Below are 72,089 nucleotides of genomic sequence, written 5' to 3'. Positions count from 1 at the left end.
GTGAAATATGGGTGTATGTCTTCAAAATTCTGACCAACACACAAAACCTCCAGCAACGGCATCAGCATAGACAATGTCATGTCTGCTCTTCCACATGGCTGTTAACTCTCTTGTTTCGTTATCATCCTGCGGTGCAGATATCTATTCTTGTTCGGTGCTTTTGAGTTTGCTCAGCTTGCCTAGTTGTTGGTAGGTTTTGCTGTGCTCAGCAGCTATTACCGTCATGTGGTTTATTTCAAATTTCTCCTTAGATGGGTTGCTGGCTTCCAAAAGCCTGTGGGTTTCAGCAGGCTCTTCTCTGTTTTTTGACAAATCGTAGGTAGAAGACAACAAATGAGGTAAAATGTATGTTTCAGTGTCACTGATATATTCACCATACACACTTTAGGAACTTTAATATTAGATTTGAAAGAATTTTCCTAATATTAGGCCCCCAGCGGAATCCTACGACAAAAGGAAGCTGTGATAAGTAAACATGTTCTAAGCATGGGGTTTTTCATTTATAATGGAAGACATCAGTGGATCGATTTTTGTACCTATTTAGGTAATGGCAGAGCTTGAGCATCCGTTCATAGGGAAAGGGTTTTAGAGCTAGAAGTGAAGTTTGAAAGTAAATCAGTACAGGAGATATGTCTACCCCTCAGGACCTTTCTCTTCTTAGAGTATTTCTGACCATTCTCTGTCAGCCTTGCTATGGGTCTCTCTGTAAGGTGGCCAGCATGTGCAGGCAGCTCCTACTCAGGACATGGGGAGCCTAGAGTTAGGAGAGCTCTTTTTTTTTTCTGGTGGGCTGCCAAAGGAACAGGGAAATGACATCCTGGGAGAGCTAGCTGGACCGATGTGAGATAGAGATCTTAGTACTGCAATGACTTGAATTTTTGCAACAAACCTTTTCTCTGAGAAAAATGACAATTTATTTCAACAACAGTTCTTGAAGGAAGTGTACAATTTTGAGCAACCTTTCCCCCCCACCCCCACCCCGGCACCTCTCGAAATATTTTTATGCTCTAGGATAAAGTTTTGTATTAAGAAGTTAAACTCTTGGACTCTATATTCTCAAGAGCGTGATCTACATGCTGGACTATATAGTCTGACATACAAGAAATGTTTAGTTGCTTATGTAAGGTCCAAGATCTTCATGTGAAGATGGTAAGAGATAAACACTCATGAAATGCCAGTTTCTTGAGAGTCGAAGGAAACAGTTGTCTTACGCATGAAAGAAAGAATAGCAGATCAAGTATTTGAAACGAAATATTTTCTATCCTGAGTAGGCTTCCTAACTTTAGTGGTCTGAGCAGTTCTAAACAACTCAATTTCAGGAGTTTAGTTTATTCAGAGGTTTGGGTTTTTTCTTTTTTTTTTTTTTTCACCCAGGAATTTTTTTTCTAGGGCTTGCTCTTCCTAGCCATTCATGGATTGCAAGAGACATAGGTGTTAATGGGAGATGTTTATGTTCAGCATCATGTGCAGTCCTAACACTTTGGTCTAGCCTAGAACTGAAGTTCCTGTTGAAACAGCAAAATTGAATGTATGTATTAACTTCTGTAGGTTAATAATTTGTCTGCTTGCACTTTCTGTGTTTTCTGTAGACCTTTCTCCAAGAAAAGATTAATTTTTCGAAGGTATTTTAGGGTCCAGAGCAGCAAAGACATTGAAGCCTCACTGGTTCTCAGGATGCCTAATGCTATGGTTGGGTGCCCATGTACCGAGGCTCATTGAGATAATGTAATTACATTCAGTAGGAGATTCAGAAGGTTTAAAAAATATTTCTGCACTTGAAGAAAATAATGATATTTCTGTTAGAAAGGAATGTATTGAACTTTTGTTTGGATGAAGAAATGAAAACACAATTAATCATTCCTATAGTTTTATCAAAAGCAAAATGTTGGTGAATTTCCTTAATCTCCCTGGACACCACAATGGTGGTGGTTTTCATGTTCCTGGCCACATCCAGCCAGCATGGCAGTCTTGGCTTCACTCAAGTCCCATGACCAAAAGGTTTCCAACTCCCTGGCAGGGAGCCTTAAAGTCCTGCCACTTGTGGCTCTAACTATTATTCTGCAGTTGCCAGAATCTGTGTCAGTGGCTATGTTTAGCTTGTCTGACACACTGCTGGATGTCCTCTGTAGGAAACCTACCTGCATCTGTCAAATGCATCATCACATCCTGGTGTACAACACTTCTACACTGGCATAACATTCCAATGGAAAAATTTCTATCTAACCCTACCAGGAATGGGAAGATCACCAAAAGCTGTGTTTTGTCAATGGGATGGGCAGAACTTCAACTCAGCTCACTCTTCCAGTAACTTTCAGGGACAGACATTAAGTCAGGGTTTCTCCTTTGGCCAAACCAAAAGGAAAGAAGGAAAACTTCTGGACAGAACCCCTAGTGTGTGTCCACTTTCAAGCCTAAACAGAGTTTAAATGTCTCACATCTGGAGTTTCGAGGTAACGGCATCTACTGCATCACTCACCATGAGTGTTCAGCCAGTGTGAGTCAGCTAAGCTTGAGGAATATATTTAAGTGTTGTGTTAACATCTCAAAGAAAATGTTGACCTTCCTGAATATGTTTGCGTTTCTCAGATACCGGACAGGATTGGCCCTTCCTCGATATATACTCATTGTGTGCATGTAAAAACATTAGTGAGATTATTAGCCGTGGTATTGACTTTGCAAGGAGAATGAAGAGCTATTTCTCATAAAATGAGCTTCCTCCAACAGCTCTGCAGTGCTTGTTTCATCTTCCACTTTCTGAGCTGCAACAGTCAGAGTTATTTTAAGTTTATCACAAATTAACAGGGACTTGTGCTCCTCCTTATTAGTATGGAAACTAATGGATCAGGCCAGGTTCTGTGCTGGTGTTAATTGCTCCGTCTCTATTTGAAGTCAATGGCACTAAATTATTTCCTTATAACAGAGGACTCAACATTTCATTTTTCTTTTGACACACAGGCATTGGTTATGCTGAGTTGGAAATCTCATTTGTAAAGTTTTATAGACTTGGACTGAGATGCTTTGTATGCTAACACCAAAGCTCTTACCTTGTATCCTTTGCTGTGGCTTTCACTGCAAAGTATAACCTCCCGGTTCTATTCTAGTCTGATACAGTTTTTGAAAAAATCAGCAAATCTTTTAGAAAGGAAGGGGTGTCTCTTTCCCTCATCTTTTGTCTCCAACCTTCACATGTAGTTTTCCCCATCACACCTCTGTTTCTAGTGTGTAATCTTTCGTAGTCCTATTCAAATTTTCCATTTTTCTCTATTTTCCTCTTTCTCTACTTCTGTTTCAGGAACCCTATCAGCAACCACATTCTCTACTTTGCTGCTGTATAATTAGAGTTTTATTTCTAGTTATTATCTTGCCATGTGAATCTTTCTGAGAATATCTATCATCTAGAACTGTATCTAGTCATGTAAAATATTTCCATTTCTGTCCCCTCCCTTCTACCTTTTCCCCATCCATCTTTGCCATAAAGATTCATAATAGCTTGTTGATAAGAATTAAATCTTTCTTCTACTTATGCATACCCAGTTAGAAGTGTGTGCTTTGAATAGTTCAGACATTTCACTGATAACTGATTATTGAAGGTAAATTTTTTATTTATTATATGGCTATAAATTAATGAAGAATGTATTATTATTCTGTTTGCTATCTGCATGTGGACTCTTTCTGCCTTTAAAACTGAGGTTTAATTATGAAATTCTATTTTATCTGCCAAATTCTTGTAGTTCTTTGAGACTTCTTTAAAGATTAATAGTTGGCTAATTATAATAATGGCGTTAATATAAGCAGTCTTCTAAAGGTAGTGAAGACCAGGATCTCCGTAAGGATTTGGCTAGGACAGTCTTATCTAGGGCAGTGAACTGTCACCTGCTTCATCAAAATGTGCTGGTTTTAAAAAACATGATAGAAATAGGTATTTCCAAGGGGAGATAAAAATTTTAGATCCTTTTGGTGATCTAATTCAGAGAAAAGCCCGCAACCAGTTTTATTGGCACACTATATGAGGATAAAGGAGGAGGTCCGTGAAGGGAGAATAAACTGCAACGCAGAGGTAAGGACAAGAAGTTTAAGTGCTGGGGGGACACAGGCATGGAAATTCCGTAAGTTTGCATCATTTTCAACACAGCATGTAAACATATTCTGAACCTGTAAACATGCTCCTAGCATGGCTGTACCCTCTAGAGCATGTGTTGATCAGCATTCTGGGTCCCTTAGGACACCATCATGCATATCCAGACTGCACAGCATCAGTGAGGTCCAAGAGGTGGATCATGCTGAGTTCATGACTTTCTTTGAAGGCCCTGCTCAGGAGAAGGCAGGGGTCACTACTCCAGGGGCAGTGAGTTGTAGGGAGTAGGTTGCATAGTAATGTCCCTGGAGAGTTGTTTGCTGCAGCAGGATTCCTGTCTTGTCCTGGAAGGAAAAGGGGCAGAACTTCCTATCCACAGAACCAGAGAACTTATTTTAGTGCACATGACAGAACAGAACTTGCTGCATAAGTAGCATACCTGGATTTGTGTCTCATAATATGATTCAAGTGCTTGATTTCCATTATGAAACTTAATTATTACTGTCGTCTGCAATGAAAAGGAAGGAGGTGGCCTTTTCTAGAGTACCCTCTTTTGTCAGAATGCCCACAGTTGGTATCATTCCAGAGTCTACCGATATTCACGCATAAAGCCTTTCAGTTCTGTTCAGTGCCTAAGCCTAAGCTGTTGTGTAAATTTTACCTTTGATGATGTGTTCACTACTTGAATGAGGATGAGGACAAAGACAGTCACGTGCTTATGGTCTTCAAGTACCAATGGACACTGAGAGAGTCAGTTCACTGCAAGAGTTACAGAGCGGCTCAGACTGTTGAACTGCAAAAACCCCCTTAAATTATGGACTTGTATATGTTCATACTCACACGATTATGCTCACATAAATGTGAGCAACTTCAGTGAAATAAATATCATTTATTGTGGCTTCTTCCATTTTAACAATGTTTAAATAATAGCCAAACCAGATGAACTAACTACCAAAAATTATTTCTGCCTTGAAATCAGACCATAAAAATGATCTGTTCACTAATAACTAAGATTTCTTCAAAGAATATACTAGGCTGGGTAATCTTTTTATTCTCATGTCTCTCTTTAAGGTGTACAAAGAATTTGTAAAGAGTGTGGGTGAATGCAGACATGGCGTTTGGAGGCACATGTGAGGGAATTGTCTTTGTTACTCGACAGCCATGGTTATGTGTAGGGGTAAAAATATGATACATTATAGTGAAGAAGTAGCACAACGCATAAAAGAGAGGTAGCCCTGTCCTGGTAATGACAGCTTCATCCTTAGATAAGCATGTCTTCCTGAGGGAAACATACTTATTTTCCCTTGTATTTTCAAATTTATGAATTAGTGGCCGGCTTGTTTGTTTGCAAGTAATATTTGTCATACAGATTCCTGCTTCAATCCTCCCCTTGTCATTTATGGTCTAATTTTAGAGGAAAACCTATCTTGCAACAGTGAATGAAGATTACTTCATTTTAAAAGTCTTTTTTCATAGGCTTTGATCCAAGAAAGCCGCATGTCAACAGTACTGGTCATGGGTCCCCAAAAGGAGGAAAAATGAGTACCTCAAACCTTCGAAGAAGAGGAGTTGCAAGTAGAGCAGTGAGTTTCTAGACGGTGAGTTCTATCTATTACACAGTGTAGAGAACATGACAGTCCTCTGAAGAATACTGTGCTTGGGGGGAAAAAAATTTATATTGGAAAAATTTGTACTTCTGCCCCATTTAAATCCCTTTTTTTTTTTCATGTCTCTTTTTGTCTCTGAGTGATGGCTACAGTTCTTCTCTCCATTCTTTATTATTTTATTATTCACTCCTTTTTGCTGTTCTTTCCCTCTCTGAAATACAGTAAATTTAGAGCAGTAGAGTAGGAAGGGAAATAGGACCTAGTGAAGTGAATCTGATCAATGACTGTGGTATTTCATCCATTATTTAATCAACCTGAATATGAAAGTAACAAAAGGTGGCCAATGCAATGCCAAACTTTCAGAAGAAACAGATAGGATCCTAAGAAATTAAGGTTCAGTGAATCTGGCTTTTATACTAGACAAACGTGTAGATTCATACAGCATTTTAGGCTACTTAGCTGAATAACCACCTAAATGCAATATCTTTTTGTATATTACATAAATATTAAGGGTTCTCCTAGAGAGAATGTAGAAATATGAAGTTCATAACTTAACCAGCTAAATACACTTTATGTTGAGTGATGAGTATCCTGTGTACCAGAGTTAGCAGAGGAATGATTACATGTTATCTGAAGGCAGAGTCATTCTGTGGGGGGGAACTCCTATTTCACACTTCTGCTATGGGTCTTCTCAAGTCAACAGCATATCAGTAGGGATGATCAAGCTAATATTGTTGAAGAAATGAAGCTGTCACAGGAAAAAAGGAAAAGTCCCCTCGTAGGTCAGCGACTGTTTAAAAGATATGGAACAAAAGGGTAGGAGTACGTCCTTGCTTGTGACAATAGAAGAGAGTTAGAAGTGAGATCTGAGTACTGTGGAGCACATTCAAAAAATCTACAAAAGGGATGAACATGATTCAAAATTTTTTAAACCAGACAAATCTAAAGCTGACTGTCAAGAGATGCAGAAAATCCTCAGGCTAACTAATTGCTAGAGTAGCAAAAATGCAGTGAAATTCTCTGTCATAAATGCAGAGAAATGTAAATGAATAAAAATAGTCCATCATAGTATATAGGTAGTCAGAGCTAAAGCCAATATGAACACCCAAGAAAGCGAAAAGTTCTTCACTTTTTAGAAAAAGCCTACAAGTTGAAAGAAGTGAAGCACAAAGAAATTCTCATTAAATCTTTCAGTGCTTAAGAGAATCTGAAGTGAAACTCGAGTTTTGACTGCATTTCTTTGACTAATCTTAAAGGGGAGCATGCAGTATCTCATAGAGGTATTGTGAGTTACTTTTCGCTGGTACAGCCATGAAACTGGAGAGGTATTTTGCTTCTAATAATAGTTCAGCTCCAAGGACAGAGAAGCAGCTTTTCAAAGCTGCATAAGCAGCAGCTGGGCTCCAAACCTCACTCGCTTCCAGTGGAGATGAAGTGCCACATAAACATATGTGTCTTTATTTACCTCCTCCCCCCAACCTCCCCCACACAAAGTAGCCTAGTTTCTTATCCACACTGTGTGGGCAGAGAATGGGAAAAGAGCTCCTGGGAGCTGCTCCTGCACTCTCCTTGCAAGAAAGGGGGAAGTCTTGATTGTTCCTAAGGTGCTCTGACTGTAGCCACACAAAACTCCGCCCTGGCAAGAGACTTACACATCCTGCTTCTGTCACAAGTGAAAACCTGGGTGAAATGCCTGGGTGCCAGCACAGCCACAAATATCACCCTCTCCTGACAAGACTTGTTATCTTCACTTAACTAATGAGCACAGCTGAGGTTTAGCACTTTCCCTCTTCCCACCTTATCCCCACCCCCAGACTGTCAGACTTCAAATGGAAGAATTAGCTTCCCCTAGTTAAACAACTTCGAATTTAGAGTCAAGCATCATCAAAACCTTCTTCAAAGTTATTCGCTAGCTTTCTATAATGTGAAAACACGGTTTTACCTATCAAAATGTATTTGTACCTATCTAAAGCTGATCGAACAATAGTTTTTTTCAGTTATCTGGAATTTCTGGAAAAGAAACATTTCATTTGATCTAAACCAATTGTATTCAACACCAAATACTCTACTTTTAATTCAAGTATTTTTTTAAATGATGAAATGTCATCAGTAGGATCAAAGAACATTTCAAACCAAAAAATGTTTCATGAAAATTAGGAGTTTTCATTTTGAAAATATTTTGCAATTTTTTGCAGATATTTCTAGAATGTAAAAATTGAATGACTATCTAATGTTATTAAATATTTTGCTCAGGAAAAGAAAGCAGTCGTTGTAAAATCTCACTATATTTCAAACAGTCTTTCTCATCCTCAGAATCTACCATTAATAATAATTTTTAGAAGCTGAGACTTTATTCCAAGTTTCCACCTTGAGGGAGTTTTCTTTTTATCTTGGCATTGCAACCCTTTGAAAAGAAGCATTTAGAATGGAAGGCATGACAGATCTTTTAAATGGAATATGCAGCTACTGAGCTCCACACTATAATTACTGTCATACTGAAGAAGGTTAAATATTTATGAAGAATGTGCTTTTTATCATTCAGTCTAATTTTTAAACCTGAATTCTGTAATTGCATTGAAATGCCAATAATCAAGGGGGGTTTCTTTCTTGGCAGGCCTAAGATTTTTACCAGTCTCATTTATTTGTGAAGCGTGGCCGATGGAGGTATATAAAAAAAGTCTGTGCAGTTTTTTATTTTGGACCAAAAAACACTGAAAACAGTTCTGCAAAATAACTTACTAGGCAATGTCTAACTGATTTTTTTCCCAGAGATTAGAAATTGAGCTTCCCTCCTTTATGTATATTGAGTTTTATGTTTGGTCACTTTGTGAATTTTTTCCTCCTCAAATTTGGTTAGGCTAAATATCAAATTGAAAATCAATCTTACATTTTAACTAGCATAGATTGCCATATTGAAATCGTACTGTGAACTTCCAAAGAGTTTCATGGCACAATTTACTGCATGACCCAAATTTGCCTGATGCTTGCACTTTAATAAGTTTGTTAAAAACTTGATACAAATTCTGGTTTTAGCCATGATATTACAGATACCTTTCACCTCCTCTTACAATTCTGTAATCAAAACACTGGTAAAACAAACAGGTGAAAATATTTCTGTTTAATAATTTGGTGGATGCACGTCAAGACCCACAATTTTCATATGGTATTCTTATGCAAATTAAGCTAGAAGAATTGTCTGAAGAGATTTACTAGAAAACTGATCATAGAGGATGTATAGACTGTGATTTTATAGTTAATCAGGCTTTTAAAAACTTTTCATCTTTAATTTGAAATATTGGTTTGTCGTTGGGAAACATTAGGAAAAAAAATCACAGTCGTCTAAAACAGGCTCTAGACAGGAATCTGACACCTAAATCTAAGTCATCATCCAAATTCTGCTCGCATAATAAATGCTTAAACCAAGAGGCATTTAGATGTTTTCTCATCACTTGACAGTTGCTCAGGTGCAATTCTTAAAGTTCTGTCATTTTTGCAGGCCCAGAAAGGACAAGCTGGTTCCCATCTAGGCTAGGAAGTCAGAAGTGACGCAGAGCAATGCCAAAATCTATGGCTTGGTGGTGGAGGAGGAACAACTTCTTGCTGAATGCTGTTCCAGCACAGAGCTACTGAACTGGGTCCCTGCCAGCATTGCTTTCTAGCTATTTTCTTTAAATAACTGCCTGCTGGAGGAGAAGTGATGGCAGTCTGATCATCTTTTATTTTACAGACTTGTGGCTAATACTCTTACCTAGGAGGCGATGCTTACTTAAAAGAAAAGGAGTGCTGGGTTTAATGCTTGATTCTGGGGCTATTTATGTGTTTGCATTTAGTGGACTTTGTTCAAAAAAAAAAAAAAAAAGAACAAGAGAAACAAAAGAAAAGCAAATGCTTAGATCAGAGTGCAGCACAAACCTGCTTTCCCTGGAGTCTGTCTGGCCTGCGCAGTCTGTGCTCTTCTACACAACAGCGCAGCTTCCATCGGAAGTGGGGGGGGGCACAACACAGCCTTCTGTTAAGGGCTCTCCATCTGGAGAAGCAATGCATGGCTTTGAACCCACTCAGGCTAGAGAGGTTCCTCTACTTCTTCACAAAGTATTCTAGTCACTGGGAGGGGGTGGGGGGTTAATTTAATTGAAATCTAGATGCCTACTTTTGAGATGGAAACTACCTCGATCACCCTAGCAGTCAATGGATAGCACATTCAGGACGTGATTGCTCTTATCCAAGAATAGACGTCTAAAGAATGTCAGGTCAGCCAGCCCCTCCCAACATTTCCTTCTTTCCATCAGCCGGAAAGGGACCCTGACTTAATTAGCTTAGACACAGCCATTAAAAGCTGTATGAAATGAATGCTACCCGCTGGTATTCACAGGAGCACCACCATGGCACAGCTTTCTGCTAAACGAAACCAAGTCCTCCTCAATGGTGTGAAAGGTATGTCCTTGTCCTTAGGAGGAGATGCTGGACCCTGCTTCCAGGAGACCTGGAAGGATCATCCCCAGAGTCACAGGAGTGAGCACTCCGTAATGAAGTGTCTTCTGCTGGGTACTCTAAGCAGCTTTCTATCAACAGTGCAGGGTAGCCCTTTGGAGAGACCTAAGTCTTCTTGTGCATTAGACAGGGAATGTAGGGGCCCAAATTCTGGTATGGGTTCCATTCAGGGAAGCGAGGTAAGCATTTACATCCTACATAGGCCTGGCTTTTCCCAGATTCCAGAAAATATTCTGAGGGCTATAAGCATCTTATTGGTGTAAATAAATTTGAGTCACGGAGCACTTGTATTTAAAATTAATGTTGACCTGCCCTAAGTAGTTACAATTTAAGTAACTACTTAGAATTGAAAAAAAACATACTAACTGGCATTTACCGAATGCATTTTCTTCTATCCAAGCTATAAGGCTGGGAATATCTACTTTGAGAATTTGTTATGAATCTAGTATTGACTATCTATGCCCCGTGGTTCAGTTTTGTTCTGTTGCCACCCTGAATGCATAGAGTTAAATCACGGGAAATGGCAGCAAGGTTGTTAAAGAAGTGACCGATAAGGTAGAACAATGACACAGATAAGGCAGCCTAAGGTATATAACTTCAAAGAATTTTAGATATGAGTGGCTGCTGGGCTATTGGGAGACAAACTGGCTCCGTGTAGGCTGGAACCGGGGGTACTCTTCCTAGGGCTATGCCTGGGTTCAGCAGAGATCTGAAACTTCAAAGACTTTAGAAAAGGGGAGGGGGCATGAATAGATTAGGAAAGGCTATGAGGGATGAATCAATGGAAAGCTGACAGTCAGACTGCAAGAGACATGGGGAAACATCATGTGTGGTGAGCTGAGTGGGGTGTTGGGGTTTTTATGGTTTTGTTTTGCTTTACCTCCAGGAATGAGGTTAGTTCAGGGGAAAATCAAAGCTTTCACGCAGTTCTGTAGATGTTCCTGCCTTTCAGGAATTCATGTTTTGATGCTTGTTTTGCAAGTGTGATCACTGTGTCATCATATAGCTATAAATCTGTAGATATGTTTGAGGAAATAGTCATGACGAACATCTTATTGTGACTCAAATTAAGCCTGGGAGAGGTTAAGCTGTGGAATGCCACCCAAGAGAGATGGAATTAAGGTCCAGTGATTTTAATGTATATTCAGGGAGATCCAAAAGAGAGATTCAGATATCTATTAGCTGTGACACTGACATTCATAACTGCTTCTTTAGCATTACATTAAAAAAAAAAAAAAGGTGCATAAATCTGGATTCTTCCAGGGTTCAGACTCAAAAAAGGAAAACTGAGGAATGGCAAGATGACAACAGACAATTTAGATTGTGTCTGTTTTTTCCAGAGTGACCTTGTACAGAGGTCATCCGTGTTGGGTGACATAGAAAACTAAAACATTACCTTGTTTACCTTTGTTATCTATTCTCTGTTCATTTTATTTTTTTATATATTCTTTATGCAGTCAAAGAAGGTTTCTTGCAAAGCTATTTTCCTGCATCCTTTGCTGCTTTGTATTCACAAGTGTGTAAAGGATTAACTTTGAACTCTGTTTATAGTGTGTTAATAGTATTGCATTCCATTTGTTGCTGATCAGCTTCTAGGAAGTGCAAATGCTTTTGGGTGAACACCTGTGGCTCTTTTTAGCTCCCTTAATTTTGAGTAGAACAAGAGTTGAAGGGGAAATAACTGTTGAACCAGGTTGCTACGTTTAGAAAAGTATAGTGAGAATAAAATAAGTTATGTTAGCTCTACGAACCCAATAATAATTTTGCTTAAAATGTGCTACCCGAGTCTCCTTGTTCTTCAAAACAATTTCGGTGTCCTTGAAACTGTAGGCATTATAGGCAAACTGTAGAATATTTTAGGAATTCAGAAGAGATAAACCATTAAATATGAGTTTTAGCATTTGAGTGGAGTCTCTTTTATAGCTCTAGCAAGCATCTTATCTGGGCTTTTTAATTCCAGTTACATTGCTTCAAAAATCACTGATTTGAAAGGTGTTGGGAGTTGGGGGCAATTTGGAGTAGTGATAAATCATAGAATGTTATGATTTAAGGGGTCTAACTTACAAGATCTGGAGAAAAGCTGTTTGCTTCCCAAAACATCTTCATAGGGATCCTTAGGGGAAATCCTATTATGTCTCCTTTCCAGAATCCCAATCGGATTTCATACTTAAGTACGCATGCAATTTTAAGGAACGATGGTGAGTTACCTGTAGTTTTTCTTACTGTATTTTGAAATCTTGACTGACAACATTAATGCAAGTATGTTCTAAATTATACTTAGCAGAAAGTATAGCACAAAAAAATTCAGCATTGCGTGACTGGTTTTACAAGTAAAGCTGTAAAGATTTTTGTTATACATCATCTGGACATCTGAAGTAACGTTGTCAAGGACTTTCAGAGGTTGTTTAAATCCTGTACGTATTTTTTACAGCCAACCAGGGAGAACAGCAATGGAACATAATTTTTGCAAACAGTACTGTATAAGGTATGACACGTTGCATTGCTTATTTTTTGTAAGAAGACATGAGGTACATCTTGCTAGCCAGTATATAAGCTTTTAAATTATTTGATGCCAGTTTATTTAGGTGAAAAATTAATTTTCATTCTGATACTCACTGACAAAAGTCAAGCAGAGTAAGACTTTGTTTATTTTATGGGACCATTAACTGTAGAATGGCACCTTACATTTCCTATATTTAATGCCCAGAACAACAAACAATCTACAGCCAGATCTGTTCAATTACTCTCAATGATTTAAAGGAATGTTGTTACTTCCTGCAAATGAAATATCAATAAAAGCACTTCAAAAATATTCGAAAAGCTTGATCCTTTCAAGAGTTTATTATTTTATTTACAAACATTTTATACTGCGATATTTTATGTATCTGTTTTCTTTCTTTGTTGGCTTTATTAGAAAAGAATGCAGTGCTATCTTTAGCTTAATTTAGCTAAATCTGTAAATCTAATAAAAATTCTCATTCACCTCACTGCTGCAGCACCTTTTTCTTCCTGCCTGCTATTTCATTCTCATCTTCATGATTTCTACAGAAACAGGCAGAAACAGGGCAGTATAGTCCCTTTTGTCATTACATCAAGGTTCACCTGAAGCTATCTTTTGCTTTCCTGAATCCCTTTTTTTCCCAGCTGGCAATCAAGACACGTGGCCGTAGCACACACTCAGTAAGAACAGCACTACCATGTCTCAGTGATCCCATGTCCCCATGATTTTGAGAGAAACCCACTAGAGGTATGCAGTAAATAAAGCCATCTCATGAAAGGAATTAATTAAAATGTCAGTTTGTTGTGGGATAGCTTCTAATGTCCAGTTTGCAAATTTGTGTTAACTTTCACCTTTTCCCCTTGAGCTAACCTACGTGTGATGGTAACATAACGTGTCAGGAGAGCGCCCTTTTGAGGGCACCTCTTGATCTAGACCAAATTGAGGGAAAATAGAGATTACATATCCCCTCTGGGGATATTATAGGCAGAGCTGGTTCTCTTTCTTCCATGAACATCTATATGAATAATATAATAGGAAAAAAAGAGCAAAAATGCTTAGCAACTCCACATTTTTTTGTCCTCTTATCTAAACTACAGATGACATCTGAGCATAGCCATGGCCTTGCTCTGCAGTTTATGAAAGTCTTTCTCCGCTCACCATGTTGATCATGTGAAAGACCTCTCTTATCAGACCAGCATGATCCTTCAGACACATTTCATTCGGTAAAGGGCAGTGGCTGTGGTTGCTTCTGCTTTTCAAACTAGCATTTCAACCTGGACAGACAGATTAGAAGTCATTGGTTTTTCTCAGACGTTGTCCATGGAGGCTAAAAAGTTGTTAGGAAATGATTAATAAGTGCCTTTCAAAGGAATGATGGATGTTCATACAGTCCACATCCCATAAACCAATCTGCAGTTGTCTGCTTTGCCTTATTGCTGTATTTGCTTGCCTGCGTGAGCAAATTGGCATTTGCCTCAGTAACAACTCACGCATATTCTTTTTATTTTGTTTTGAAGTATGAAACGGAGAGCAGGAAACTGGCATTCTCTTTGTATGAGGCATGCACTTAATACACTAGAAAAAGCAAAAAAAGCCCTTGGTAACTACTTTACTGATAGACAAGCTTCAAGAAAGCCAGAAGAAAAGATCTGTTTTCATTCATTAGCTGTCTCTCACTTACACTTGATATACAGGTGTCAAAATACGAGTAATTTACTAGACTTTTCTAGGGATATAAAAGAAAAATAACTTGATCCACTACAAATCTTTAGTTTGGGCTGCAGAACACACTATCAATGAACCATAACTGCTGGGACTGTCTCCATCCTTCTGCTGCATTTAACTTCATTGTCTTTTTAGTGATAAACTGTAAAGCAACATATCAAGTTAGCAGATTATTGACTGTCCTGCTGGAAAATTTGTAGAGCAGGCATGGTTTTAAATTAGCTCTGTAAAAGAATGAACAAGTCGAACCTGTGCAGGGCAAGTTTACATAGCATGCATTGGATTGACAGGCAGTAACCAAAAACTGAAATGTGCTTATTTGAGTGGAGGGCATTTTATGAGATATGAGTTGTTTTCATGAACACTTGGAGTCCAGCTAATTTCTGCATGATTTTTTGTTCTTTGAAAGATATCTGGGTCTATCCCACTCTGCTATGGTATTTTAAAGATTTATTTTTTTTTTTTGCTGTCATACAGTTTGCCTAGTTTTAGAAGGATGGCTAAATAACCTTGTTATTCTTTTCTGGGACCAGGGAGGGAGGACGTTAGTTTCATTTTAATAAATGCCTTTACATCATTTCAGAAGTGCAGAGGCATTACGGAACAACTACAGATAATTTTTGTTTTCTTCAAGTGCCCTTTCCAATGATGAAAAGTACATGAAAACAAAATGTGTTGGCTCTAATGAACCTGTGTTGATTTAAATGAGTTGAAAGTTTGGTTTACCATCTGGAAAAGTCTAGCTTATGTCTAATGTCTGTGTATTTTATTTGATGATTTCTGTATCTTCCATTATTTCACTTCCTATAATGCGAAATTCCTGTGATATGATAGCAATTGTTCCATAGAAAGTAGAGCTGAGGTAGGTTTCTACAGCTGTACTTTAGAACCTGCCTTCTGGTTGGTTTTCTTTTTAATTCTGCCTATGGAGAAAGTAAGACTTCAGAAAAGGTTCAGCTAAGCTACAGAGAGCTTATCACTGGAGATGGCACAGACAGAAGAATTATACTCTCTACGCTGAAGTGATCTTCCTTTAAGGGTTAGGTGTCTCTAAAGAGTAGAAGGTTTTATTTCCATCGCTTCAGTTTAAAGATATTGAAAATGTAGCATTTTTTCTCCAGTTGTGGACTCCATGTTTTCGCTTGTTTGTTTGTTTTGTTTTGTTTTGTTTTTTCCAGAAGGCAGAGCCCATTTCCCTGTGACAATATTCACAAAGCCTTCAGCAGGCTACCAGAGCCACAGCATTCAAGCCCCTACAAAGAACGTGGTACTTATGAAGGTGCTTTTGAAAATCCCAGTGGATACCTTTCTGCATTTCCAGATACATAAATATGTTTAAAAATACAGCTCCTACCTGCCAACTTCTCAGTAGGCAAATTTACAATGTATCTATTGCTGGCTGACTATACTGTTGAAAGGCATTGATTTAAAATACTTATTATTTCTCTTTCTTTTGGGGACTGTTGATGCGTTCCTCAGCTTTTCCATTTCCAGAGCAAGGTAAACTGATGCTGCATAGTTTACCATGTAGGGCTCTGGTGGATGTGCTTAAGGACAAGTTCCTGTTTTACATACACATTAAAGTTACCACTGTCCTTACTAAAGGTAAAGGTTTGCATTTGGTTTGAGGTTTCCTCAAAAACATTGATGCGTCTACTTTTTTGTATGACTTTTAAACGTAACTTGAATGTCATTCTCCGCCGTAACAGTGGTTGCATTTCAGGGGCCTTATAAAATACTATGAAGGAATTGTATTATATAAGTGTAAATTATGATCACTGAACTGTAGATATTTCATGGTAGTGACTGTGAAACGGTTACTTTGAAAGATGTTTAGACAAGTAATGGTGTATCTGTGATAGCCTTAGAAATTAGTATACTGTATTCAAAAATGAAATGTGCTGAATGTAGCCATTAACTGAATAATGCACAAAAGCAAATCTGATTCCTTAAAATACTTGAGTGATGTATGCCACTGACACAGAGGAGCTGACTTGAGCACCTAGGTGTTATTCTACTACGGTGACTTCAGTGAGACTGGGAATTTCTGACTTTAACTCTGAATCCACTGACTCCACCAGTTTTGTAGGAGATCTGTCAGCGTCGCTCTGTTTGCAGCAGAAACTGGAGTTGTACAGATTCATTTGTCTGTAGAGTTGTTTAGACACATTTCCCACTTCCCAAGTTAAGAACCAGTTTTCAGAAATTGATTTTACAGATAAGAAAGGGAAATTTATCAGGGTTATTAATGGTATTTAAAGTATTCTAAGTAGAATTCTCCTGTCACAGATATAAAGCAAGTCTGACATTAAATATAGTAGAAATTACAAGTTCACCAGCAAGACGAAAAGGTAGCCTTCCTGCTCTCTCAGTACTTCAGCAGATATTATTTGCATACTATAGTTTACGTCTATGGACCTAAAGTATTGTCTTCCATTTCTCAGATGATTGTACGGAGGGCGCTGGGTTTAATCAGTGTATCTGAGAGCAGAACGAGGTAACAATCCTGCTTATTAGAAAAAGATTTTCCCAATTATTAGAATTTTGGTTAAACATGATCAAGAGTCATATATCCTTTTAGAACATGGAAGATATTTTTTGGTCATTCTTTTTCTGGTTGATTGCACCCATCACATATTTAACTATAAATACGAAGGTCTGTGGGATCTGTGGCATGGATCCCTTGTGATATTGGCTAAGGGTGGTACTAAAGGTGTCTCCTTCAGGAACAGGAATTATCTTAGACCCTCTATCCTTTGTTGGCAGATGGAAAAAGTAATTAAGGCTTGAATGAAAAAGTAAATGGAACCCATTGAGAGAAGAACATTTTGAGAGCTGTGGGGAATTCTGCACTTTCACTAGTGCAGTGTCCTCAAAAGCAGGTTTGGAGGTCATGTACCACATGCTTCCTTCTCCTTACCTAGAGTGTTTGAATACTATTACGTATAACATCAGTCAAGAGGTAAAAATAAGCCACGGGCATTCATTCCATCATTTAAATGTTTTTATCAAGAGCATTTGTCAGTTTACGGGTTGATCTGAACTATACAATTCAATAGGTGAAGACAGGTCCTGCTGCCAGGTACACACCAGGGCCGGGGTGTCACAGCACAAAGCACTCGGTGGCAAAATTTGTATCACCTCCCACAATGGCCACAGCATGCCCCCTTTCCAGTGTCTCTGCATGACCAGCGCTTTAAAGCAAATGTATAACAAAATGTATGAGCTCCCTCATCCAATTCACAGGGTAAGTGCCCCAAAAGTTGTACCAGCCCGGAGGCAGTACAAATAGAGGGCAGGAATATCTCAACCTGCAGACTTTGTGTTTTAATAGGCTAATTTTCAGTGGCAGTGTTGGAATGAAAGGCTGTCTCGCACTCAAGTCTGCTCAGCATTGCTTGTGTTTGCAGAACTGTGTGATGATCTGAACCAGAGACCTGACGCAGCTGAAAAAACAGGTTTTGTTTGGGTTCTTTTTTTCAGCTGAATCCACTCCTGTTCTGGCACAGCTCTGACCAGCTTCGGCCAGATTAAGCAGTAGCTCTGAGTGCTCAACCATGGCTTGTATCTGCTGAAATCACATTCTGAATCACTGGTTTGGGGAAAAAGAAATTTAGGGGCATCTCTCCCCGGCAAGTAGTTACTACTAGACAATCAAACACAAGAGATGATGGCCTCTCTGCCAAAGAAGTGGCTGCAATTTTGAAGAGCTGAGGTCCTTCAGTCAGTAGGAACAATGCCAAAGTTGTCTCCTGAATAAAGTAATGAAGAGTTTAGCAGCAATGTCAGTGTAATGTATTCCTGCTGTCGGCACCGGGCACATTGTCCTCCCAGCTGGTTCAGCATAACTGTTTGTAAGCCAAGCAGTTATGTAGGTGGAGAAGAGAGCTGACTCTACTAAGCCACTTTTGCCTTTATGTTTAAATTGTTATTTCCAGTATACTCACAGCTAAACAGACCAATTCAAGGCTAGTAACCTGGGGCACAGGAGAAGAAGCATCGTCTTTGAGCGGCAGATGAGAGCCAGTAAAACTCTACTGCTTGTGATAAGGTGGAGGGAACATACCAGAACCCTGTAGGTCCCCACGGAGTCTGTGACACCCGTTTTACCCTTGTTTTGAGGACAGGGAAGGCTTTCCTTTTCACTTTCCTGAGCTGTCAATCCCCGTTCAACTTCATGAACAGTTAATTCACTTGCTAAAATCCATTTTTCATGCATTGCCCTATTTGTAAGGGATAGTGAATCCTTTCCTTTATTTACCATGCTTGAAATTTAACTTTCTTCCACAAGGCTGCAGAAAAAAAGTTCTTGTATGAGTCACAAAAAAGGAGCATTTGAGGCAGTTTAACTTTTACATTATTTTCTTTTCAGTTTATGAATGTCTGAGCATTAGATGACTCAAGCTTATTAAGTATGAAAAAACAGCACTAGGATTTTAACATTAATTTAGAAAACTAATGCCAACACCATAAAACATAATATGCATGATATTCAATGATATATAGCTATATTCAATAATAAATATCTTATGGAATTCATACAACTGAAGCCCACACAAGAATAAGGAAGCTGCCAAAAGTAGTATCATACCCAGCTGGCTTAGTCAGCAAGAAACCAACTGGTCCACAGATGCTCTTTTTTTCTATGAGAAAATATCCTCTTTTGCAAGTCTCCTGTCTGCAAAATGTTTCATATGAACTCCTCTCCTCCTGCAGGCTGTAAATCATTTATTCATCAGACCCTTTTATTTGTAGCAGATGGAAAACTTAGTACAAATTTAAAAACAAAAAAGGGGAAGATTAGACACTTAGGTGAATAATAAGCCTAATTGCATTATACTACACTGACTTTTAAAAAAGGCAGTGGGAATCAGCTGATACTCAGATGGATTTGGATGCCTTTTCTCTGTTTGGGTGGCACAGAGAAGAACGGGGCAAGAAGCTGTTTTTCCTAAGAGTACTTGTTCATCATGTGTAAGGATGTGAACACAGGGAATGAGGCTATGATAGGAAGTTCCCCTGTATTCAGCATTCCCTTACTATCCACTTCCAGTGTCCTTGTCTGTTCATGTGACTGTCTAACCCTGGTTCCAGCCAGTGTGACAGTCAGAACGGACTAGGTGTTCTGTTTCTGCAGTGTGTCTTTTTTTCTCTCTCATTCCCCTTGCGCACATTCAGGCAAGAAAATGGTAAGACACTAAAATAAAAAAGACACGGTATGGTTTCAATTCCTTTTCTTCCAGCACATGCACACTTATGTTATGTTTGGTTTAGCTACATTTCAGTAAACTTTTGTTATCTGGCTATATAACATAACTTGCATTCCTGCTCTTTGTACTTTACGCAAAGTCATAAGGGGAAAAAAGACCCCATTCCTCCATGGATCAAGAGAACGGTTCTCAGACTGTTTCCATATTCAAAAGAAATACTGCTGCCATTCATAGTATGGGTAAAAGTCTCATAATATTGCCAATAACATAACTGCTACTCTAGCAACAAGAAAAATATGTTCCTTTGGTTATACATTTCTACTTCCTAAATGCATTAGGTAACTACTTGCATGCGACAGTGTGACAATAGTTCCTCCTGTAATGCAATGACATAGACCAAATAAGCTGAATTTTATTCAATTAAAGTTTAAAATATATCACATTTATGGAAGGAATATGGAAGAAATTTTTTTACAATGTGGGTGGTGAAAAAGTGGCCCAGGTTGCCCAGAGAGGTGGTAGGCGCCCCATCCCTGGAAACATTCAAGGTCAGGTTGGTCGGGGCTCTGAGCAACCTCATCTAGTTGAGGATGTCCCTGCTCATTGCAGGGGGGTTGGACTAGATGACCTTTAAAGGTCCCTCCCAACCCAGACTATTCTATGATTCTATGGTCAGAGCAAACATACACAGAGTATGTTTTGAGCCCGACAATGCTGGGATTTCCCATTCATTTGAACAGTATGCTATAAAAATGTCATCAGATCATGGATCTACTTTCTTACAGAGTGTTAATATAATAGTTAATTATAGAACAGATGTGATATTTTCCCTCCAGCATACTGGAGGGAAAAGAGGAATTTCACAAAATTCAGTAATAGGAGATACCCTGAGAAGTCTGTCTGGTGTAAGAAATACTGCAAGAACTCTTCCTTTCGTAACTCAGTGTTATCTGGACTGAATTGTGTTGAGTCCTGGAAGCTGGTCCATTCATTATTGTTGAAATACTGCTGACATTGATTTAAAATCAAGGAGGGGAGGGCACGTTAGTTGTTCTACTGTTTTACTGTGAATGCATACAGGTTCTTCTTTCTGTAACCCTCATCCAAATTAAATAAAGAAGAATTTTGCTGTTCACTTCAAAACAGTCCTTTGTTCAAGCCAATGTGCCTTTATAATTGAAGCTGAGTTGTATTACAGTTTTTTTTATAATAAGGGATCCCTCATGCACCTGCTGTTTGAGGGTTTGGAACTTTAACTGTCTTTTGGCAGAGCCTAATGTCAATAGTAAGTAAAAAGATGATGTCGTTATGATGGTATTATTGACTTGAAAGTTAATTGAAGACATTGCTTTCATAGACAACGCAAAATGATATCCAAGCCAAAAATTTCACATCCCATATCATTAAAAAAAAAAGTGTATCAGACCAATGAGACCAGCTGTTCCCATGCATCCAGCTGCTCCCCACCCTGACTTGCATATTTTATACATCCCAGAAGGCATTTAAAATCTGCAGCATCACTGTTGAGTTTATTGCACTATTAACTTAAAAACTGCATCAACTGTTGTGTGGTAGTTAAGCAGAAAATTTACTGTGGATAGGTTATTGTTGCAAGAAAAGAGAGTACTGCTCTTCTTTGCTAATATTCTAGGAGATACAAATGCAATTTCATTTATTTTAGGTAAGCAAATATTACCAAAATGTTTTTTACTCATAAGATAGTTGCATGCCTTCCATCTGTAACTGGCCTTTCCAGTGCAATTGCAAAATGAAGGAATTAACATTGAACACACAATCTTTCCAGCATAACTGGGCACTTAGGCAGAGCCATATAAATAAAAGTTACTTGGTTAAGAGTGAGGAAAGAATGATGTTACAGCTATAGGGGCATATACTTGCAAATATTTCAGCTGGTATGTACTTAGTCGCAGGTTCAGCATCCTTTGTTGACATATGTTAGTTTAATAGTTTTGCCTTACAGTACTTTTTATGACTTTATTGCTGTATTAGAGAACATGTACTAATATACTCCTGCAAAATTTCATTCACAATGTGAGATAATTTGGGACTTACAGACTTTAAAAAAGAGAAGGGAGAAGGGATATTCCTCTGAGAAGTAGTTCTGATGTACAGCCTCTTACTTGTGGGGTGCACGTGTGAACTTTCTTAAGTCTCTGGTCAGCCATGCGAGATAAAGCAGAAGAAAGATACATGGAAATATGCCTTACCCCATTTTAGTTCTCTTTAGACATTTGAAATCTATGTGATGCCAACATGGAACGAGAACTCTGGCTTTCTGCAGAAACTGAGTCTGAAAATGCATGCAGACAAGGAAATGATCAGCTTTGAGCCCCAAAGTAACGACATTTTCACCTAAAACATTCGGTGGTCTTAAGTCTCACGCTCATCAATGAGTGTAGCGCTACCACATTCCCCATGCAAATAGGCTCAAGCAAGATTAAAAAAAGGATGGATTTTTTTCTGAGGAGTTACAAAACAACGTTGATTTATTCAAGCACAGTAGATATTATTTCACCTACATCATCACGAAAAAGGTACAAGGAACAGCAAAGCACATGTAAAAGGATCATACAGCACCAACAGCAGATGTAGCAGTATTCTTGAAGTAATAACTTCGGAATTTTTTTTCCTAGGAGACTTTCTGTACTCTGTCAGTAGTGTTCATGGGATAATCATTGTAGTTTAAACTTTGCCCTCTGCAGGTACAATATCTGGCCTCGAAGACTCACTTCATACTAATCCATGTTGTGAAGCAAAGGGCAAGACTTAGTCCTGCAGTGCCACCCTAATTAATGACTTGATTGGCATTTCTTCTTGTTCTCAAGGGGACTGGTAGGCTTTGAATTGGACATTGGATAACGTGTTGTATTTATTTTATATTTGCAAGAGTGATCACAGACTTGGCTCGCTGCCCTGAGGAAACAAGCCTCGGGAGCAACACCCAAGTGGTTGTACTTTAAACCTGAGATGGTAGAGTTTTACAAAAATAAATACCTGTATTGCACAATATTGGAAAGGTATTTTCAGGGATTTTTTTTTTTCTTTTATGAATAGATATGGCATGACTTCAAAGCTCACTATTAGTGTTTCTACAGTCCCAAATGGAACGTGCTTCAGCCTCTTCCTTTCATTCTCTTCTTCACTTCCTTCTGTTAGCTTTGTTGTTGTTTAGCACTTCTTTAGAAACAGTCTAGCAAGTATCTTTAAATACAGTAATGCGTGTGTGGAAAGTGAATGTTGCTCTTGTTAAACTGAAAATTCACACTCAGAATCCTAATTTTAAGTATTGTAACTCTAGAACTTAGGACATCTATGGCAGGTAAATATTAATGATATTATTAGTGTGGGTGTGATTTATTGTTCATCACCATCGCAGCTACCACAGCTAGCTGTGCAACCTCCAGGACAAGGTACTGTACAATCATGCCATCCCCGTACAAGGTGTACACATTCAGTACGAGACACTGTCTGCGGGCCCCTTTGAACTTAGGGTCTAGGGCATGAGTCATGTGAGCTTCTGCTTCAGGATGTCCCCCTGAAGCAGTCACTTCACCTCCTGAACCTACATAGAGGCGCTGTGAGTGTTCTATGAGTGCTATGAGGTCCTAGCACTAACACAGTTAATAGTGACCCAATGGTTCGTGCTTTACTTCTCTTTCTACAGAGACAAGCCGTATTGGGCTGGGGAAAACACGTGCTTCTGTCCCGCTTAGTGACAGGCAAGATGCTGGTATCAAGTGGCATTATACATCCAAAAGTATTCTCAGTACCAGCATCAGGCGTCAACATTGCTCTGGCATTCACAATTCCACACTTTGGCCCTATGCTGCCCTGTATGACCTGCTGTGGGAGAACCTGATGCAACCCTGCCTTCTTGCACTCCTTTGGCTCCTGGTCACATACCCTGGTAGTATTTTTCCTTTCCCAGCAAAAAGTTGGTGAATGTTGTGGGCTTAGTCTGTGACTGTAGGGAGTCACTAGTGAAGGTGGGTCTATACTAAGGTGGGAAGCCTTTCATCTAGGCCAAAATCTCTTAGCTCCAGATGGCTCCTGCAGAGATCGCACTAGCAAGGAAATGGGATAATAACGAGCATGGAAAAAAATATTGCCCCACCTAACAAAAAAACCCCTAAATTTATCTTTTCTAAAGCTTTAATAGGACCTTGATGGTACTATAATCCTGTTATTTTTGGCATCTGCCTCATATAAGATTTGACATTATTGCCACCAGAAACTTTCCCTTCTTATTGTATATTCTGGGTCAGCAAAGGATCATGCAGGCACAACCCACTATCAAGAAACTGCTTTTTAATCAATGCACTAGGCTACAGCTAAATTCTTAAGTAACATTTAACTGGAATCTAAACTGGAGTTGAATCCTAAATTCTGGTCTTCCAAACTAGAAACTGATGACCAAAAGAGAAAGGAAAGATGCAATTCAGAAAATATTTTATTGAGTACAACACCATTTCATTGTAGGCTTTCGTCAAAGGTCTACTTTATAAAACACCACCAACCTCTCTGAGGCTGAATACAGCTTGGGCAGGTGCACAAGGAGCGGGAGAGAGGGGCAGCATCTGCAAATTTTCATGCAAGCAGCATAATATGGGATATTTGCATCCAGATGATACCTTGTCATAGTGCCCAAGTTCGCACCATCTCACCAGAAAAAAAATTAATGAATCTACATTTAAATTTTAAGAAGGATTGTAATAATCAGTTGCAAGCTCAAATTTACAGGGTGTTACCATTGCACATTCAATGGCTAAACTCACGACCATAAAATGAAAATTAGGAGCTCAAAATGAAAGTTCCACAGTAAACCTTGTGTGAAACAGGATTAACTCTAAATCCAGAAACTGATGGCTAACAAGACATCATAACTACTGTAGGCAAGGAGAGCTGTAATTTTTATCAATGCACTATCACCTAACTTCCATTTTTGGCAGATGGAAGACCATAAAAGTTCCTGGAATTGGGGTTAATCCCACAATACACAAGTCTAATCAAGACTTGGCATCGTGGTTCTTGGAAGGAGATTAAATGAACAGTAGTCCATGGACGCTTTTCAGTTGCGCAAAGAACCTGCTCAACTCATAGAAAACAGCCTTAAATGGGATACAAGTGTGGAAATATTTATATGAATGAAGCTGCTGCTTATTAGAATGTAGACCAACTAATTTTTCTGGTGTAAGTGTTTGCTTTCAGAGGTGCCAAAGCATAAATGTGCTATAAAATGTAGGAACAGTCATAAGCAACCTTGAAAATGTCCCTATATTGCTTAAATTCTTCTCTCAACCCTCCTTCTTTACAAAGTACATATACATTCAGAGACTGTAGGAAGTTTTCAGATTGACCATACTTCTGCAGCTAACTCCAGATTTTATAAGCTTGTCCCCACAGAATCTTTAAAAATCTGCCATGAAACCTGGACTGTACTGCCAAAGAATTTGAGGAGCACTTGTTACGACATTAAGTAGGAAGGTAAGTACAGCAGTTAATACGCCCTATTACACAGAGGCTTCCATTGTCCTTTGGGTGTGCATGTCCCAACATGCGTAAGTACCACCACTTTATCAGGAAATAATTTTATGAAGCAGGATGGAACAATTTGCTAAATACAACATTTTCAAGTGAAAAATGAGAAGTTATTAAATCACATTTTTTCTTTAAAGCAAGAGAAATGGAAATGTAAAGTTTAGTATATTCATTAGCAATGAGAGGAGAAAGTCCAGAATAGTCCAGAAAGGCCAAAGTACTCAAAGAATTCTGAAGGGTTCTGTTGAAATGAATTTCTTATTTATTAAAAAGACAACACATTCTCAGGAGACCATCATCTGCAGTGAAATAATTTAGTTTCTTCATATAGACACATCATACACAATGTTAACAACCATGAAAAACAATACAAAATGCTTTCAAATTTAACAAGTAGAAAAATATAACTAGTATATATGGCAATTGTGAATCTAATACTGTACAGAAGTATTTATGGATTTTTACAAATAAATTATAGCTTAAATGCCCTTTTTAAAATTTCTAAATGTACATTGGAACATCGGTTCTGAAGTTTGCCACTAACTTGCCACAAATGAGTGCCAGTCAAATGTTCTGCCCACAAGCTCAAAAAATTTCTTGTTGGGTTCATGGAAATACTCATGCAGTTTCTCGAGTAACCAGGTATCTACTTGTGGGTGTGCTCGTCCTTTTGACTCATGTAAACAACGCTCCCTACCACTGTCCCTTAGGCAGTAGAAGCCTTTAGTTTTATTGAAATAAAAGTTTGAAGCATTTATCTGTGGTGATAACTTCAAAAATCTCTCTACCTTCTCTATTTCTGGGAAGGGATCTTTGATTAGTTTATCCCCATCTACAATGTGGATACGATCAAGAGGAAAATACTTCAGCCAGTTTTGCATGTGAATGTAGTATAAGCTTCTGTTTATTGCCTTGTAGTCCACATTGAGTTCACCATCTTTAATCAGGAATTGTTCAATGGATGGATACGGCTTGTGCTTCTGCATGTGATTATAGAACACTTGGGTGTAATCTGATAGTACTCTCTCACTTGGGTCTCTTAAAATAAGGAGTAGTCTCATTGATTCATTCATGTTATAAACTCTTTCAGGCACTTTAGGTGATGTGAAATATGCTGGAGTTTTTTCCACGGTGATCTGATGGGGATAAGACAATGGCATTTGATTAATATACCACTGCAATCCATTTCTGTAATGATCTTCCCAGTCAAAGAAGTGAACTTCACTTTCTGCTGCCGCAATATCTGGATGGAGACTCAACATCTCTAACAAAGCTCTTGTTCCACCTTTCCTTACTCCAATAATGATGGTCTGTGGCAGCTGCCGGCACGATCCATTAGAATGAATGTTCTCCTTGAAGTCATTTTTTTGAGATGTTTTCTTTAAAAGCTCTCTCTGAACAGACTGAGAAGTCGTCTCAGTCTTCGAATTTATAGCCGGTCTGGAAGGCACTATCTCAGGTTGAACAATAAGCAACACAGCTCCCAGCAGAAAAGCTGCCATGACAGAAGTTCTTAGTCTGGTTTCACTCAAGTAGGTAATGGGGCATAGAGTGTTTTCCACTGAGAACAACCTTTAAAAGTTGTTTTTGTTTTGCTGAGCGAACACGTATTTCTCAAACAGAAACTTTGCTGAAAGAGGGAAAAGAAAAAGCAGCACGTTATTTTATACTCAGACATACCACTACTAAAGCCACACTGCAACTACCTTGATTTTCACAACTGAACAAACTTCAGCTTTCCCAACTCTAGGCTCATAAATCATTTAGTATAATTAAATTCTGTAAAAGACAAGATCATATAAAAATCCTATGAGAAAATGATTTCCAGTCATCAGGAGACATGAGCATTCTGAATCGTTCTCTTGCACCCAAGATTCATCCAGAATATTATTTTTTTTAATTATTTTTAAACCCGATTTCACTGGAGTTGAACCACAATCCCAAGATTATTAAGAGGGTTTTTTATCTGCAAGAATAAGTTCATCTTGGAAACCAAACATAAAAAGGAAAAGGTGTGGACCGGACCAAAAGAGCATTCCTAAAAACTGAGGGTATTGTAGGAAGCCTGGGAATTATAGCCCCCTAAAGCGCTATGTGACAGCAATCTTAGCAGTAAAGCCTCCTGAGAAAAAGGCTCACGCAATATAGATAGAGCTGCCCAACCGTGGGAAGGTAACGTTCTCCTAGGAAGAATTTAGGAAGAGCTTTGGGCGAGTAGTAGACCAAGGAAAAGTTGAATTTTTGTGTCATTTTTAAGGGAAGTTAACATTCGCTTTGTGCTTAGGGTTTCTAAGGATAGAGTCAGGTGGTATGCAGTCTGGCCCTGCAAAAAGGTAAGATATTGAATCCGTAGTCTATAGAATGACTGCATCAACAAAGCGCTAAAAGAACTGTGGTTCCAGTCATGATACTCAAGAAAGAAAATACAAAATGAATACTTCTGAAGGTCATTTCAGGAGTTAGCCAGCAAGCTTCTGTGATGCAAACAGCTAACTATATCAAAAGACTATTAAATACCACCACTGAACTCCATTTAAAGGTCAGGGTCCTTTTAATGCAATGTTTGAAGTGAAATCTTAATGGCCTCACACATCGCATAGCTGTTAGATTGTCATGTTGCGAACGGGCTGTGTATACAAGCTCCCTAAATTATGGTCCCTTCCAAAGACTTTATAACCTCAGTGGAGGGCTGGTGGAAGTATGATTTTGGTGTTGCCTAACCCCATTTAGAAGTGGAAACCACAATGGCAGAACACCTGACGGCTCTGCCGCAGTAGGCTACTGTAATTATGAGTTTAAGCTTGGAATGGCACGTACTGTACCGGCTAACAAGGGCTGAAATATGAACTCACATACGAACAACATGAGGAAGTGCAAGGGCTAGGTTTTGGAAGTTCTCCAGAGAATCTGAAAAGAAACTAATGACTTTTCCACAATAAGCTAAGTCCCAGTGTGACAAGGACTAATGATGTGTTTCTAAGCGATCTAGAAAGTTCAGTTTGATAGCGCTGCATTTACAGAGGTCACGACTCCATCCTCAATGCCGCAGGTCTGCTTCCTGATGTTTGCTACTGATGATTACTTTTATGCTTTCCCTTTTCCTAATCACTTTTAAAGGGCTACAAGGCAGAGACAGCGTTAGGAAGCAGAAATCAAGGCTGGGAGGAGAGGGAAGCAAAATGTCATGATAGATGTGTGTGCCTGCAGGCTTTGAGCTGGTGGGCATGCCCTGTCTTGGGCAGAAGGTTATGCCCTGGGCTGTTTGGTGATGTCTGATGTGAGGCAACTTTGCAGAAGAATTTGTTGTTCTTCCATTTTTGGTCCCTGTTAAGTTTTATCCGGCTGAAAGAGCTCCACATTTTGGCTGTCGTTATTAATATTCTGCTCTCTTTTGCTGTCCTCACCACTCCTGTTAATCTTTCTCAGCTTAATCTACTTCAGTTTTAACAAGAAACAATCTTAATTACCAGCCCCACACTGAGGATGTTGGTGGGGGGCCACTGGGTGACAGACAATTCAATACAGCTAAATTCATGGTGGATGTCCCCACTGAGCTATGCTGCCACCATATTCATCAGCAATGTGAGCCAGTGGTACAGCACCAGCCGGATTAGATCAGTGACTGATGGGAAGCACAGTATGTAAGAACAACAAAAACATTAACTCTTGCTGAATTTTAAGGTCACAGATTAAAGGAATAGCCACTTACTCCAGAGTATATTTTAAGAGTCACTAGCTCCATAAATAGTAAGCCTGAGTTGTTGTCTTAACACCTTACTGGAAAAGCATAATAGGATTCCACTCAGGAACAGGTTGAACTCTTTCTGAAAGGAGTTAAATTAAAGCCTAATGGTAGGAACCCTTATTTCTTAGTAGTCAGATTGAAATATGCTAATAGCCATGCCTGTGATAGCCGTTAGCTGCTGGTCTCGGATATTAGCAACAACACACTGATGGGTTTTGTTGTTGGTTTTTTTTTTGTTTGTTTGTTTTTGTTTTTTTAATTAACTATATATACCCAATTCATTGGGACTGTTCATTTTTAATTCATAGTTTGCGTACTACTTGGTTGCCAACTTTTTTTATTCAACTCCTCCTGTGGCTGAATATAGCATGGGAATGTTGGGGGAAATAAGAGACACAGCAAGGTGTCTCTTAACTGTAGTTCTACTCTTGTGTTGGCTGGTATTGCTCCTTGATATCAGACTTGTGGGATATTACAGGTGTGGTACTAAGGACCTCAGTGGAGCTGTGCCTCAGCGTCTTCCCGTTCTTAACTCAAATACATTTTTGTTTTTTTTTTTTAAATAAAGAAAAGCAACTGTTTTGTTCCAGCATGAGACCTCAGAGTAACTGGAAGTATCTTCTGTTTCAGACACACAGAATTTCATTGTTCCTCCCCAGCTATTTGTTCAGGTGTGCATCAGGTGTCCTTAACACCGCAGAACACTGCTACAGTATCCATAGCATTTACTGTCTTTATCCACACCCAATGAACCATATCAGTAATTATTCAAAGTACCTATGTGCTATTGTTGTTTTTCTGCAAGCAATAAAACTTTGTCTGCCTTTTCTTTCCATTCTGTTTCTCTCAAACTGTACAGGTTTGATATTTGGATCGATTATTGTGTTGTGTTAGACTAATGCAACACTATGGACATGAGTGTGCCTCTAAATTCAGCACACAACATATGTTGTGTGGGCAAAGTGGTGTCCAGGAATAAAACAGCATTTAAATTGGTTGTCATTCTTCTCTTAAGTCCTCTTTAATGCCGTTTGGTGCAGTTTTGTGGCTAGAATTACAGCAGTTTGTATTGAACGATGTAAACATGTATTCCACAGCTTTATAATTTGTGGCTCAAAAAAAAATAAAAATCTGTTTCAACAATAATAAGCATGCACCAAAGAGTTTATAGCAGCCACTCTGCCAAGTAACTTTTCTGCTGTAAGAATTCTCTTCGTTGCCTCCACAAGTCATGCAGATCTTACATGACTTCACTCAGTGACTTCGCATTCCAGATTAGTACAAAAAAATTTAACTGACAGTCATTATTATTGTGTTTGCTACAAGTAAATGAGCAAGTTGGTAAAAGAAACATAGTTTGTGTTAAATGGCGCTTTGAAGATTATACCAAGACTTTTCAAAAAGTCTGATTGCTTTTGCTTAATCTTTTCTTCAGCCTTCTCCGATTAATTAGCAAAATGTGCCATACTGTTTATTCAACAAGATTCAATGTGGACATTGCCAACCAAATCAGCTTTCATGATTAAAACCTCTTCAAAAGTAATAGGAACTTGGAAATAAATGGAAGCTTTCCTCAGTAAATGGAGCCGGAGGGCCAGAAGTGCCAGATTTCATCAACTTTTAAGGATATTACAGTGCTCCTTGAAACATATGTCACTATTTTATGACTTCTGACTATTTCTTATTGCATTACCAAGGTATTTTAATGCCTCGGTATGTTTACCCTCACTCAGTGGGATGGCTGAAACTAGAATCACAGAATCCTCTAGGTTGGAAGGGACCTTTAAGATCATCAAGTCCAACCATCAGCCTAACACTGCCAAGTCCACCACTAAACCATGTCCCTAAGCGCCACATCTACCCATCTTTTAAATACCTCCAGGGATGGTGCCTCAACCAATTCCCTGGGCAGCCTGTGTCAACGCTTATAACCCTCTCAGTGAAGAAATTTTTGCGAATATCCAATCTAAACCTCCCTGGCACAACTTGAGGCCATTTCCTCTTGTCCCATCACTCATTTCTTGGGAGAAGAGACTGACCCCCACCTCGCTACAAGCTACTTTCAGGTAGTTGCAGAGAGCGATAAGGTCTCCCCTCAGCCTCCTTTTCTCCAGGCTAAATGACCCCAGCCCCCTCAGCTGCTCCTCATAAGACTTGTTCTCTAGACCCCTCACCTACGTACATTTTATATCATTTTTAGTTTCATTAACACTAACAAAAATAAGGTAGTTTTTGCCTGGACTGCCAACTTCATTTTTGCTGGGGATGGGGGTGGATTTAGCTCTGAGCTTTCATAAGAATCTTTAAGTTCGGTGCCAGAGCGGGTAGGAAGGAAGATACGGAGTGTCTGTAGGGCAGTCAGTAAGTGTCAGGTAGAGGCTGCTGGCAAATCTGACAGCAGGATACTTCACAAAGAAGCCCACAGCAACCCACTGCAAGGTTTAGCAGAGCTAAGGGGACACAGCTACTGCCAGGACAGTGACTGGGAGAGGGATGAGTACATCCTTTCCACGAACATAGAAGTGACTTCACCTTCATTAAAGGGATGCTGCATTTTTATGGTTCCTTAGGGACTGGGGATGAACAGGCTAAGTTTCAGATGGCCTCACTTTCTCTCCTTGCAGAACTGAAGCCCTTCACTGGGGAGATCTTTGCCCAGGCATCTAAAAAAGCACAGTCTGGCACGAATGAGGACCATAGATCAGTTACTGAAGTTTGTCTCTAGAGGGAGATTAGAGCCGAAAATCTGAGGGAGACATTCTGTTCTTATAAAGTATATTTAGTTTTGCAGATGTGATAGAACCTCAGGACATTTTGTGGACTGTATTTTCCTTTGCACATACTTGGGCAATCAGTACTGCAAAATACAAGACTAACATCGCTGATCAAAACTAGCTGTGCTATACAACCCACACATCTGCTATGCCGGCTTCTTATAGCAGGTTAAAAAATAAATCCGTAACTGAGCTAACCAACTCTATAAACAACTTTCTAAACTGATGAAGAGTCAGTGATCTGAACATTTGTATTCAGTGATGTGTTTGAAAAAACTGAACTAGTTCAACTGTAGCGTACTTGAAATTCTTCAAGAACTCATTGATACGAACAATATATATTCCTATCCTCCAAGAAGAGATGGTGTCTGCCATAGGATATATTCCTTAGTTGTTTACATGAGATCTTTCAAATAATAGTTTGTATCCAGTTAGCATAAAACCCTAGTACAACTATCACTTAAAGTTCCATCAAGAGCAGAAAAGGAAAGGGAGCAGTATTTTTTTTTTCTAAAAAACCCCAAACCCTAATCTAGTTTGTGAAACGTTTTTTTCCTTAGAAACGTATTGTGCATTTTGCTATTTTTAGCTATTGCTAATAGCCAAATTAGCTATTAGCTAAAATAGCTCACAATGCCCTCTTCATGAAGAAATGCTCCCCACGCTTCCCCCCCCAGTTTCTCTTAAATCACATTTTAACAGTTTTAAACAACATGTACCAATAAAATGCTCAAATTCTAGTTCCCAGTAATTAACTACAAGTAATTGCCTACTTCAGTAAGTTCTACAGAGACAAGTGCATTAAATTAAATAGAACTATATACTACTAAAGCCATAGATCTCTAGGGGCATAAACTATTGATCACCTCATGATATATATATCATAAAAAAAAAAAGACATCAGCGCATTAGAGGGGAGGTCAAAAGATAAAGAACTGTATGAACCTCTATTACAGTGCCTAAATGATATTGTCTAGGTATATTTCCCAAGTGATATTTAAAAATGTGGCAAAACTAGTAGTGATTAAACCATGGCTTTAACTTTTATAGTCAGCATGTTAAGAAATCTAATCATAATTTCAGTGCTGTTAAGATGATATATTGTCTATCAGATCTAAGACTTCAAATATATACTTTTAAAAGCCTCAAAATTTTGGTTAGGGGAACTTAACAAGCTGAGAAAGGCTGACTTGGTAGGAAGTATTTTTGGCTGAAGTTCGCTATATTTCTGCACCTGCTGTGATAAATACGGTTTATACAAATTAGCTAGGTCACCAGTTCATGACTTCTAAAGAAGGAGTTCAGCTCCAGTATGAGCAATAAAGTAGCAAATTTATAATAGACTGTAGTTATATATAACATGCACTCTCTTTCTTAAGGTCAGAAGGGACCATTGCTATCTTTCATGCCAAGAGATCATAAAAATTTTTTAGAAGAGAGAATACCCTAGATTCCAGAGAACCTCATGCAGGTAAAAATAAAATGGGACATTACAGCAGAATAAAAATAAACTTGAAAAGCTCAGGATCCACAGAAATTTTTGTACTGAATGCTAATGTGGAATCCCCCTCCCACCTTCTAGCAATTTTTTCAATACCTGTCAGGACTCAGTTTTTTCCCTGAAGAGAAAGGGTACACTGCCTTCTCTATCCCCCCATAAACCCACATGTTCAATTCAAAATCCAGAAATTACTCCCCACCCCACTTCCCAAGCAAAATGGGTCACATTCTAATTAGGAAGCAGAAATCTATTGCACAGTTAATAGAGTTGCTTCCTAATTCATCAAAGCTGTCCCCACGAAAACAGTCTGTGTGAAAGGATGGCTCTGTCCTGTCTCACTCCCTTTCTCTACAAAGGCTCACCTTAACTGGATGCATTGAAAAAGGGAACACAGCAGATTAAGCAATCCCATTCTCATTTCCCCTGCCAAGCAATTCCATACCACCCTCTGTACACGTGGGCCCCATTTCAAATACCAGTAAGATTTAAAACAACAATAAAACCCCACCAAACCTCCAAACAATCTTTCAATTCATATTCCAGACTGATTTCTGTGTCTTCCACCCTCCTGCCTTCAGGATAATACTGGAGCAGAGTGCGCACTGGTGAGGTCGTCACTGTATTAGACTAAGCTAAACCAATCAATTTACTAAGTGAAGCACTACATGGTGACCTGGAGGGAACCCTCATGCTCTGGAGTGAGAAGCGAGATGACCCATCAGGACCTTCCATTTCAGACTGCCCAGGAATATTTTCAGTGTTCTTTTTCTAATTATCAAAACTTTTCATGGAAATCCATCAGCTTTGACATATTTCGGGGCTCTGAGCGGCACTTCTAGAAGAGGAAAGATCCCACACTACTCAGACTAATTAAAACATTTCTGGTTTGAAAACTGGTTTCCTCCAATGAAAAGCAGAAGAGTTATTTGTATCTATATACGCATGTATTCTTGCGTATTGGAAAACTGTTTTCCACCCACTCTGTTTTTCTGTAATGTCTGTGGAAGCATATGGCTATTTCAGAATAGCCTAGGTAGTATGCCGACAAGAAGGGGAGACAGACTGGTACCTGGCAATTATGGGTCCAAATTTTCCTCTGTCAAATTAGTGACTCTCCACTGCAGCAGCTGGCTTTGCTTCAGATGCATAATTTTGCTGCTGACCTACTGACTACGTAATATCAAAAAATCTCTGCATTTTCCAAAAAGGAGCGGGGGGGGGGGGGGGAAGGTGGGTACTGAAAGGGTGGATGTGCAAGAGATAGCAAAAGCTGATGTCAGTAAGTGCACTCTTGCCGATAAGTGCTCATTTCTGAGCAATGTAGGAAATGCACTTGTTCCAGAGTGCAAGAAATGCTAGCAGATGTAAATTGTAATAGTTACTGTATTTATATATAAATATATATCTACATATTAAGTTTGGGAGCCAGACGATACATAGGCATATGCTGAATTGAACCTGTTCTACTAAATGTTCCACTTGCCATATATAGGCTATATATACTGCAGAGGCTCTCAGTGGGAGTGGGCAATGAATGGGTCTCTGATGCCAGAAGGATGATCCCTGCAGACACTCCATCCCCATGCCATTCAAGCCTGATATTCATGGGACTTCCCCGATGATTGTTCTTCTCCCCAGTATCCAAAGAGGAGCAATCTTGGAACAGGGAAAGCCCTCAACCTACTGCACTAACATAGAGGAGGGAGAGTAATATACTTTAATTCCCAGTCAACTGAGGTGATGGAATTGCCTGTACTTAGCTAGGTGCCCTTTCCTGATCTTTTACATGGCTGGAAAGGGCAAGACGAAACCAGAACTCTTCCAGGTGGGGACTGCCACCCCTCCCTCCCAGCATCCTTTTACCCCCAAAAGATTTGAACATCTTACACCCTTATCCCTGAAAAGCACACCGAGAACTGCAATAACCAAGCCTTCCCTGCACTCTTCTAGGGAGCCAGCCCTTCAAAACAGAAGTGAGCTCGAGTTCAGGCTGCGTGCTCTCCTGCCAGCCCCCCAAAGACCACTCTGCCCTCCAGCCCTACACAGCTTGCCAGGTTCCAGACCAGCACGCTGTATCCAGCCGGCTCCAGCACTCAGCGTGGGAACCGATCAGAGACGCTCACGGGAGCGCCTGCAAGTTGTCCTGCTGTCAGGTAGGAGCCCTGCGCTCCGCCACCCTGCCCCCACACCCCCGCCACCCTGCCGTTACATGCCCTCGTCACTGAGCCAAAAGGGAAGCGCGGAGGCAAAGAAATAAAGTGCCCGGGGGCCAAACCCGGACAGAGCTACAACCCAGGTGCTGCTGACCATTTGTCTCTCTTTTTTTTTTTTTCCCTCCTTTTTTTTTTTTTCCTTTCCTCCCCCCCCCCAGCCAGAGCCTGGCTCCGTCGGTAAGGAGGGCGTGGGGCACCTGCGGCGCATCCCTCCCCGGGGCCGGCAGGTTGTGCGCGCTGGCTCAGACGCGCTCCTCGGCCCCGCCGCGGCGCTCGCCTCCCGCCGCCGCGGGGCTACCACCTGCCGGCAGCAGGTGCCGGGCGGCGGCGCGGGGTGCCAGCGCCCGGCCACCCCCGGTTTGGAGGGGGGTGGGGGGGTTGTGAGGGGGCAAACCCCCTCCGCCACCCACTTCCACCCCGAACTTCCCAGGCAACACCCGCCGCTCCCGGAGACACCCACCCCACCGCGCATCACTCACCGCCGGGGCGCGGAGCCGTGGGGCAGCGCCCGCCCCGTTCTTCCATGGGAGCCCGCGGGTGCCGGCGGGAGCCGGGGGAAGCGCGCCCGGCGGCGGCGTGCGGGGAGGGAAGGAGGGGAGCGGGAGAAGCGAACACCCGCTGCCGCCCTGCCCGGCTGGAAGCGCCGCAGCCGGCGCCCGGCGCCAGCTTGTTTGTACGGCCCCGCCCTGCCCTACGTCACCGCGAGCCCCCGCCCACGGCCCCGCCCCACGCCCCGCCCCGACGGTGGCCAACGGAGACTCACCCGGGCGACGGCGACGGGGGGGAGCGGTCACCGCGGTGCGGGAGGAGGGCAGTGGGGTGCGGGCAGCGCCTCGGCACTGTTCTCTGTGGGTGTACGTACCAAAAATGATATTTTCACACAAATAATATCACAGTCCTTGGGACATAAATTGCTATCGACGGAAAACAGTCTCCCCCCGCCCCCGCCCCGTTGATTGCCTCCTTCCTGTACCTACAAAAATAACACATATGCGAGGTCGCGCGAAGAAGAGGCATGTATTCACTTCTACTTCTTGTTTGTGTTTTCTGGACTTTGCGAGGTGGCTTTGATCACCCCCCCCCCCCTTACGAAATGGTTTTTTGTTCAGCCATTAGAATTTAAAGCAGGATGGATGGCTACTGTGACAGAAATGCTGCTTCCTAAGAGCGGTGGGGAAAAGGCTTTCTGGGGATTTATTTTAAGTCATAGGGTTAATTTATTGAAATAGGTCTGTATTTGCCATGAGCTGACCTCTGTTTTTTTCAAGATAAAATGCATTTAAACCAGTATTAACGTACTGCATCCTCAGCCATTATTTCAACAGCCAAACTCTTGAAATTTACTGGGAGTAAAAAGCAGGCCCAAACAACTAAAAAAAAAAAAAAGAAAAAAGAAAAAAGAAAAAAAGAGGCTGGTGGAGGAACTCATTTCTCGGTTGATTTGGATCTGTTTAGCTCCACTCCTGTCTGGGGGGGGGGCTTCACGCAGCCTGGCAGATCTGTGAGAGGTAGGGTGTTCCTAAAGAGACGGATTAGCGCTGTTTGCACACAGGGTTTAGTACCCTTTGCCTAAAGAGGTAACGTGCTTAATCATATAGATCAGCACTGCCCCGACTGGGGCTGGGTGGCAGCCAGGAACCTCTCTGCTGCTGAGGATCAGTTTAAGACTTCCTGAACTTTTTCTTACGTTCCAAACTTTTACTTCTTTTCTTCCGTAGCCTTGCGTGCAAAGAACAGTTGCTTGTTTCTCAGCTTGCTTTGAGAACTGCTGTTCTCCAGTGGCACGTGATTATATTGATTCAGGGTTCGACGTTTAAATTTCCATCCACGTTGGTGGAGCTGTTTGCACAAGCATTGCAGGACCAGCTTCTCGCTGTACAGGTACAACGGCCAGGTTTTTTCCATCCTTCTGCTAGAAACTGTGGCCGTGGCTGCCGTGTGGGGACTGGGAGGTTGGCATGAGCTGGAGCTAGGCATCCGAGAATGGGGTCTTTAAATAAGCAGTGGATGAGAAAGGCTTAAATCACTTCCCAAACCTTTGACAGGACGCTGGAGGTGGACTAACGAGAGGTTTGCAGGATACCATGACCATTGCCTGCGACTTATTCACTGTTCGTTCACTCCTCGAGTGCCAGTCCGTGGGACTGTCAGGTCATACTTGCTTCCTGCACCAAAAACCAGCTTAGTGCAGCAATGCCATGCAAATATTCCCGTGATGTGTATTTTCTTAAATCCTTTTCCTTCAGCCTTGGCCTACAGTGATTTTATAACAGGAGCCGCAGCAACAAATTATGGAACTCTGTTTTCTAATCATGACTTCCATAGAGGGATTATAGAACAAAGATGCTATGTTTATTTAAGTATCACCAGCAATTTCACATGGATTACAGGAAGTAGGTGTGTTTGTGGAGTTATTTTGTTTACAACTGTTTGTCTGCCGCCAGCCCTGAATAGGCATACTTTTGTATGGCTAAATTAATTAGGAAAATAAATATGTAATAGAAAATCTAAGGGAAGAAAAGCACTCAATTATTTTTTAAAAGCGGTATCTCTAAACAGAATCTGATCAAACATTTTCAAGAAACAAATGCAACTACTTACGGAAAAATAGGATGGTATGACTATGAATGTCTTTCATTTATGGGTTTTGCATTATTAGTATTTAAGATGTTTCCTGTATTAAAGTTTACTAAATCATTTCAGTGCAATTTCTTTAGCACAAATAGACATGTGCAAAGGCTTTACTTTTAATTTTTTAATGTAAAAAGAACACAAATGTGAAATAGTACAACAATAGTACTGCCAGTTTTACTTGTATTTTAATACCTTTCTGTATGTTTTATAATAAACCTGAGAGTATAGTAGAGAAATACTTTCATTTGAGATTAACCTTGCTATTTAACCCTGCATGACAGTAGGCTTTGGGTTTCTTGCAAACAGGCTAAAACCGAAAAGCTTAGATGTTGTTCGACTGCTACAGACCCACACAATTCAGTCATAAGGGATCACTATTTCTTCCATGTGATCTCTAGATCAGATAACATAATATCCATTTCATGTGTAATATTCAGTCTTGATCTAAAAGAATAGAATCAAAAGATGAAAAATTCACCATTTCTTTAGTTAGTTTGTTCCAATCATGAACCATCTTCGGTGTCAAAATAATAACAGAAGGTGTCTGTGCACCTTTTAATCTGGAGTCATCTAACTGTAGCTCCAAGCCATTGCTTTGTATTATCACCTTCCCAGGTAGATTAAAGATATGTTTTGCCCAAAAACGTACTTTCTTATTCTAATTAAGTCTCTTCTCAGTATTATTATTTTTATTTTTTTTGGATAAGCTAAACAAAGTGATCTCTTGTAGTGTCTCACCAAAAGGTATTTTCTCCAGGCTCAAGGAAGTTTAGATTTTATTATTTTTCTTCACTTTTCACAAATTTTCATCAGTGAGTGCAATGGAAACATTTTCACAATGCTTTGATAATGAATCCCAATTGCCAATAAGGTTTCAAGATCTATCGGTTACTCAGTTCTTAAGATATTTCAAGTACATTTCATTGACATGTAATCCTTACTTTTTAAATTCACATGTCCTGGGCTGCTAAATCTGTTGCCTTATGAAAGTCTGCGTCTGTTCTGCCTGCATACTTCTTTTTATCAAGCCAATTTGTAATTTCCTCAAAGCAGATCTGTTTGACATGATCGTGGTAGTGTCTCTTCAGCTGTGGGAAAACTGGTAAGAGAGAGTGACACTAATTGTACACGTGCTATGTTTTTGTTCAGTTAATTGAGTAATGACTAATTGAGAAAAAGGAAATGAGCTTTCTTAAAGCCAAAAGCATGAGAAAGGAAATTAAAATCATCAATGCAGCATTGCCAATATTCATTTACACTTCCCTCGTTAGTCTGAAAAGGAGGATGTGAAAAATGGGATGTTTGATTTTACCAAAATTCCAGCATATCCTGGATGACTGGCATGCATCTGCACTCTGAAGAGAGGGGTGTTCTGCCCATGGAGTAAATGAAACGGGAGCCTGCTCGGAGGAAACAATTCTGCCTGAGGAGACGCCAACTCATTCAGAGCCGGGGTCGGATAATTTGGGGACAGGGCTGGGGCCAGGGTCCGTGTTGGAGACAGGAAGGCAGCAGAGGTGGGATGCCCTCACGGCAGGGAGGGAGGAGGTGGTGACTCACTGGAGGCTCCCAGGAGGTTGCGCAGCGCAGCATGGACCGCGCTGGAGGTGGGCTTTGCTCTTGGCTCGGCTCTGAAGCCAGCTGAAGCTCTTTCCAGCACAGCCTGGAGAACAGTGGTTTCATGCTGCCATAAGCATAAAGGAGGGAACTCCTTCTCAGCGGGATTTGAAAGCTTTCTTTCGAACCCTGCGCCACGACTCCACTGTTTATCACAGTAGCTGTTTTGGAAATGCAGAGGTGGAAGATACCTGAAGGAGCAATGACATGAAAATTGCTTAATTGAGGAAATACTTAGACCTTTCTCTAGATGGCCTACATTGCAGCTGCCTGTTGCACAACAAAGTTTACATTTGTCATGCAGTTATGACTTAAGCAATTCAGGACAATTCAGGCTCACAGATTTCTAGATTTGTCACTAGCAAATACTCAAGGGAAAGCAGGAAGGAAGTAGTGCTGTAATCCAGTCAGCTAAGGGAATTCAGGGGTTGAGTTATAAAATACATTTAAATAGGTATCTATTATAATGTTATTTTAAATTCAGGAAATAATAGGTACGTTACTTCAATTCTAAAATGTAAAGAAGATGGGTCTAATTCAGGGCTAGAATGTAGAGAAGACATGAGAAATGCACCATTTTGATGTGAAAAGCAATGGAAGTTAAAGTATGGAAAGATGTATATGGTTGGGAGTGTGAGGCTATAAGCTGGCCTTTGCTCAGGTGAAATACAATTCCTACACATTGTGTTTTTCCTTTATCCCCGAAGGCAAGCACTTACGAGGTGTTCAGGTTGGATACGACAGTGTGGCCACTAGGCAACGTGGCTTTTGATAGAAATAATAGAAACAACAAGCCAGTATAAACCCAGGGACCCATCCTTTCACTCTGTAAGCGGTTTGCTCCCACAGTAGTAAGGCCGTGCTGCTTGTTGGGCCTGATATCACTGTTGATAGAGCTGTGGCTTAAAAGAAACAGTCCAAAATGAACTCTGGGGTAGGGAAACCTTGTAGCGTACAAGATACGTAAGGATTTGAAAGAAAGGCCTAGGGGTTTTGCAGTCCACAGGAAGAGTTAGATTAGCGTTGGCAGAACAGACCGTGTATCTCCGGTCTGGGTGAGGTTCTTCTCTGGAAGAAGGGGCTTTTGGGCTGTTCAGAGAAGAGCTGTCCCTGTGGTGAAAGACAGCAGCCTGGTTGTCCACGGTAGAAGATACAGCTGACTGAAACAAACTGTAGGAATGAGACAGTAAATCCAAATGGGTAACAGATTTGAACAAACACACAAAAGGCTAAACTGTAAACTTTTGGAAAGTTGAGCTTGCTTCTAACAAGTGTCCAGTGCTGCTGGTAACAAGCTCTATCAAAGCTTCTCAGAAGCAGCGATGGTGCATTTAATAATGACAATATGAAGGAGATGTAACATTATGGTCCAGGCTGGGACCCACCTTTACCATATATTCTCTCTATGGTCCAGCATTTTTAAATTATTTTCACATCTTAGATTAAGCAATAAAACACAGGCAAAACAAACAAAATGTAGCAGATGGAAAGGAACTGTGTGAGAGGGACCAGGCTGGTGTAGGAACAATACTGAAGGAGGTGCAAGGAAAATATAAAAAGCCCAATCTCATAAAAATATTTTCAGGGAAGATTTCTTTACATACAATAAGTGAGGGCTTGCTGTATAGGTGAGCTTATGAAAGCTATGTGGAAGTGATGCATGCAGGAGGGACCCTTACAATGAAAAGAGAGAATGAATGATAATTAAGTGATAATATTGAACTTTTCCCAGAGAAATAAATAAATCATTAATCTGAAGATTCCTCACAGCCCTGCCTCATAGCACAGTTTAGATTTTTATTTAAAATGATCTCTGTGAAGCATGCGATAATGTCATGGCCTTCTAATATGTTTTCTTTAGGCAAACATTCTCAGGTTGGCACTTTAAGCTCCGGGAGTTGAGCACTGAGGAGCACAGAGCTTTATATTGCTGTAAATAAGAGGTCTGTCAAAATCCTGTAGTTCAGTATAAACATTTAAGGCTTTTCCTTTCCCTAACTGAAGTGCTGTTTGTAATAAGAAACAGAGATTATTACTTAGTGATACAAGACTCGGGATGATGGCTTTTACCTGATCTGAATAATGTTGCGTGTAAAAAAGTAAAGGAAAAAAAAAGATTAGTAGTAAATTGACAATGGATACGATCCAAGTTCTAGAAGATGTGTGAGACTCGTTATAGCTTTGCAAGTAATTAAGCCTTTTCCTTTGAGAATGTAGAGTACCCCTTTCACATAAGGTATTGCTGTATAAAGAGAAGGGGACAGGTACAAAGTGATAATTGGTGCAGTGTAATTTTCCTGAACAGCTGTGTGGGTGACAAGAGCTCAGGGCAAGAGGCAGAGGTGAGTCCAGAGTAGTTGCTGCCACGCCGGTTTTCCCACCCATCTGCTCAGGGTGACATCCCCAGGCTAGCAGCGCCTTGCAAGGAGAGCAGAGCAGATGCTGGAAAAGCTTTCCCCGTCCCCACTTTCCTGCTGCCAGATTCGTTCATTGGGCAGTCGAGTTTGCTAAAGCAGCAGAAAACCACCAGTGCCACCAGCAAAGAGAATCATCTGTTGGTTTCATGCCAGCTGCCTCACCGAGGCTTTGCCCCAGCACAAGAGTGTGTGGCTGAGAGCTGGTGAGAAAAGGTTAGGATCCCCATTTGCAGCGGTACAGAGCCACTTGAAATGAGAGGAAGAAAAAAGTTAAATGTTATTATATCCCTTGGAAGTTGCTTGCAGCACACAGACCCTTTCACTCAGGGTGGGTGACAGCAATCCATGCCTCTGAGCCCTGCTATACAGTTTCAAATCCAGAAAAAAAATCCTGACGATGCTGAAAGGAGGCAGGGTAAACAACTGACTGGAGTCGCCTCCCCATTCAAGCATTATTATGCCTCCAGACTTGTAATTTCAGACATCTCTCAATGTCAAAAAGCCTCTTGTGTTATTTAGGTTTATTATACGTTCAGCCTGAGAGTTAGAAGATTTCTTTCTACTCACAGCCATGTACAAATGTACAGAAATAGCCAGAAGGTCTCCATAAGACAAGTTAATTCTTTGCTCAGTCTTCTGGCTAACTCTAAATTAGGAATGCCTGGCCACAGATTATATTAAGAGAAAGATATTCATGCTTTTCAGAATGACAGTTTCCATCCCAGTTTTTAGAGGACATCACTGTGATTGAGAATACTGGTCTGCATTTGGTTTGCCCCCCTTTGTTTTCCTGCGCCTGCCACCTGATGGAATATATTATACTAGATTTTCTTTTTTTGGTGTGTGTGTATCATTATTGCTTTCTTTAGAAGCAAAGCCCTGTCACGCCAATGCTACATGATCTGTAAGAACTTAATAGTAATAGGCAAGAACTAATCTGCATACTCTAATTGAAGCGTACGTTACTGACTTTCCTGCTTAGGTGAAGAAAAGACTTTCTGTTGAATTTATACTCTGCAACTCAAACACAAACCTGCATGAGGTAATAAATACAGACATGTTTCTTCTAGTACTGCAGTATATTGTTGAGGGCTAGACTTTACCCAGCCTTTAGTGTGTGACATGGGCAGGGGATGGAGAATCGAAATGTGTGCCATACTCAGCACCCTCCTGGACACAGCCTGAGAGCATTCCAGAGGGACTTTGCTCCCAGTTGAATCGTCTGGGACGTCTCCTGGATTTAAAGGGATTAAAAGTAGGTAAAGCCATGGCCCACTTTCCTTTCACACCATCAGCAGGAGGTAAAACATACTGTGTGTTTTCAGAAGCACTGGGGAGGGACAGGACACCTTCGAGCCATCTTTCCCCTAGGCGGTGTGATGTGTTCACCTGCTCAGGGCCAAGACTGGGGACCACTGTATGGGCATCTGTCCCCTGGGTTTACACTACAGGGAAAATGTCTTTTGACTGTGGGGTCCCTTGCTTATTTCAAATAGAACGTAACATCACTAAATGGACTGGATGCCTAACACGAGCTGTTAATGCTGGAAAAGGCTTGAGGTGTTTGCAATAGCTACAGTAGGGGTATGGTTACCTTAGATGAAAAGAACATGCCCAGGCACACCGATGCTTTGCAGTCTTTGTTAGGCACAGTGTTCAAGGTTGAATGTTTTCACCTACCAGATGATATCCAGCATAACTATGTTCCTTTAAGAGCACTGTTGCTTTTAAAATACTTTTATTATTTTTTTCCTGTGATGGCCTCTAACCCTTGAGGCTCAACTCTGCCACTCCAATTCAAAGCTTTACCCAAGTTTGCCAGCGATTCCATGGAAATCAACTGACCTTGCCGAGAAAGGTACATTTAACAGAGAAAAAGAAAGCTTGATCCAGGCTTTCATTAAATACCACTCATGTGTAACATGGCCTGGTCTGTGTTTGTCGCATGTAACTAGCTGCCGCTAACATCATTAGGATTTCCAGGCACAGTCCAGCTGGGTTATGAAACTCGAGTTCCAGATACAGAGTGAAGTCCGAGCAAATTAGATGACCCATGTTGCAGACAGAATACAAGTTCAGTGTAAAATATTTATTGCTCCAAATTATCGTTGTAAGAGTAATAAAATGAAGCCATATTTGTAGGCTTCACAGTGATATATTTTTATGAGCTTAGAGCTGCTGTTTGTATAAATTCAATAGAGAAGCTGTTTGGACTTGTTTCAAATTTCTTTAGCTACAGGGGAAGAACATTTATTCCTTATTTCACTTGTTAGAAAGACTGAAAAGCAAATCTTTTATCTGTTTACTAGAAAATACAGCTTTAATGAAACTCATTACCTTTCTGAGTCTGGCTGTTGGAGTTGTATAAAGATGGAATCAGGTTGCCTAGACATTGAGGGACAGGACTGACACCAATTCTCTATGGGCCTTTTAAGAAGGTAAAGATGAAAACTGGTTAGATAGATTCAGCTGTAATACTTACCCAGATCATACAGTCATGTCAGAGTATTTCAACTGAGAATGGGTTTTGCTGTAGTTGGTAGAAACCCTATTTTGAGATATCAAAATTATCAGAAAAATGGAGTGTCCCTTATTTGACTACCCAAGAAGCAGTACGTCATTCAGTGCTATCCTGACAGAAGGCAGCTATACTGGCATGGGTGAAAGAAGTTTTATTATGTCCTTATGACTAGTGTCATGTCAGAGTTCCTTTATGGAGTGGGAGAGGAACCCAAACCCGCTACTGTTTCATGCTGACACTTGATCATTCTGGCCCAATTCAGGTCTTGATCTGATTCCCATTGGGACTGATTTCAGTGCGGTTTGGGTTGTTACAGGTGACAGTGCCCTTGGGGTGCGCGTGGGCCGTATGAGGAAGCCGTGTTCCTGGGATCCTCATTGAGATGTCCCTGCATTCCTGGAGAAGTCATATCGTATGACCTGGTTCAATTCTTTCAATGGCAGAAAAAGGAGGTTGATCCCCACTTCATCCGTAAAGGGAAAATGTAAACATGTTTGGGTGGTGTCTTATTGGTTAAAAAGTGTAAAAAATAAAAGGCATTTAGTACAAGAATAACCCGCAGGTTTTCTTGAAAATTCTCTTCCTCCCCTGTAGTTGTTGTCTTTGCTTCTCTGGTGGGAATATGTCTCAATTTGATGATCAGTACAGAAAAAGGGGGCAAATGCATTTTAATTTAAGGATTTGAGGTGTTTTTGGACAAAAGGTTTTTCAAAGGAAAAACTGATCCTCAGTCTTTTCTTCCTCCAAACTTCTCTCCTTCAATGAAAGAGGGATAAGATATATTGCATTTATTATAAGATAGTCTTCTCAAATAGCTGTGTGTGTATGAAGAGTAACCAGTTTGCTCCAAGAGACAGTGTTTCATAAAAACTGGCAGGTTTAAAATTCAGCCCCCTTTTTAGGCTCTCGTGTCTCTGTGTAAACACCTGTAACTTCTCCTTCCACCCACTGTTTTTCCATTACACGTGAAATAGCAGCATCTCAGTTCACCCAGTTCAGGAAAAGAAGTCGTCACCAGCGGCACAGACTCATCATGAGTGTGCTTCAGCAGCTACTAGCAATTAAGGGTATCTATGGCTGACTAATAGAAACTTTTATTATCTCTCAACACAGTTACAGATCTACAGTTTGAAAAATTCTGTGTTAGAATTATTGTTTTTACTGTTTATCTGCCTTTTTACTCCAGTTTTGCAGTCTAAAGCAACTAATTTTGTCCTTACATTGCAGCAGAGCCATAGTAAAGGAATAGCGACAAATGAGGTAAAAAGACACACATTTTGTGAATTGCTGCTTCTGCTACTGTTACCCTTGAAGAGGAGGGGCCGAGTTTCAGAGCTGTGGAATGATCTGAGGTGGCACAGCTCAGAGGTGCTGGAAGAAGACAGCCCAAGAAGAGTATGGGCATCAGGGATGCTGAGGGACGAGTCCTTTCAGCAGAGATCTGCCTTGGGTTATCCAAATCTTACTACTATTGAGAGTATGAGTTACCTCCTTTGCAACTCATCCTCCTAATCACAACACGAGTTAGTGAAAGGGACTATAAAATAAAAAGAATTAATTTAATTTGGCAATCATCTTTTTACAAATACTTTATTTTTTAGGGCATCATCATTGACATGAATTGTTATCTAGAACAGAACATTGGATAGTTCAGGTTGTGAGGAATCTCAGGTCATCTAGTCCAGCCTGCCCAAAGTCAGTGCATGGTCAACAGCTGTGTTCTTCCAGTAATTCTTGCATGTTTAGTTGTTTGCATACAATTCCCTGCTAACTAGTCAGTGCAAATCTTTTGGGCTTAAGGCAGTCTTAAGGTAGACACTGTGCTGTGTCTACCTTAACTTATTTGGCATTCTATCACCTCTTTGCTTTTTGTGATCTCCTCACCATTGAAATTTTTTGAGATGTAGCCAGCTCACAGACATGGCTTCACATCTTGCTAGCCTTTATTATAGGATCCTCCTTTCCTGTCTTCCTTTATTATAGGAAACATTTCTGTCACATTAGTCTTTTATGTTTCTTTCTTAAAATCCCATTTAGATGTTTTTCAGCAGAAAAGTCTTTTATGCTTAACATATTTGTTATTAAGACTGGTAAATCTTTATACACAGAGCTAAACTCTACTTCCATTTCCCACTCAGAAAGTCTTAGATTGTCTAAAAATTAGATCTAATTACTTATTTTTTGTTATCTAATAAGAATATATTCTAGTATTTACATTTTCTAGGTTGGTGTTTCTCTCCGTGTGTACTGGCATGTACTGGTGTATATATGATTACTAAAATGTGCCTGGCTAATATATCTATATATAAATAACTGTACATATATTTAGATTTTATGTAAATATCCACCTAGTGAATAATATGACTAGAAATATGTGGGTTTTTGAATTAAAAAGATTAAATCTCATTTGTTTAAAAAGTTGTCATAAAAGAATTCTTCCTGTTTGTGAGCATCAGCTCACAGTCTTTGTTCTAAATCAAATTAAGAGAAAAGTAAGCAAAAATGAACTGGAGTTAATTAAAATGTATTTTTCAGCAGTCTCACTATAAAAAGCTATTAAAAAAAGCCTCCATTAATGAGGTGCAGCTTGATTAGAAAGTCACTTTTAACCCCTTGCCTGTTTTCAGTTCTCTGGGAGAACAGCAGCAAGAATTGTTCGGTTTCATTGTGTAGAACTCATTAATAAAAGAGTGCTAATGTACACTGGCTACCCTGGTAAGCTGTGTCTTATGTAAGTCTGATTCAACTAGACAAATGACCTGTTTTTAAAAGGGGATGGAAACATTTGCAGTAAACCTCTGGGCTGTCAGATGTGCAGAGGGGATATAGCTACTACAGAAAAGGTGTTTATTCAGATTCTTCAGACACAGAAGGTCAAACAAGCCTAGCTAAAAGTCGAGAAACGAAAATCAGCATTTGGGACTAAATCCTTGTGTCGGTGCATAGGCTAAACACCCACCTGTCTTCTTGCGATGTCAGTGGTCGCTGGGCAGCATTGCTCAATCACTCCTGGAGTGGAGCAGAAGTAATCTGTGATGACTATACACCTGCTGTGCAGAAAAGGTTAATCTGTTGGCTCAGACCTGTACCTTTTCTAGTTCTAGTGGAATTCAGCTCCTTCTGATAGAAATAAGCTCCTTTGTTATGAAATACACACAGGAGATGAAGAGCACCAGAGAAGATTCTGTATTTTTGTTGGGAGGGGTGGAAAGACTCCCAGTACAATTCTTTGAACACTGTCACTAATCATAGAGGAAGAAACCAATTTTATGGATTAGTGATAGCTGTAGTCTTGAAAACACGCCGATGTCTTGCAAGTATCATTGGTCATTTACTCAAGCAATTGCTTTACAAAATCTTTTTTTTCAACTTGTCTATTAGTCTAGCATAATGGAACAACAACCTACAGCCCAATTCTGGTCTCTTTTGCCCATATAGCTCAGTGGCTGCAGTGGAATTATTTCTAACTTGCTCCACCTAACCAAGATTTTCAGTTAAGAAACATAGTTTTCTTTCTAATTTGTCACTGAATCACAGAATCCATGTGGTTTGAAGGGACCTCTGGAGGTCATGTGGCCCACCTCTCCTGCTCAAGCAGAGACACATACAACTGGTTGCCCAGGACCATGTCTAGTGTCTCCAAGGATGGAGACTCCAGAACCTCTCTGGTCAACCTGTATCAGTGCTTGGTCACCCTCACAGGAAAAAAAATGGTTCCTGATCTTCAGAGGGAACCTCCTGTGTATCAATTTGTGTCCATCGCCTCTGGTCCTGTCACTGTGCACTACTGAAACCTGGCTCCACCTCTTTGCACCCTCCCTTCAGGTATTTATATCCCTTGATAAGATCCCCTGAGTCTTCTCTTTTCCAGGCTGAACAGTCACAGCTCTCTCAGCCTTTCCTTATAGGATAGATACTCCAGTCCCTTCATCATCTTAGTGGTCCCTCTCTGGACTCTCTCCAGTCTGTCCATGTCTCTTGTATTGGGGAGCCCAGAACTGGACACAACACTCCAGGTGTGGCCTTACTAGTGCTGAGTAAAGGGGAAGGATCACCTCCCTTGTCCTGCTGGCAATACTTTGACGTGCTGGCACCCCATAACGGGTCCCTTGTAAGCACTTCTTTGCTTATTTGTGGGAAGAGGCACGGAAAAATGCTGGTTTCGGTCTTTTTGTGCTCTGCATCTACCGTCTTCCTCATGCTGACATGTTCCTTGCATTTCTCATCTCTAAAGAATGCTGAAGATAGCAGAGTTTCAGGTTTTGTTGAGTCATCCCACATCTAAGGAAAAGCAAAGGAAGCATTTTCTTATATATATATTCCCCCCCTAAAGAAGGGGAAATAAGCAAGTAGAATAATGCAATCCCTTTCTTCTACAAATACCTGCCAGTGCTCCCATTTTACAAGTTACACCCACATAACAGAGGAGGAAGGTCGTAATATGTGATCTTCACGTTTATGTGGTCCTCCTTCAACTCTAGGCTTATATATACTCATACACTTATGCAAGCTCAGGACTATATGAAACCAAACTATTTCATATACCTCCTTGGTTAGGTACTTGGGATGCAGGAGGACAGCAGCCCATAGGTTGTCTGTTAAGGTCAAAGGGCTTATCCAGTGGTGGGAGATATCTGTGTGGTAAAAGCCCTCTGTTTATCATGTTTCCACTCCCTGGAATCCTTCTAGAGCAGCTGGGAAAGAGGGACCTTACAAATTGGCTAAGAGAAGTCTCACCTAAACTTAAGTATTTAAATGTCAAGTACCTAGTATAAGCCAGTAATAGTCAATGCAAAAATGGACACTCCTGGAGGGGAGGTCCCTTTTTTCTGCACCATGGGCATGCCATTATAGAGAGGAATTTCCCTTTGGCTGTAGAAGGAACCTATAGAAGGAGTCTATAAAACTGTGTTACTCTGCCTAACTTTCAGGAATTATGCTTAGATAAACTGGATCTTAACAGAAGATGTTACTTTTGTTCTGATCTTAAGATTCCCTATGCTGGACAAGTTGAGCTGATTGTATACCACAGGATGGAGGTGCTCTACCCACTTGTGGCTGTAGGCAGGCGACCCAAAAGAATTCAAAGCGGGTTTCACCTGTACCCAAAGTGATCTCAGCTGCCTGCAAAATGCAGGCAATACAGCTTTGGGCATGCAGCACAAGAGGAAAAGGAGTAGTTCAGCTCTTAAGCTTTCCTCTACTGGGCAAGTTTAGCTGGTTGCATACAAGAGGATGGAGAGTGCACAAAGCAGGATAAAATGAATCTGAATCATAATTCAATGATCTGATTCTTTAACTGTACCTCCTTAGTTAGAAAAAGGAATCACGATGTCCAGCTAACACTTAAATTTGTATTTCTGAACTGATATGATTCATCAGTGAGTAAATATAGGTCCTTCTTTTTCAGCTGACTGTATTTGACTTAGAGCTCTCCAGCCCTATCTCCCCAGTTCCTGCAAATTACCTTGAATGCCAGTGGAAAAGCTAGCTGCGATTTCTGCTAGTAGCTGTATGAATGTGTGCTCCTTTTGTGTGAATATGAATTTGACCCAAAGACATGTGTCGTTCCTTGTGGCTTTTTAGGAATGCAGCATAAAAATGCAAGAATGTGAAGAGTGGCAGCAGACAGTGCAATTTACTGAGAGGAGATGCCGCAAAATGTTATGAAATCCTCCTAGCCTAGTTTAATCTTTCTCCTGTGTTCTCCCACACAGTGTTCAGAACCAGTTAAGTAACATGAAGAATATTACACATTTTTTATAACAGATGGGGGACACCACTTTTATGGATTTGAACAATTCATTACAAGTCAGGTTCTGTTAAGATTCATCATGCTGTCATTTTTCTCACATCTTGTCTAGTCTCCCTAGTCCAGGCTGATCCCAGTCTAAGTACGGGACCAAGGGGGTCCTCTCATTGGTCCACCAGCTGATGTCTGGACCACCCTCACTTCAGCAGTCAAATAAGGAGGCTTTGGAGAAGGAGAACATAAGTTGTACTCCCTCTGTGCCCAGTGCTGGTGCCATGAAGGAGGAGACAGGCCACATCTGTTCAGGTGTTGCAGAAATGTGTTTTCATTCTCAACATTTCACACATTAACAGGCAGATTTGGGCAAAATGGATTAGCGTGTGTGCTTTTTAGACAGCTGAGAACTGTCTCTGGGAGGACTTACCAAGGCTTGGTCAGGGCTAGGAAGGACTGTCAGGTGGATTATGGGACAGGGTACCAAAGGCTATATGTGCCAGTCCAAACAATTTGTTCCTGCCTGCCCTCTTCGATGGTGCCCTCTCTCTCCAGAGACCTGTCATCCCTCCCTGTATAACCAGTCCTTTCCAATCTATAACCAGCTGTGTATCCAAGGCATGATCAGAGTGTTACGACACATGCTTGACAAGGCACGTCTTCTACGTGTGCATGCATGTAAGTTTAGGTGATCCAAAGCTGTTTGCATGCCCCAATATATGAATGGGGACATATTTGTCTCATGATAGTGGAATATGTGCTTTTGAGGAAAATGACAGGTACATAAAAGTAGACACTATTCATGTGACTTCGCACATACTTGCAAACATATGTGCATGATGGCAGGCATCTGCAGTTCAGTTACAGGATGGGTGCATATTTGCTTACGTGACATGGATGAACCATAATGTACAGGAGTCACATACCTTCATGAGAGCTTTATTGACATGAAAAGTTGGATACCTCTATTCTAGGTCACTCATGACATCTAATCTTCACATTACAGGCATTTGTGTAATCACAATCCCTTTCCTGAAGTGTTTTCTGAGACTATAGATATAGTTGATGAGGAAGAAGAGGTGTGATTTAAGACCAGACTGTTAGTGCAGAGACTAAATGGATTGGATGTGAAAACATTTTAATAACAGATAAGCAAATTTACTAATTGTACAACTTCCCTGTTCCGTGGGATAGACAACGCAATCTAAAAGAAGTCAGGAGGGAGTCAATGTAGTCGTTACAGCTGTGTGGAACATAGTCATGGGGCAGGGCTGTGAGGTCCCTTTCCATCCTTGAACGACTCTGGGCACCAACAGTTATAGTACTGGATAGAGAAAATTTAATTCTTGATTGGCTTGTTCAAATTTCCTCAACACCCAACAACTAGCTGGCACTGGTGCTCACAATCAGCCCATCTCAAAGGCTTTCCACAAAGACACTCTCACAGTGTTTAACAGTTTATTTACACTCAGTGTACTCCTCTATTTTTAGAACTAAGTTACTCCCTTATCCTATAGGGTTAACTAAAGTCCATATGCTAACAGCTCTCATCAAGTAAGCCCACCCCATGCCAACTGCCACAAGGAGCAGCTTCTTAGGTTTGACTTATTCTACGCTGAAGTTGGTGAGAGCTGTTCCATTGTCTGATCCAAAGAAACAGTGCCAAAATCTCATGTCCTTTTGTGCTAAAACTCCACCAGGGTACAGCAAATCCAAATGTTATGTCTGCAAGTATGTTTCCCAGTTTATTAATTTACTAATATATATGTGCGTATACGTGCATCACACATATTAGTATCTCTGTGAAGAAATACAGATGGACAACTTGATTCAGTTTGGTCACTGATTTTATTTTCTTTGGACTTCAATGGCATTTAGTTGTGTCTCTGCTGATCAGCATGATGTTTAGCTCCATGCAGTATTATATTTTATCTTGGCTCCAAATATGTTCTCAAATTAGCATGTTGATACAGATGGATTCTTCTCTCAGAGCCATATGATTGATTTCATCTCTGATATTCTGCTCCATCAACATGCAAGGAATTAGTCCTGACATCAAAGGGCAATCTGTTTACATTGGGAGTGCAAAATATCAGCATTAAGCAATGCAAAACAAATTAAAAAAAAAGAGAATGGCACCACCATTGCTTTTTGAAACAAAACAAAACACAAAACTTATTAGGAAATCCATACACTCCCTTCTCTAAAGCAATTATCTTAAATGCTGAGAACATTAAGAACATTTGTAATGGGTTCCAAATGTCTGTTCAGACTGCTGTGCATGTATGCTAGTGGTCAATTTAGGATGCTAGAGATATGAATGGGGCAAGCAGATAGTAATACACTTCCCCTCTTGCAGCCTTTCCAAACCAAAAATTCTAGAGGATTTCCAGGAAGTGGACCAGCAATAATCATGGTAAATTTAGATGGGTTATAATTTCTCAGCCACTCAGAACAGATTTTAAAAGATAGTAGCGGTACCATATAATACAAAGCATTACCAAAAATTGCACTGCAGCTTGTAAATTCATACAGAGTTAGGATATATTTTTCAAACAAGAGAAATTCTGACACAAAGAATTGTTATCTTCCATTTTGTTTTGGAACATAAATAGTGTCGTATTTATTTGGATTCAGAAGATTGTCTTTTGTACTTGTCAATGTAAAGGATGAAAATAAATAACTAAACCAGGTTTAATTCTGACTTTGACACTTCAAGTTAAAAAGTTTCTTTTTTTTCACATTTGAGTCAGAAAAGATTTTATTTGATGACCTAAAGTTACTTACTCTGCTACACCGCTATTTTTATATAGCTTATATCACTTTATTTTGATTGATGTGAAATAATAATAATAGCATCCCTTGAAAAACCCCCTAAGACTAAAATGGTGAATGTGCACTAGTCTGACAGAGAAAGAATACAGCAATAGGCTGGCAATGCATAATTCGTCTGGGTAATATATAGCCCTAACTCCTGCCCATCACTTACTTTGCATTGAATATCTTTCTTTTGTGTTTGTGTTCCACACAAATAATGAAGTATCTGGTTGTTAAAGAAAATTGAGTTTCGGAAGTATAAAATGTTGTAAAGGGAAATAATTCTCTAGAAGAAGCAGGTGAAGTAGCTTGACAAACTGTGTTTCTTTGTGTGTATTGGTTCCAACTTCCTGAGAAGCTTAGTCTGTCTCAGAGGCTTAGGGAAAAGAGAGATTTGGAAACTTCTGTGTAGATTAAAAATCAACAATAAATAACCATTAAAAAAGTCACTTTTAAATAGATAGAGAAATAACTGAAATAATATTGCATTTTGTTGGACTGGCATTAGTTACAGATAATTTCTGCCAGGACAGATTTCCTCAGAAAGAGGTTTTCAGTTTGTGTCTTTGATTTGGAGTGAGGATCTGTAAGGCTCTGCCCAAAGAAAGCCTGAAACTCTTCCCCAGTATACCATCACTGGATATACACCCCAGGTGCAGCAAATGAAGGAATTTGCCACACAGCTGCAGAGAGGCCAGCAACTACCAGAAACATGGCCTGTACCACAAGGTTACGTGCCTTGAGACCCAGACACCTCCCATAAGGACAAGGTCTACCAATCCAGAAATTTCTCCTAATTGCCTATAAAGTAACTCATCAGTGCTTACATTCTGCCTGCGCAATCGGTAGTGGACATCCAGTATAATGTCTCCTTTGTTTCCAAACCCCTAATCCTCACGCAGAGGCTCTCAACCACATCATCAGTAACTGTAAGGGCTGTAGAATCAACCCTCTCCCTTGCATACAGCGCGATACCTCCACCTCACCTGCCCTGACTATCCCTCCTCAACAGCCTGTAGCCCTCCATCCCAGCACTACATTCTGGGGACTCATTCCACCAAGTCTCAGCGCCCTCAGAGTCAGGACGTGCTCTCTTGTGTTCAGATCAAATTTCATGATTTTTTCCTTTGACCCCGTTGGTTCTTGTCCCGTCAGTCGTCACGACTGAGAAAGGTCTGGCTCCCTAGCCCTCGTTCCCTCCCAGCCGGCATACATGCACCAAGACATATTCCCTCGGTGTCTGGGAGGGAAGGTATCTCCTGACCAAGGAAACCCTTTTTCTCGCAATGAGGATGGATATACCTCCATTTCTGTACCCTCTCTTTTTAAGAGTGATTGCAATAAACAGTAACAGATCACTAGTAGAGTAATGTCATATTGGCATATGTAATGTGTGTGTGCGTGCTCGTGTACATGTGTGGAAGTAACTTTCTATCTTCATAAAAATCTGTTTTTGAGAGCTGCAAGAAACTCTTCTTTCACAGATCCCCCAGCAGACCACAATGAGCAGGGCCAGGTCTTCAATGGCTGAAAACGGCCACTGCTGGAACGTGGAAAGGAGCGTGGCTTCCTCTGCACTGCTGCTCTGCTCAATCTCCTGCAGCAGCCGAGTCATCTCCTGATGGAGATATTGCTCACGCTGCCGCATCCGCTCAGCCGTGGCCACATCGATCTGCTGATGGCTCTTTGGCCCATCCTGGAGGGCCAGCACAGCCAAAACGAGGGCAATTACCGCCAACATGGTCTGCAGGGGATGGGAGAGAAGGGGGCTGAGCAGGGCTGGGTGGGAGGCAGCTCGGGGCTGGGGGAGCAGGGCAGGAGCCGCCTGGAGCTGGGGGCCGGCAGGAGAGGGGCTGAGGGAGGTGGGAGGGAGCAGGGGCAGGGCTTGTGAGCACCGGCCGGGTGGGAGCCACGGGCTGCCCCAGGAAAGCGTTGGGGCCCTGGTGTGGACAGGCCTGAAGGGGCCGCAGGCCCTGGCTGGAGACAGCGTGGGGCCCATCCTGCCCAAGCCGCCCTGATGGCCAGCCCCTGGCTGGGCTGTGCCCCGTCCAAGGGCAAGGGACACGCGAGCAGAGTCTCCCAAGGCCCCATCCCTGCTACCGAATGGCGTCCCATGGAGCCACGGGCACCCGGCCCACCCCCAAAGCCTCTCTGGGCACCTGCCACCACTGGGAGCCCCGAGCACCTCTGCCCCCAGCCCCGAGGGCAGCACCGTGCCCTGCCCTGAGGGGCTCGGCTCTCGCTTGGGGTTAGAACAGTCTCACAGGTACAGAATCCAGCACTTCAACTCAGAGTCAGGACGGGCTCTCTTGTGTTCACATCAAATTTCATGTTTTTTTCCTATGACCCCATTGGTTCTTGTCCCGTCGGTCGTCACGACTGAGAAAGGTCTGGCTCCCTTGCCCTCGTTCCCTCCCAGCCAGCATACATGCACTGAGACATATTCCTTTGAAAATGGAAGCGGAGCAGAACGCTGGAAAAGGAAAGGAAAAGGGGTGCGTGGAAGCATTCTATTTGGGTACTATTTATTTACCTCAAAATGTGCTCCCTGCCCACATTCCCCACCAGAGTGTTGCACAGACACTCACAGACAGAGGGTTGGTTAAAACAAGCTACTTTATTGTCATCTTTGCATCGCGTAAAGGTCCCAGAGGAGATGAACTCTTTCCAACGCGATGGGTGGTCCCGTCCTGTTACAGGTGGTAACAGGAGCCTCGGTTGCAATGGCACCTTCAGCTGGACCAGCAGAGATTCCCCAGGCTGTGGTTAAGCTGAGCTCCTCTTGAGCGGTGTCATCTCCGTGCCTGCTTTGCTCAGATCTGCGGCACAGACTCCCAAGGTGGTCTCTGGGATGAGCAGATTCCCTGTCCTGGTGTCCAAAAGTGTCGCCTGGGCCCCAGCAGTGGGAGAGGAAAGTAGGTCCTCAGGGTCACAGGCATGGGTGGACAAGCCTGCGACCAGCAGGATATGGGAGCAGAGCTGCAGACATCTGAGGTAGAAATTGTCCTGCTGGGTGTGCCTGGCTGTGGGTCTGCAAAGCAGCGTCTCGACAACAGCCCGGCTCTCTGGCCATGGTGTGCTGCTGCTAAAGCTGCCCTCTGCCTACTCAAGGCTCAGGCAGGCCCCTCAGCTGCCTCACTCCACGGCAAAAAGGATCTCGGTGCAGATGTTCATCTGGGAGGTGCCTGTCAGCTGGAACTTGCAGGAGAGGGAGGAGGGCAGCACCGTTAGCTGGCAGTGGTGCGACTCAGGCAAAAGCAGCCAGGCTGATCTCACCAAGTGTTGGACCCAGCGGGTGACTTTCTCCCAATCTAAGTAGGATCGTGTGCAGAGGGTGCGTAGGAGCAACGAGCTCTGATCCCTGGGGTGGTGGAGAAAGCACAAGCTATCCCCCAGCAGCTCTCCGCTCGAGCAGATGCACTCCAGCACCACATGGACTCTGGAGGACCTTGCTGGCAGCTGCCCCGTGGTGTCCAGCTCCACACTGAAAGAGTGCCCAGGGGGTGGCCGCAGGAACACGAAGGGGCGGTAGGTGATGCCGTTCCCCTGGACACTCCAGGCTTCATAGCTGCTGTCCGTCCCAATGGCTGGGTGCATCTGTGGCAAGAAATTCTTCTTGGAAAGCACTCGGCAGACACCAAGGAGGTCACCCACCAGCTCCTGCAGCACCTTGCATGTGTCAGGTGGGTCCTGTGTTGGTGATGGTGTAGAGCCAGCCAAAGACCTGACACCACTGGGTGCACCGTTGAGGTCGTCCTGCTTCTCATCATCCTCTTCTTCATCATCCTCCTCCTCGCTGCTGGAGCTGTCCTGCTCATGCCACCAGTCATAAAGAACCTTGATTTGCCAGATCCCCCAGCAGACCGCAGTGAGCACTGCCAGATCTTCAATGGCTGAAAACGGCCACTGCTGGAACGTGGAAAGGAGCGTGGCTTCCTCTGCACTGCTGCTCTGCTCGATCTCCTGCAGCAGCCGAGTCATCTCCTGATGCAGATATTCCTCACGCTGCCGCATCCGCTCAGCCGTGGCCACATCGATCTGCTGATGGCTCTTCGGACCATCCTGGAGGGCCAGCACAGCCAAAACGAGGGCAATTACTGCCAACATGGTCTGCAGGGGATGGGAGAGAAGGGGGCTGAGCAGGGCTGGGTGGGAGGCAGCTCGGGGCTGGGGGAGCGGGGCAGGAGCCGCCTGGAGCTGGGGGCCGGCAGGAGAGGGGCTGAGGGAGGTGGGAGGGAGCAGGGGCAGGGCTTGTGAGCACCGGCCGGGTGGGAGCCACGGGCTGCCCCAGGAAAGCGTTGGGGCCCTGGTGTGGACAGGCCTGAAGGGGCCGCAGGCCCTGGCTGGAGACAGCGTGGGGCCCATCCTGCCCAAGCCGCCCTGATGGCCAGCCCCTGGCTGGGCTGTGCCCCGTCCAAGGGCAAGGGACACGCGAGCAGAGTCTCCCAAGGCCCCATCCCTGCTACCGAATGGCGTCCCATGGAGCCACGGGCACCCGGCCCACCCCCAAAGCCTCTCTGGGCACCTGCCACCACTGGGAGCCCCGAGCACCTCTGCCCCCAGCCCCGAGGGCAGCACCGTGCCCTGCCCTGAGGGGCTCGGCTCTCGCTTGGGGTTAGAACAGTCTCACAGGTACAGAATCCAGCACTTCAACTCAGAGTCAGGACGGGCTCTCTTGTGTTCACATCAAATTTCATGTTTTTTTCCTATGACCCCATTGGTTCTTGTCCCGTCAGTCGTCACGACTGAGAAAGGTCTGGCTCCCTTGCCCTCGTTCCCTCCCAGCCAGCGTACATGCACTGAGACATATTCCTTTGAAAATGGAAGCGGAGCAGAACGCTGGAAAAGGAAAGGAAAAGGGGTGCGTGGAAGCATTCTATTTGGGTACTATTTATTTACCTCAAAATGTGCTCCCTGCCCACATTCCCCACCAGAGTGTTGCACAGACACTCACAGACAGAGGGTTGGTTAAAACAAGCTACTTTATTGTCATCTTTGCATCGCGTAAAGGTCCCAGAGGAGATGAACTCTTTCCAACGCGATGGGTGGTCCCGTCCTGTTACAGGTGGTAACAGGAGCCTCGGTTGCAATGGCACCTTCAGCTGGACCAGCAGAGATTCCCCAGGCTGTGGTTAAGCTGAGCTCCTCTTGAGCGGTGTCATCTCCGTGCCTGCTTTGCTCAGATCTGCGGCACAGACTCCCAAGGTGGTCTCTGGGATGAGCAGATTCCCTGTCCTGGTGTCCAAAAGTGTCGCCTGGGCCCCAGCAGTGGGAGAGGAAAGTAGGTCCTCAGGGTCACAGGCATGGGTGGACAAGCCTGCGACCAGCAGGATATGGGAGCAGAGCTGCAGACATCTGAGGTAGAAATTGTCCTGCTGGGTGTGCCTGGCTGTGGGTCTGCAAAGCAGCGTCTCGACAACAGCCCGGCTCTCTGGCCATGGTGTGCTGCTGCTAAAGCTGCCCTCTGCCTACTCAAGGCTCAGGCAGGCCCCTCAGCTGCCTCACTCCACGGCAAAAAGGATCTCGGTGCAGATGTTCATCTGGGAGGTGCCTGTCAGCTGGAACTTGCAGGAGAGGGAGGAGGGCAGCACCGTTAGCTGGCAGTGGTGCGACTCAGGCAAAAGCAGCCAGGCTGATCTCACCAAGTGTTGGACCCAGCGGGTGACTTTCTCCCAATCTAAGTAGGATTGTGTGCAGAGGGTGCGTAGGAGCAACGAGCTCTGATCCCTGGGGTGGTGGAGAAAGCACAAGCTATCCCCCAGCAGCTCTCCGCTCGAGCAGATGCACTCCAGCACCACATGGACTCTGGAGGGCCTTGCTGGCAGCTGCCCCGTGGTGTCCAGCTCCACACTGAAAGAGTGCCCAGGGGGTGGCCGCAGGAACACGAAGGGGCGGTAGGTGATGCCGTTCTCCTGGACACTCCAGGCTTCATAGCTGCTGTCCGTCCCAATGGCTGGGTGCATCTGTGGCAAGAAATTCTTCTTGGAAAGCACTCGGCAGACACCAAGGAGGTCACCCACCAGCTCCTGCAGCACCTTGCATGTGTCAGGTGGGTCCTGTGTTGGTGATGGTGTAGAGCCAGCCAAAGACCTGACACCACTGGGTGCACCGTTGAGGTCGTCCTGCTTCTCATCATCCTCTTCTTCATCATCCTCCTCCTCGCTGCTGGAGCTGTCCTGCTCATGCCACCAGTCATAAAGAACCTTGATTTGCCAGATCCCCCAGCAGACCGCAGTGAGCACTGCCAGATCTTCAATGGCTGAAAACGGCCACTGCTGGAACGTGGAAAGGAGCGTGGCTTCCTCTGCACTGCTGCTCTGCTCAATCTCCTGCAGCAGCCGAGTCATCTCCTGATGGAGATATTGCTCACGCTGCCGCATCCGCTCAGCCGTGGCCACATCGATCTGCTGATGGCTCTTCGGCCCATCCTGGAGGGCCAGCACAGCCAAAACTAGGGCAATTACCGCCAACATGGTCTGCAGGGGATGGGAGAGAAGGGGGCTGAGCAGGGCTGGGTGGGAGGCAGCTCGGGGCTGGGGGAGCGGGGCAGGAGCCGCCTGGAGCTGGGGGCCGGCAGGAGAGGGGCTGAGGGAGGTGGGAGGGAGCAGGGGCAGGGCTTGTGAGCACCGGCCGGGTGGGAGCCACGGGCTGCCCCAGGAAAGCGTTGGGGCCCTGGTGTGGACAGGCCTGAAGGGGCCGCAGGCCCTGGCTGGAGACAGCGTGGGGCCCATCCTGCCCAAGCCGCCCTGATGGCCAGCCCCTGGCTGGGCTGTGCCCCGTCCAAGGGCAAGGGACACGCGAGCAGAGTCTCCCAAGGCCCCATCCCTGCTACCGAATGGCGTCCCATGGAGCCACGGGCACCCGGCCCACCCCCAAAGCCTCTCTGGGCACCTGCCACCACTGGGAGCCCCGAGCACCTCTGCCCCCAGCCCCGAGGGCAGCACCGTGCCCTGCCCTGAGGGGCTCGGCTCTCGCTTGGGGTTAGAACAGTCTCACAGGTACAGAATCCAGCACTTCAACTCAGAGTCAGGACGGGCTCTCTTGTGTTCACATCAAATTTCATGTTTTTTTCCTATGACCCCATTGGTTCTTGTCCCGTCAGTCGTCACGACTGAGAAAGGTCTGGCTCCCTTGCCCTCGTTCCCTCCCAGCCAGCGTACATGCACTGAGACATATTCCTTTGAAAATGGAAGCGGAGCAGAACGCTGGAAAAGGAAAGGAAAAGGGGTGCGTGGAAGCATTCTATTTGGGTACTATTTATTTACCTCAAAATGTGCTCCCTGCCCACATTCCCCACCAGAGTGTTGCACAGACACTCACAGACAGAGGGTTGGTTAAAACAAGCTACTTTATTGTCATCTTTGCATCGCGTAAAGGTCCCAGAGGAGATGAACTCTTTCCAACGCGATGGGTGGTCCCGTCCTGTTACAGGTGGTAACAGGAGCCTCGGTTGCAATGGCACCTTCAGCTGGACCAGCAGAGATTCCCCAGGCTGTGGTTAAGCTGAGCTCCTCTTGAGCGGTGTCATCTCCGTGCCTGCTTTGCTCAGATCTGCGGCACAGACTCCCAAGGTGGTCTCTGGGATGAGCAGATTCCCTGTCCTGGTGTCCAAAAGTGTCGCCTGGGCCCCAGCAGTGGGAGAGGAAAGTAGGTCCTCAGGGTCACAGGCATGGGTGGACAAGCCTGCGACCAGCAGGATATGGGAGCAGAGCTGCAGACATCTGAGGTAGAAATTGTCCTGCTGGGTGTGCCTGGCTGTGGGTCTGCAAAGCAGCGTCTCGACAACAGCCCGGCTCTCTGGCCATGGTGTGCTGCTGCTAAAGCTGCCCTCTGCCTACTCAAGGCTCAGGCAGGCCCCTCAGCTGCCTCACTCCACGGCAAAAAGGATCTCGGTGCAGATGTTCATCTGGGAGGTGCCTGTCAGCTGGAACTTGCAGGAGAGGGAGGAGGGCAGCACCGTTAGCTGGCAGTGGTGCGACTCAGGCAAAAGCAGCCAGGCTGATCTCACCAAGTGTTGGACCCAGCGGGTGACTTTCTCCCAATCTAAGTAGGATTGTGTGCAGAGGGTGCGTAGGAGCAACGAGCTCTGATCCCTGGGGTGGTGGAGAAAGCACAAGCTATCCCCCAGCAGCTCTCCGCTCGAGCAGATGCACTCCAGCACCACATGGACTCTGGAGGGCCTTGCTGGCAGCTGCCCCGTGGTGTCCAGCTCCACACTGAAAGAGTGCCCAGGGGGTGGCCGCAGGAACACGAAGGGGCGGTAGGTGATGCCGTTCTCCTGGACACTCCAGGCTTCATAGCTGCTGTCCGTCCCAATGGCTGGGTGCATCTGTGGCAAGAAATTCTTCTTGGAAAGCACTCGGCAGACACCAAGGAGGTCACCCACCAGCTCCTGCAGCACCTTGCATGTGTCAGGTGGGTCCTGTGTTGGTGATGGTGTAGAGCCAGCCAAAGACCTGACACCACTGGGTGCACCGTTGAGGTCGTCCTGCTTCTCATCATCCTCTTCTTCATCATCCTCCTCCTCGCTGCTGGAGCTGTCCTGCTCATGCCACCAGTCATAAAGAACCTTGATTTGCCAGATCCCCCAGCAGACCGCAGTGAGCACTGCCAGATCTTCAATGGCTGAAAACGGCCACTGCTGGAACGTGGAAAGGAGCGTGGCTTCCTCTGCACTGCTGCTCTGCTCAATCTCCTGCAGCAGCCGAGTCATCTCCTGATGGAGATATTGCTCACGCTGCCGCATCCGCTCAGCCGTGGCCACATCGATCTGCTGATGGCTCTTTGGCCCATCCTGGAGGGCCAGCACAGCCAAAACGAGGGCAATTACCGCCAACATGGTCTGCAGGGGATGGGAGAGAAGGGGGCTGAGCAGGGCTGGGTGGGAGGCAGCTCGGGGCTGGGGGAGCAGGGCAGGAGCCGCCTGGAGCTGGGGGCCGGCAGGAGAGGGGCTGAGGGAGGTGGGAGGGAGCAGGGGCAGGGCTTGTGAGCACCGGCCGGGTGGGAGCCACGGGCTGCCCCAGGAAAGCGTTGGGGCCCTGGTGTGGACAGGCCTGAAGGGGCCGCAGGCCCTGGCTGGAGACAGCGTGGGGCCCATCCTGCCCAAGCCGCCCTGATGGCCAGCCCCTGGCTGGGCTGTGCCCCGTCCAAGGGCAAGGGACACGCGAGCAGAGTCTCCCAAGGCCCCATCCCTGCTACCGAATGGCGTCCCATGGAGCCACGGGCACCCGGCCCACCCCCAAAGCCTCTCTGGGCACCTGCCACCACTGGGAGCCCCGAGCACCTCTGCCCCCAGCCCCGAGGGCAGCACCGTGCCCTGCCCTGAGGGGCTCAGCTCTCGCTTGGGGTTAGAACAGTCTCACAGGTACAGAATCCAGCACTTCAACTCAGAGTCAGGACGGGCTCTCTTGTGTTCACATCAAATTTCATGTTTTTTTCCTATGACCCCATTGGTTCTTGTCCCGTCAGTCGTCACGACTGAGAAAGGTCTGGCTCCCTTGCCCTCGTTCCCTCCCAGCCAGCATACATGCACTGAGACATATTCCTTTGAAAATGGAAGCGGAGCAGAACGCTGGAAAAGGAAAGGAAAAGGGGTGCGTGGAAGCATTCTATTTGGGTACTATTTATTTACCTCAAAATGTGCTCCCTGCCCACATTCCCCACCAGAGTGTTGCACAGACACTCACAGACAGAGGGTTGGTTAAAACAAGCTACTTTATTGTCATCTTTGCATCGCGTAAAGGTCCCAGAGGAGATGAACTCTTTCCAACGCGATGGGTGGTCCCGTCCTGTTACAGGTGGTAACAGGAGCCTCGGTTGCAATGGCACCTTCAGCTGGACCAGCAGAGATTCCCCAGGCTGTGGTTAAGCTGAGCTCCTCTTGAGCGGTGTCATCTCCGTGCCTGCTTTGCTCAGATCTGCGGCACAGACTCCCAAGGTGGTCTCTGGGATGAGCAGATTCCCTGTCCTGGTGTCCAAAAGTGTCGCCTGGGCCCCAGCAGTGGGAGAGGAAAGTAGGTCCTCAGGGTCACAGGCATGGGTGGACAAGCCTGCGACCAGCAGGATATGGGAGCAGAGCTGCAGACATCTGAGGTAGAAATTGTCCTGCTGGGTGTGCCTGGCTGTGGGTCTGCAAAGCAGCGTCTCGACAACAGCCCGGCTCTCTGGCCATGGTGTGCTGCTGCTAAAGCTGCCCTCTGCCTACTCAAGGCTCAGGCAGGCCCCTCAGCTGCCTCACTCCACGGCAAAAAGGATCTCGGTGCAGATGTTCATCTGGGAGGTGCCTGTCAGCTGGAACTTGCAGGAGAGGGAGGAGGGCAGCACCGTTAGCTGGCAGTGGTGCGACTCAGGCAAAAGCAGCCAGGCTGATCTCACCAAGTGTTGGACCCAGCGGGTGACTTTCTCCCAATCTAAGTAGGATTGTGTGCAGAGGGTGCGTAGGAGCAACGAGCTCTGATCCCTGGGGTGGTGGAGAAAGCACAAGCTATCCCCCAGCAGCTCTCCGCTCGAGCAGATGCACTCCAGCACCACATGGACTCTGGAGGGCCTTGCTGGCAGCTGCCCCGTGGTGTCCAGCTCCACACTGAAAGAGTGCCCAGGGGGTGGCCGCAGGAACACGAAGGGGCGGTAGGTGATGCCGTTCTCCTGGACACTCCAGGCTTCATAGCTGCTGTCCGTCCCAATGGCTGGGTGCATCTGTGGCAAGAAATTCTTCTTGGAAAGCACTCGGCAGACACCAAGGAGGTCACCCACCAGCTCCTGCAGCACCTTGCATGTGTCAGGTGGGTCCTGTGTTGGTGATGGTGTAGAGCCAGCCAAAGACCTGACACCACTGGGTGCACCGTTGAGGTCGTCCTGCTTCTCATCATCCTCTTCTTCATCATCCTCCTCCTCGCTGCTGGAGCTGTCCTGCTCATGCCACCAGTCATAAAGAACCTTGATTTGCCAGATCCCCCAGCAGACCGCAGTGAGCACTGCCAGATCTTCAATGGCTGAAAACGGCCACTGCTGGAACGTGGAAAGGAGCGTGGCTTCCTCTGCACTGCTGCTCTGCTCAATCTCCTGCAGCAGCCGAGTCATCTCCTGATGGAGATATTGCTCACGCTGCCGCATCCGCTCAGCCGTGGCCACATCGATCTGCTGATGGCTCTTTGGCCCATCCTGGAGGGCCAGCACAGCCAAAACGAGGGCAATTACCGCCAACATGGTCTGCAGGGGATGGGAGAGAAGGGGGCTGAGCAGGGCTGGGTGGGAGGCAGCTCGGGGCTGGGGGAGCAGGGCAGGAGCCGCCTGGAGCTGGGGGCCGGCAGGAGAGGGGCTGAGGGAGGTGGGAGGGAGCAGGGGCAGGGCTTGTGAGCACCGGCCGGGTGGGAGCCACGGGCTGCCCCAGGAAAGCGTTGGGGCCCTGGTGTGGACAGGCCTGAAGGGGCCGCAGGCCCTGGCTGGAGACAGCGTGGGGCCCATCCTGCCCAAGCCGCCCTGATGGCCAGCCCCTGGCTGGGCTGTGCCCCGTCCAAGGGCAAGGGACACGCGAGCAGAGTCTCCCAAGGCCCCATCCCTGCTACCGAATGGCGTCCCATGGAGCCACGGGCACCCGGCCCACCCCCAAAGCCTCTCTGGGCACCTGCCACCACTGGGAGCCCCGAGCACCTCTGCCCCCAGCCCCGAGGGCAGCACCGTGCCCTGCCCTGAGGGGCTCGGCTCTCGCTTGGGGTTAGAACAGTCTCACAGGTACAGAATCCAGCACTTCAACTCAGAGTCAGGACGGGCTCTCTTGTGTTCACATCAAATTTCATGTTTTTTTCCTATGACCCCATTGGTTCTTGTCCCGTCAGTCGTCACGACTGAGAAAGGTCTGGCTCCCTTGCCCTCGTTCCCTCCCAGCCAGCATACATGCACTGAGACATATTCCTTTGAAAATGGAAGCGGAGCAGAACGCTGGAAAAGGAAAGGAAAAGGGGTGCGTGGAAGCATTCTATTTGGGTACTATTTATTTACCTCAAAATGTGCTCCCTGCCCACATTCCCCACCAGAGTGTTGCACAGACACTCACAGACAGAGGGTTGGTTAAAACAAGCTACTTTATTGTCATCTTTGCATCGCGTAAAGGTCCCAGAGGAGATGAACTCTTTCCAACGCGATGGGTGGTCCCGTCCTGTTACAGGTGGTAACAGGAGCCTCGGTTGCAATGGCACCTTCAGCTGGACCAGCAGAGATTCCCCAGGCTGTGGTTAAGCTGAGCTCCTCTTGAGCGGTGTCATCTCCGTGCCTGCTTTGCTCAGATCTGCGGCACAGACTCCCAAGGTGGTCTCTGGGATGAGCAGATTCCCTGTCCTGGTGTCCAAAAGTGTCGCCTGGGCCCCAGCAGTGGGAGAGGAAAGTAGGTCCTCAGGGTCACAGGCATGGGTGGACAAGCCTGCGACCAGCAGGATATGGGAGCAGAGCTGCAGACATCTGAGGTAGAAATTGTCCTGCTGGGTGTGCCTGGCTGTGGGTCTGCAAAGCAGCGTCTCGACAACAGCCCGGCTCTCTGGCCATGGTGTGCTGCTGCTAAAGCTGCCCTCTGCCTACTCAAGGCTCAGGCAGGCCCCTCAGCTGCCTCACTCCACGGCAAAAAGGATCTCGGTGCAGATGTTCATCTGGGAGGTGCCTGTCAGCTGGAACTTGCAGGAGAGGGAGGAGGGCAGCACCGTTAGCTGGCAGTGGTGCGACTCAGGCAAAAGCAGCCAGGCTGATCTCACCAAGTGTTGGACCCAGCGGGTGACTTTCTCCCAATCTAAGTAGGATTGTGTGCAGAGGGTGCGTAGGAGCAACGAGCTCTGATCCCTGGGGTGGTGGAGAAAGCACAAGCTATCCCCCAGCAGCTCTCCGCTCGAGCAGATGCACTCCAGCACCACATGGACTCTGGAGGGCCTTGCTGGCAGCTGCCCCGTGGTGTCCAGCTCCACACTGAAAGAGTGCCCAGGGGGTGGCCGCAGGAACACGAAGGGGCGGTAGGTGATGCCGTTCCCCTGGACACTCCAGGCTTCATAGCTGCTGTCCGTCCCAATGGCTGGGTGCATCTGTGGCAAGAAATTCTTCTTGGAAAGCACTCGGCAGACACCAAGGAGGTCACCCACCAGCTCCCGCAGCACCTTGCATGTGTCAGGTGGGTCCTGTGTTGGTGATGGTGTGGACCCAGCCAAAGACCTGACACCACTGGGTGCACCGTTGAGGTCGTCCTGCTTCTCATCATCCTCTTCTTCATCATCCTCCTCCTCGCTGCTGGAGCTGTCCTGCTCATGCCACCAGTCATAAAGAACCTTGATTTGCCAGATCCCCCAGCAGACCGCAGTGAGCACTGCCAGATCTTCAATGGCTGAAAACGGCCACTGCTGGAACGTGGAAAGGAGCGTGGCTTCCTCTGCACTGCTGCTCTGCTCAATCTCCTGCAGCAGCCGAGTCATCTCCTGATGGAGATATTGCTCACGCTGCCGCATCCGCTCAGCCGTGGCCACATCGATCTGCTGATGGCTCTTTGGCCCATCCTGGAGGGCCAGCACAGCCAAAACGAGGGCAATTACCGCCAACATGGTCTGCAGGGGATGGGAGAGAAGGGGGCTGAGCAGGGCTGGGTGGGAGGCAGCTCGGGGCTGGGGGAGCAGGGCAGGAGCCGCCTGGAGCTGGGGGCCGGCAGGAGAGGGGCTGAGGGAGGTGGGAGGGAGCAGGGGCAGGGCTTGTGAGCACCGGCCGGGTGGGAGCCACGGGCTGCCCCAGGAAAGCGTTGGGGCCCTGGTGTGGACAGGCCTGAAGGGGCCGCAGGCCCTGGCTGGAGACAGCGTGGGGCCCATCCTGCCCAAGCCGCCCTGATGGCCAGCCCCTGGCTGGGCTGTGCCCCGTCCAAGGGCAAGGGACACGCGAGCAGAGTCTCCCAAGGCCCCATCCCTGCTACCGAATGGCGTCCCATGGAGCCACGGGCACCCGGCCCACCCCCAAAGCCTCTCTGGGCACCTGCCACCACTGGGAGCCCCGAGCACCTCTGCCCCCAGCCCCGAGGGCAGCACCGTGCCCTGCCCTGAGGGGCTCGGCTCTCGCTTGGGGTTAGAACAGTCTCACAGGTACAGAATCCAGCACTTCAACTCAGAGTCAGGACGGGCTCTCTTGTGTTCACATCAAATTTCATGTTTTTTTCCTATGACCCCATTGGTTCTTGTCCCGTCAGTCGTCACGACTGAGAAAGGTCTGGCTCCCTTGCCCTCGTTCCCTCCCAGCCAGCGTACATGCACTGAGACATATTCCTTTGAAAATGGAAGCGGAGCAGAACGCTGGAAAAGGAAAGGAAAAGGGGTGCGTGGAAGCATTCTATTTGGGTACTATTTATTTACCTCAAAATGTGCTCCCTGCCCACATTCCCCACCAGAGTGTTGCACAGACACTCACAGACAGAGGGTTGGTTAAAACAAGCTACTTTATTGTCATCTTTGCATCGCGTAAAGGTCCCAGAGGAGATGAACTCTTTCCAACGCGATGGGTGGTCCCGTCCTGTTACAGGTGGTAACAGGAGCCTCGGTTGCAATGGCACCTTCAGCTGGACCAGCAGAGATTCCCCAGGCTGTGGTTAAGCTGAGCTCCTCTTGAGCGGTGTCATCTCCGTGCCTGCTTTGCTCAGATCTGCGGCACAGACTCCCAAGGTGGTCTCTGGGATGAGCAGATTCCCTGTCCTGGTGTCCAAAAGTGTCGCCTGGGCCCCAGCAGTGGGAGAGGAAAGTAGGTCCTCAGGGTCACAGGCATGGGTGGACAAGCCTGCGACCAGCAGGATATGGGAGCAGAGCTGCAGACATCTGAGGTAGAAATTGTCCTGCTGGGTGTGCCTGGCTGTGGGTCTGCAAAGCAGCGTCTCGACAACAGCCCGGCTCTCTGGCCATGGTGTGCTGCTGCTAAAGCTGCCCTCTGCCTACTCAAGGCTCAGGCAGGCCCCTCAGCTGCCTCACTCCACGGCAAAAAGGATCTCGGTGCAGATGTTCATCTGGGAGGTGCCTGTCAGCTGGAACTTGCAGGAGAGGGAGGAGGGCAGCACCGTTAGCTGGCAGTGGTGCGACTCAGGCAAAAGCAGCCAGGCTGATCTCACCAAGTGTTGGACCCAGCGGGTGACTTTCTCCCAATCTAAGTAGGATTGTGTGCAGAGGGTGCGTAGGAGCAACGAGCTCTGATCCCTGGGGTGGTGGAGAAAGCACAAGCTATCCCCCAGCAGCTCTCCGCTCGAGCAGATGCACTCCAGCACCACATGGACTCTGGAGGGCCTTGCTGGCAGCTGCCCCGTGGTGTCCAGCTCCACACTGAAAGAGTGCCCAGGGGGTGGCCGCAGGAACACGAAGGGGCGGTAGGTGATGCCGTTCTCCTGGACACTCCAGGCTTCATAGCTGCTGTCCGTCCCAATGGCTGGGTGCATCTGTGGCAAGAAATTCTTCTTGGAAAGCACTCGGCAGACACCAAGGAGGTCACCCACCAGCTCCTGCAGCACCTTGCATGTGTCAGGTGGGTCCTGTGTTGGTGATGGTGTAGAGCCAGCCAAAGACCTGACACCACTGGGTGCACCGTTGAGGTCGTCCTGCTTCTCATCATCCTCTTCTTCATCATCCTCCTCCTCGCTGCTGGAGCTGTCCTGCTCATGCCACCAGTCATAAAGAACCTTGATTTGCCAGATCCCCCAGCAGACCGCAGTGAGCACTGCCAGATCTTCAATGGCTGAAAACGGCCACTGCTGGAACGTGGAAAGGAGCGTGGCTTCCTCTGCACTGCTGCTCTGCTCAATCTCCTGCAGCAGCCGAGTCATCTCCTGATGGAGATATTGCTCACGCTGCCGCATCCGCTCAGCCGTGGCCACATCGATCTGCTGATGGCTCTTTGGCCCATCCTGGAGGGCCAGCACAGCCAAAACGAGGGCAATTACCGCCAACATGGTCTGCAGGGGATGGGAGAGAAGGGGGCTGAGCAGGGCTGGGTGGGAGGCAGCTCGGGGCTGGGGGAGCAGGGCAGGAGCCGCCTGGAGCTGGGGGCCGGCAGGAGAGGGGCTGAGGGAGGTGGGAGGGAGCAGGGGCAGGGCTTGTGAGCACCGGCCGGGTGGGAGCCACGGGCTGCCCCAGGAAAGCGTTGGGGCCCTGGTGTGGACAGGCCTGAAGGGGCCGCAGGCCCTGGCTGGAGACAGCGTGGGGCCCATCCTGCCCAAGCCGCCCTGATGGCCAGCCCCTGGCTGGGCTGTGCCCCGTCCAAGGGCAAGGGACACGCGAGCAGAGTCTCCCAAGGCCCCATCCCTGCTACCGAATGGCGTCCCATGGAGCCACGGGCACCCGGCCCACCCCCAAAGCCTCTCTGGGCACCTGCCACCACTGGGAGCCCCGAGCACCTCTGCCCCCAGCCCCGAGGGCAGCACCGTGCCCTGCCCTGAGGGGCTCGGCTCTCGCTTGGGGTTAGAACAGTCTCACAGGTACAGAATCCAGCACTTCAACTCAGAGTCAGGACGGGCTCTCTTGTGTTCACATCAAATTTCATGTTTTTTTCCTATGACCCCATTGGTTCTTGTCCCGTCAGTCGTCACGACTGAGAAAGGTCTGGCTCCCTTGCCCTCGTTCCCTCCCAGCCAGCATACATGCACTGAGACATATTCCTTTGAAAATGGAAGCGGAGCAGAACGCTGGAAAAGGAAAGGAAAAGGGGTGCGTGGAAGCATTCTATTTGGGTACTATTTATTTACCTCAAAATGTGCTCCCTGCCCACATTCCCCACCAGAGTGTTGCACAGACACTCACAGACAGAGGGTTGGTTAAAACAAGCTACTTTATTGTCATCTTTGCATCGCGTAAAGGTCCCAGAGGAGATGAACTCTTTCCAACGCGATGGGTGGTCCCGTCCTGTTACAGGTGGTAACAGGAGCCTCGGTTGCAATGGCACCTTCAGCTGGACCAGCAGAGATTCCCCAGGCTGTGGTTAAGCTGAGCTCCTCTTGAGCGGTGTCATCTCCGTGCCTGCTTTGCTCAGATCTGCGGCACAGACTCCCAAGGTGGTCTCTGGGATGAGCAGATTCCCTGTCCTGGTGTCCAAAAGTGTCGCCTGGGCCCCAGCAGTGGGAGAGGAAAGTAGGTCCTCAGGGTCACAGGCATGGGTGGACAAGCCTGCGACCAGCAGGATATGGGAGCAGAGCTGCAGACATCTGAGGTAGAAATTGTCCTGCTGGGTGTGCCTGGCTGTGGGTCTGCAAAGCAGCGTCTCGACAACAGCCCGGCTCTCTGGCCATGGTGTGCTGCTGCTAAAGCTGCCCTCTGCCTACTCAAGGCTCAGGCAGGCCCCTCAGCTGCCTCACTCCACGGCAAAAAGGATCTCGGTGCAGATGTTCATCTGGGAGGTGCCTGTCAGCTGGAACTTGCAGGAGAGGGAGGAGGGCAGCACCGTTAGCTGGCAGTGGTGCGACTCAGGCAAAAGCAGCCAGGCTGATCTCACCAAGTGTTGGACCCAGCGGGTGACTTTCTCCCAATCTAAGTAGGATTGTGTGCAGAGGGTGCGTAGGAGCAACGAGCTCTGATCCCTGGGGTGGTGGAGAAAGCACAAGCTATCCCCCAGCAGCTCTCCGCTCGAGCAGATGCACTCCAGCACCACATGGACTCTGGAGGGCCTTGCTGGCAGCTGCCCCGTGGTGTCCAGCTCCACACTGAAAGAGTGCCCAGGGGGTGGCCGCAGGAACACGAAGGGGCGGTAGGTGATGCCGTTCCCCTGGACACTCCAGGCTTCATAGCTGCTGTCCGTCCCAATGGCTGGGTGCATCTGTGGCAAGAAATTCTTCTTGGAAAGCACTCGGCAGACACCAAGGAGGTCACCCACCAGCTCCCGCAGCACCTTGCATGTGTCAGGTGGGTCCTGTGTTGGTGATGGTGTGGACCCAGCCAAAGACCTGACACCACTGGGTGCACCGTTGAGGTCGTCCTGCTTCTCATCATCCTCTTCTTCATCATCCTCCTCCTCGCTGCTGGAGCTGTCCTGCTCATGCCACCAGTCATAAAGAACCTTGATTTGCCAGATCCCCCAGCAGACCGCAGTGAGCACTGCCAGATCTTCAATGGCTGAAAACGGCCACTGCTGGAACGTGGAAAGGAGCGTGGCTTCCTCTGCACTGCTGCTCTGCTCAATCTCCTGCAGCAGCCGAGTCATCTCCTGATGGAGATATTGCTCACGCTGCCGCATCCGCTCAGCCGTGGCCACATCGATCTGCTGATGGCTCTTTGGCCCATCCTGGAGGGCCAGCACAGCCAAAACGAGGGCAATTACCGCCAACATGGTCTGCAGGGGATGGGAGAGAAGGGGGCTGAGCAGGGCTGGGTGGGAGGCAGCTCGGGGCTGGGGGAGCAGGGCAGGAGCCGCCTGGAGCTGGGGGCCGGCAGGAGAGGGGCTGAGGGAGGTGGGAGGGAGCAGGGGCAGGGCTTGTGAGCACCGGCCGGGTGGGAGCCACGGGCTGCCCCAGGAAAGCGTTGGGGCCCTGGTGTGGACAGGCCTGAAGGGGCCGCAGGCCCTGGCTGGAGACAGCGTGGGGCCCATCCTGCCCAAGCCGCCCTGATGGCCAGCCCCTGGCTGGGCTGTGCCCCGTCCAAGGGCAAGGGACACGCGAGCAGAGTCTCCCAAGGCCCCATCCCTGCTACCGAATGGCGTCCCATGGAGCCACGGGCACCCGGCCCACCCCCAAAGCCTCTCTGGGCACCTGCCACCACTGGGAGCCCCGAGCACCTCTGCCCCCAGCCCCGAGGGCAGCACCGTGCCCTGCCCTGAGGGGCTCGGCTCTCGCTTGGGGTTAGAACAGTCTCACAGGTACAGAATCCAGCACTTCAACTCAGAGTCAGGACGGGCTCTCTTGTGTTCACATCAAATTTCATGTTTTTTTCCTATGACCCCATTGGTTCTTGTCCCGTCAGTCGTC

General features: G+C 45.1%; 1 protein-coding gene across 1 annotated transcript; it reads right to left on the bottom strand.

The window, feature by feature from the left end:
- Window positions 1-21,956: 21,956 nt before the first annotated feature.
- HS3ST1 (heparan sulfate-glucosamine 3-sulfotransferase 1) lies at window positions 21,957-36,027 on the bottom strand. The gene is made up of 2 exons (XM_054203844.1): window positions 35,880-36,027; window positions 21,957-26,797 (listed from the first exon to the last, which is right to left on the bottom strand). The coding sequence occupies exon 2, from the start codon at window positions 26,667-26,669 to the stop codon at window positions 25,707-25,709; it is 963 nt and encodes a 320-aa protein (XP_054059819.1). The 5' UTR covers window positions 26,670-26,797; window positions 35,880-36,027; the 3' UTR covers window positions 21,957-25,706.
- Window positions 36,028-72,089: the final 36,062 nt, after the last annotated feature.

The sequence above is a fragment of the Rissa tridactyla genome, chromosome 5, assembly GCF_028500815.1.
Source record: "Rissa tridactyla isolate bRisTri1 chromosome 5, bRisTri1.patW.cur.20221130, whole genome shotgun sequence".
NCBI classification, from domain to species: domain Eukaryota; kingdom Metazoa; phylum Chordata; class Aves; order Charadriiformes; family Laridae; genus Rissa; species Rissa tridactyla.
The sequence above is the reverse complement of the archived record's forward strand: the minus strand, read 5'-3'. Positions and strand labels throughout refer to the sequence as shown.

Excerpts from the sequence above, each read along its gene's own strand:
- HS3ST1 (XM_054203844.1), bottom strand. The coding sequence starts at position 26,669 with ATGGCAGCTTTTCTGCTGGGAGCTGTGTTGCTTATTGTTCAACCTGAG.